This window comes from Humulus lupulus, chromosome 5 (genome assembly GCF_963169125.1).
Source record: "Humulus lupulus chromosome 5, drHumLupu1.1, whole genome shotgun sequence".
Lineage (NCBI taxonomy): Eukaryota > Viridiplantae > Streptophyta > Magnoliopsida > Rosales > Cannabaceae > Humulus > Humulus lupulus.
Window position 1 is genome coordinate 223,108,854 of NC_084797.1, and position 72,089 is coordinate 223,180,942.

The 72,089-nt window shown below is 33.6% G+C and overlaps 5 protein-coding genes, 1 long non-coding RNA gene and 1 pseudogene across 7 annotated transcripts; 5 read left to right on the forward strand and 2 right to left on the reverse strand.

Moving 5' to 3' along the window:
• Nucleotides 1–1,460: 1,460 nt before the first annotated feature.
• Nucleotides 1,461–4,308, reverse strand: LOC133834003 (uncharacterized). The gene is made up of 3 exons (XR_009893264.1): nucleotides 3,995–4,308; nucleotides 3,422–3,457; nucleotides 1,461–1,926 (listed from the first exon to the last, which is right to left on the reverse strand). It is a non-coding gene; the product is annotated as an uncharacterized LOC133834003 (long non-coding RNA).
• A 1,104-nt stretch (nucleotides 4,309–5,412) lies between these two features.
• LOC133779985 (uncharacterized) lies at nucleotides 5,413–7,315 on the forward strand. Its single transcript, XM_062219875.1, has 5 exons — nucleotides 5,413–5,418; nucleotides 5,513–5,575; nucleotides 5,950–6,036; nucleotides 6,130–6,979; nucleotides 7,071–7,315. Exons 1-5 carry the CDS (start codon nucleotides 5,413–5,415, stop codon nucleotides 7,313–7,315), a joined length of 1,251 nt encoding a protein of 416 aa, XP_062075859.1.
• An 81-nt stretch (nucleotides 7,316–7,396) lies between these two features.
• On the forward strand, nucleotides 7,397–9,344 carry LOC133779986 (uncharacterized). Its single transcript, XM_062219876.1, has 5 exons — nucleotides 7,397–7,801; nucleotides 8,402–8,412; nucleotides 8,582–8,605; nucleotides 8,702–8,915; nucleotides 9,282–9,344. The coding sequence occupies exons 1-5, from the start codon at nucleotides 7,397–7,399 to the stop codon at nucleotides 9,342–9,344; spliced, it is 717 nt and encodes a 238-aa protein (XP_062075860.1).
• A 565-nt stretch (nucleotides 9,345–9,909) lies between these two features.
• Nucleotides 9,910–14,798, reverse strand: LOC133779987 (uncharacterized). Its single transcript, XM_062219877.1, has 10 exons — nucleotides 14,709–14,798; nucleotides 12,897–13,748; nucleotides 12,311–12,814; nucleotides 11,932–12,189; nucleotides 11,592–11,846; nucleotides 11,039–11,337; nucleotides 10,825–10,947; nucleotides 10,378–10,682; nucleotides 10,194–10,281; nucleotides 9,910–10,087 (listed from the first exon to the last, which is right to left on the reverse strand). The coding sequence occupies exons 1-10, from the start codon at nucleotides 14,796–14,798 to the stop codon at nucleotides 9,910–9,912; spliced, it is 2,952 nt and encodes a 983-aa protein (XP_062075861.1).
• An 8,469-nt stretch (nucleotides 14,799–23,267) lies between these two features.
• LOC133778235 (uncharacterized) lies at nucleotides 23,268–25,109 on the forward strand. Of its 2 annotated transcripts, none has more exons than XM_062218105.1 (2): nucleotides 23,268–23,423; nucleotides 24,248–25,109. In XM_062218105.1, exon 2 carries the CDS (start codon nucleotides 24,262–24,264, stop codon nucleotides 24,805–24,807), a length of 546 nt encoding a protein of 181 aa, XP_062074089.1. In that variant the 5' UTR covers nucleotides 23,268–23,423; nucleotides 24,248–24,261; the 3' UTR covers nucleotides 24,808–25,109. The 2 variants fall into 2 exon arrangements, with proteins under 2 accessions (XP_062074089.1, XP_062074090.1); XM_062218106.1 differs by having other exon boundaries at nucleotides 23,305–23,423; nucleotides 24,148–25,109.
• Nucleotides 25,110–25,810: 701 nt separating this feature from the next.
• On the forward strand, nucleotides 25,811–28,634 carry LOC133778236 (uncharacterized). Its single transcript, XM_062218107.1, has 3 exons — nucleotides 25,811–26,054; nucleotides 26,220–27,962; nucleotides 28,176–28,634. Exons 2-3 carry the CDS (start codon nucleotides 26,279–26,281, stop codon nucleotides 28,529–28,531), a joined length of 2,040 nt encoding a protein of 679 aa, XP_062074091.1. The 5' UTR covers nucleotides 25,811–26,054; nucleotides 26,220–26,278; the 3' UTR covers nucleotides 28,532–28,634.
• A 39,276-nt stretch (nucleotides 28,635–67,910) lies between these two features.
• LOC133781186 (small nucleolar RNA R71) lies at nucleotides 67,911–68,009 on the forward strand (annotated as a pseudogene).
• The last annotated feature ends 4,080 nt before the right edge of the window (nucleotides 68,010–72,089 follow it).

The following is a 72,089-nucleotide window of genomic DNA, read 5'->3' on the forward strand; positions in this document are numbered from 1 at the left end:
ATCCACAGTATTAAACATACTATAACTACTACTACTACTATCTAAGTAAAGTTCTTGGACTCTACAACGAGCAGTGCATTTTTAGGGGACTGCAATAGGTTTACTTGGAGAGTCACTCTAAGGATAAAGGTTGTGAGGCTACTATGTTATATCGGGTTTTATGGCGTGCTCGGAAGGATTTAATTTGCAGCATAAACAAAGCACGATTGAGAAGGTTGTGGCCACTACAAGAAAAATCAAGACCAAAATAGTATTATCAAATACATACCATATTACTTTTTATGCGTTAAGGAAAGCGGTGTTATTGTAAGTCGGAACAGTTTACATAACACTTTGTCTTTGTTATAAAGAAGTATTATTGTATAATTTATGATAACACTTTTGTTGTATTATTTTAATGAATGGATAAATTTATATAACACATTTTACAACTTTTAAAGTAGTGTTATAACATTCTCTATAATAACACATTTTCTTTATTATATATAATAGGTTGCATAACACAATTTTATACTCATAACTATATTATTAGACTTTTTTTTTCACTATTGGAAGCAGTTATAAAAGTGTTAACAAATGTAGTATAAAAAATATAATATAAATAAATTTGTATTAATGTATTGAATATAAAAAAAGATAATATAAATAAATTTGTATTAATGTATTGAACAGAATTACAATATTTTTGTCTTGCTTAAGTGCTTGAAATCATATTACAAAATAGACTCGATAAAATTTAAAACTCCATAATCTACAAAGATAAGAAAAAACATTATTTGATTATAAAGACTTCAACTATAAATGTTTCTTATTTTTGGCTTCAAAAAAAGACAATCTCATTATACATTCACATCACAAAAAAAAAATCATTTAGTCCTTAGCAAAGCAAGAAGTAAATTGTTCCATTAGAAGAAAATACATATATATGAATTGAATTGGACTACTAAAGCTATAACTTAGTTTTCAGTGATAAGTATGCGGCACGATTTGGAACCACATACCCTGCATATTATATAGAGCAATATATACAATTATTTATCAGACTACCACACTCCTAGAGCAATATGAATGTTACTTATATATGCCTAGCAATCAAGTCATTTGCAGAAAAGAGAAAGTATTATAATGCAAAAACAATTAAGAAATAATTACAACTCCCAAATTAATTTCCATAAAATTAACAAACATCTAATTATTATTCAACTATATCATTAAACCAGAAACACACTTGATGCACATTTTAAACTAGAAACAAAGAGGTTTGAGAATCATAGCCCGACAGCATAGAAAAATAAATATCTAATTATTATTCAACTATATCATTATGCCATGTAGCACACACACATATGTATATATACATACTATTTAGCATACCACCAAAACCAAAAAAGTTGAAAAGGTTGTTTTGTTTTTGCATTTTATAGAGAGTTTCTCAGAAAATTTTCTCTACTTTGCTCTGTTTCCTCAAATGCAAAACTCTACATATTATCTATATATATATAAAACAAAAAATGCTTATTATGTGTAAAAAAAAATAGAAAGAAGACTACAACTTGAGATAATAGATAACTCCAAAAACAGAAAATACAAACTCAAGAAACTTTATTCAAATGTAAACCTGGTTGAATGGAGAAAAAAAAAGTGTTATTTTGAACAAAGAACTGAACAAAATAAACCTGGTTTCCAAAGAAAATAAGCTTATTGGAAAAAAATTTAAATCTCATACAAATAATCAAATGTGTATGTATGTGTGCAATTGCATGCGTTCCCTTGTATATAAAATGATAAGGGAAATATATATATAAAAAAAAAATTATTTGATCAGTTCTCACCATTTGAAGGGTCAACGTGCACAAAGAAAGTGGCTGGAACTATAAAATAGCAAAGAATAAGCATCAATCCCTTAAAATAGTTTGATGACCCTTCCTGCAAAATAAAGACAACAATTATATTACAACCAATAATGGATTATACATATTTAAAAGTAATGATATTTCACCCAAAAGCATCAATCCCTTAATTACTGGAGTCTGTCATCCAATTCAGAATTATTGAATAAATAACCAAGTACAAGAACCATTGTGAAACCTACAAACCTACAATATCTCACTTCAACTTGCATTCCTCTAATATTTTTGTCATTTATTGCTCCATTATTAAAGAGAAGCCTAATCTGAACAACCAAAAGTATCATTTTCATTTCTATACTGAAGAGACCAAATAGTTTGAAAAATAATGCAAAAGCTCTATACAATTCAATATCAAAGATCTGATAACCATGTAATTGAGAACAAAGAGATTTAAAAGTACACATTAATTTGGATTAGCTAATAAGCCTATTATTTAAATAATTTATGACTACCAATATAAGTCAATAACTTTTAAAGAATCTTCACATAATGATCTAATAGTCCCATACGTCTAAATTCATTATTGATCTACATTCTCTTTGACAATTGACAAGAGTGGGGTCATGGAGGAATTAAAAATAAAACAAAGTAAAGTTGTGACTAAAGGAGGTCATGTATCAATTAGTCTATTTTTATTTTTAAAACCTCACTGATTGCCAAATGCTAAAAAATCCTTTGACAGAGTTTACAGACACCAATTTAAAATATTTCAAGCATATGTTATTTTTTATTTTACTTCATTACTCTTTTTGTGACTAACAAATCTCTTAGTTTTCTAACTTTTGTTACAAGTCTTATTATAACAAAATCTATTTATTAAATACAAACAATGTCAACAATAATTCTTTCAACTTGACCCCAAAAGTCTCCTGTAAAGTCTTTCACATGAATACAGGTTCTTCAAATTTGAAATTTATATACCAATGAAAACAAACAACCATACATTTTATTCAAAATCAATTCTTGGATGTAAACTTTAGAAAAATAATAATAATCAAAAGTAGCTAAATAACACTAAGTCAGACTCAGCTTTAATAGAGTTTAGCCACCCACCTCATATTATTTGCTAGAATAAAAGGCTGGGTTGCCATAAATGTTTTTGAATACTAAAAGCAACCAAATTAAAAAATAAAACCATCAACAAGAAATGAGTTTTCTGCAAAACCAAATAAAAATCTCCACAAGAAACAAGACTTTCCATGAAACTCTACAAGTTAATAATAACAAAAGTAAAATCTAGATAACTAGCAGAAACATAGTGTAGATCGTCACTTTCGTAAACCTATCCCTAAATTTATATATAAATATATATATATATATAAATATCAGTCCTCCAATAAACGATCAAGATGATTCTCAAAATTTTAATGAACAAGATTCCAAACAAAATTTGCAACAAAGAGATTTTGAGCTAACCAGTATATTTAAATGCACATAGCATTGCCCAAATGGCAAATCTACAAGATAAAAAAAAATTAATGTTGTTCTTGAAGTTGACTTGAAAACCGAACCTGAAGTTGATTACGAACTTGATCCAGCTTAATTTCCTAAAAGAAAAACCAAACAAACTAAAAATTAAAACTACAAATAGATCTCCTCTCCATCACAAATACATTTAGTGTGATTGAGACAAAGTTTAGCCTTTTCATCAAATAAATAAATAAATTTTATATAGGAAAATGATAAAATAAAGAAGGTGAAATTGGGAAGAAAGGAACAAACAGGGTGGCAAAACCATGTGATTATTGGTTCAATCCAGTAAGGCCATAGCCATTCTCTCTGATTTAAAATTAAAGAACAAAAAAAAACAAAACATTTGAGATATAACAAAAAAATGAATTGCCTGACCTTGTGAAAGATACGTATCTTTTTACTGCAAACAAATCCTTTAAAGAAAAATCATGTTACTCTCACTATGCAAGCTTCATAATCAACTAAGGAAACCCACCTTAAATTTTCATGGAATCAAAATTAAAGAATATATATATATAAGAAGTCAGGAAAAAACAAAGAATCAAGGAAATTCTAGATTTTAATGGGTTTTAGGACTTTGATATATAAAATATTTGAAAAAACTATCTCACTAGAGAAACAGAGGCAAGAGAGACCAAGAGAAAGGGTTGGCTTTGTCCAACGACTTCACGCCACCGAAGAGGTTAAGAGGGGTTCATGAAGGTGGTGGTCCAGTAGATTCGTCCATTCCCTAAGTAGTACTAGTAAGTAGATGCAAACAGAAGCTCTACTCCGTTCATTGAGGCTCTTGGTGTTCATCTAGGGTTTGAAAAAATCAAAGAGGGCTAAAGGAGGAAATAGAAAGAGAAGGAAAAGGTGATGTGAAATGTGTGAGAATGAGGGAAAGAGACTAAAACAATATAACACGTATATTTCATTTACCGCTTTTTTTGGGGCTTTTTTTAATAATACATATATATAAAAGTTTTAGTGCATTTATATGCTATCTAAAAAAATATATTCATTTATATATAACTTTAAGTGTTTTGTGTAAAAATACGATTTGCAACCAATCTCTCTACCATTCAGCAAAAAAAAAAAAAATAGTCTCTCTCTTTCTTCTCTTCCAGCGATAGCAAACCGGAAAGAATACCGATTGCTGGGTCGGAAGGAATTCCCGTCATTGTTGGTGGCTGGGTCGCTGGGTCCCCGTCATTATTGGTGGCTGGGCTGTTGGGTTCTATTGTTGGTCTGGTTTGGGTATTGATTTTTGGGTTAACATCAGATATTTGATTTGGCATTGTTTTGGGTTTTCTTATTCTGGTTTTCCCAATTTCAGGTAAGATCTTATTACTTTTGTTGCTCTGTTTTTTGTTGTTTGGTGTTTCAAAGGTTGCTCTGAATATTGAATAAGATGGTTATCGGTTGCTTTGTTTTTTTTTTATATTTTATTGATTGATTTGGTTGAATCTGAATGGGTTGCTGTAAATATTTAGGTTGCTGCAAACAAGTAATTGGCAGTGAGTATGATAATAGAGCTTTTGTCAATTTCATGAAATGAGGTAAAACTGAATTTCTGGGTTGCTTATTATGTTGCTGAGTAGTTTCTTTAAGTTAAATGAAGGTTGCTGACATGCTTTCTTAAGATATTCTCTATTTTTTTTATATTTTATTGTTTGATTTGGTTGAATCTGAATGGGTTGCTGTAAATATTTAGGTTGCTGCAAACAAGTGATTGACAGTGAGTTGGATAATAGAGCTTTTGTCAATTTCATGAAATGAGGTAAAACTGAATTTCTGGGTTGCTGATTATGTTGCTGAGTAGTTTCTTTAAGTTAAATGAAGGTTTCTGACATGCTTGCTTAAGATATTCTCTATTTTTTTTTTATATTTTATTGATTGATTTGGTTGAATCTGAATGGGTTGCTGTAAATATTTAGGTTGCTGCAAACAAGAGATTGGAAGTGAGTAGGATAATAGAGCTATTGTCAATTTCATGAAATAAGGTAAAACTGAATTTCTGGGTTGCTGAGTAGTTTCTTTAAGTTAAATGAAGGTTGCTGACAAGCTTGCTTAAGATATTCTACATTTTTTTTTATATTTTATTGATTGATTTGGTTGAATCTGAATGGGTTGCTGTAAATTCTTAGGTTGATGTAAAAATATTCATAAAAGAGGATTTAAAGAGGATTGCTGATCATTTTGAAGAAGGTGTGAGAACAAGCAATTGTCAATATCTTTGGATTTAAAGAGGATTGATTGAAAGGAGGTAAATATTTGTTTGTACTTTGGTTAGAACAATTGGTAGCTTAATTGGGTGTTTAAAAGGTTGTTATAAATAACGTACTTGTTTATTATTGTTTACTTATGTTACTAATAATGATTTGAAGAGTTTACGTAAGAGTTTGTTTATTTGCTTAAGGGGTTATAGAGGTTGCTGAATAGGTCTCTAATTTGTTGTTTAATGTGTTAATAAAGTTGATGAAGATGTTGCTTAATGGGTGCTTAAGGGTTTATCATTAAGGTAGATTGTAAGTTGTTTAATAAGTTGCTTATATGTTATTTACAAGGTATATCTTGCTTGCAGGAAATGGATAGCATTGCAGTTTTACTCCAACATAATGGGCAATGGGATCAAAACAAAAACTATATCAACTTTGATGTTTGTGGAATAGTAATTAGAAATGACTGCAACTACAACAACTTGATTGGTATGATTTGCAACGAATTGAAGCTTCAACTTGATTCTACACTTTTGACAATATAGTATCAAGTTAAAGATGGATACCCTCCTTTAAAAATAGTTGATGACTCACAATTGAAGTTCTACATAGAGTTGAAGAAAAAGGAAACAAATTTCAAAAAATACCCTTTGTGTCTCACAATTGAATTCAACTCAATGCATAAATCTTTTTTCTCAACTAGGAGTACAACAACACATAATCAACCATGCAATGAAGTTGCACAAACAGAAGAAGCAGCATCAAATTCAGATGATGAACCAGTTGATTATTTGGGTGCTAAAGAGGTTGCAGACTTTATTGATTATGCAGAGCTGGTGTCCAATCAGATTATAGAAATGATAGATGAAAGAAACATAAATAATGAAGAAGAAGTGATTGACATCGATGATGATTTAGTCATCACCAACAACCGTCACCAAGAGATTGCTTTGTCTCAAATATATAAGGACAAAGAAACATTGAAGACTGTTTTGAGCCATTATGCGATAAATAATCATTTCCAGTATTGTGTACAAAAGTCATGCAAAAAGGAATATCTAGTTGCTTGCCTTGATAAAAATTTCAAGTGGATGTTACGAGCATCAAGGAATGGAAACACAAATCAGTTCATAATTAGAAAGTTTAGCTACATTAACACTTGTGCTTTGGAGATAAGATTAAAAGACCAACGTCAAGCAACCTCAACAATCATTGCAGATATGATCAAACACAAGTTCATAAACATCAAAACAAAGTACACAGCTGCTGATATAGTGAGGGACTTGAAACATGATCATGAAGTGCAAGTCAAATACAGCAAAGCTTGGAGATCTAGAGAAAAAGCTATTGAAAAAGTTAGAGGAAAAGCAGCTGAATCTTATGCAGAATTGCCTAGTTATCTGTATATGTTGCATCACACAAATCCAGGATCCTATATTGAACTAAAATAAGATGAAGATGGGATGTGTTTTATATGCTTTTGTAGCATTGAATGCTTCAATGAAAGGCTGGCCCCATTGCATACCTGTCGTAATAGTTGATGGGACTTTCTTAAAATCAACATATGGAGGGACATTATTGGTTGCAGCAACTCAAGATGCTGAAGGTAAAATCTTCCCCCTAGCATTCTGTGTAGTTGATTCAGAGAATGATGATTCTTGGGAGTGGTTCTTTGACAAGTTTAGGAAAGCTTATGGTGTAAGAGAAGACATGAGCATCGTTTCTTACTGACATGAAAGTATTATAAAAGCAATCAACACAGTGTACCCAGAAGTACCACATGGGGCTTGCACCTTCCATCTGCTCAAAAACATGAAAAGCAATTTCAAGAAGAGTTCAAAAAAGTTCAAGGATACATTTTTTGCAGCTGCGAATGCATACACTGTGAAAAGGTTTGAGTACAAGATGAGAGAACTTGATAAGATTGACAAAAGGTTGCGACCTTACCTACAACAAATTGGGTATCACAAATGGGCAAGGATTCACTCTCCAACCAATAGATACTCAAACATGACATCAAACACTGCAGAATCTTTGAATTCTGCAATTGTAGCAGTAAGAGAGCTACCGATTTGTACGATGCTAGAGTGTTTACGAGCTTTGGTGCAACGATGGAGTTGGACTAATAGGAACATAGCAAATGCAACCTCCACAAAGTTGACAAACAAGCATGAAGTGATCCTGAATGACAACTACATTTACTCATTGAAGTTAATGGTATTATTCTTTATTAAAAATACATACTGCATTTTCATTTAATTTAACTTCACTACACATACAAAACTAACAATATTACTCTTAATAATAAAAAAAAATAGGTGCACCCAACAAATCATATTATGTATGAAGTTCATGATGATGGCAAGAAATCAATAGTTGATCTCAATTCAAGAATATGCACATGCAACAAGTTTAATACTATAATTCAATTTGTTATTTAAATATTTTATTGCGGTTGCTATGGTTTGTAGATTGATAATATGTTTATTTATGTGTTGTGTATGGGCTTTATAAAGTTGCTTAAAATTACAAGAGTTGCTCAAAAAAATTTGTTTTATATGTTGTTTTTTGGAATTTTAAGTTGGAAGTTGCTGAATAGGTTGCTAAATAATTGATTAAAGAAGTTGCAATAGTTGCTGTATGTGTTCCTTGTAATGACTGGTAATTCGTGGTTCCGATTGCTTCAAAGTTGCTTAAGTGGTGGAACAGTTGTTGTATATGTTGCTTAAAATGACTGGTAGTTGCTCAATCAGTTGCTTAAGAATTGCTTAATTAATTGTAATAGTTGAAATATATGATGCATATAATGTTTGGTAGTTGCTGAACAGGTTGCTTGTAAATTTTTTGTATAAGTTTGTTATAAATATTTGATTTATTTGTTGCTTAGGTTGCTTATGAGTTGATTTAAATTTGGTTACAATAATGATTGTGAGCTGTTAAATAAGTTGATTACGGTTTAACATGATGTTTAAATATTATGGTTTAACATCATTTTAGGTTGCTTTACAAGTTGCTTGAAGGGTTATGCTTTTTATATGGTTAAATAATGAAAGAGAAATCACCTATTATAATGAAACTACTCTAGTTGTTTTTATACGATTGGCTATTTTTCAACAGGTTTCAAATGGATCAACTTCCTTGTGCCCATGCAATTGCTGTTTTCAAAGAAATGAATCAAGATCCTTATCAATATTGTTCGCCATATTACACCAAGGAAGACATGGTTGCAACTTACAAAGAAAGTGTATACCCACTTGGCAATGAAGACACTTGGCAAATACCTGAACATATCAAAGCTGTGAAAATACACCCTCCAGAAGGAAAAATAAGAGTTGGTAGACCAAAGAAAAGAAGATGTAAAGCTGCATGGGAGAAAAACAAAAAAACAAAACAAATGTGGGAATTGTGGTCAAAGTGGACATAACAGAAAGACTTGCAGAGACCCTCGAAAAAAAGATTAGATATTAACTTACAAAAACATATATTATTGCTTCATTTTATTTTCAATTCAATATGCAAAGTTCAATTGTTTGATTTATACAATGATTTTGGTTCATTTCCTTTATGTTTTACTTTAAAATTACTAATAATATCTTGAGTTCTTTAATATATAAAGGTTATTAACTCTATAAGTTTATTGTTAATTAATCTACTTAATATATTGCTTATGTTTCTTTTTGTGTTGCTGTATATGTAGTCATATAGAATTGCTCACAAGGAGGCATTATATGTTAATTTTGGAGATTATGAGTTTCTTTAGGTGTTGCTAATTTTTTTGTTATAATGGAGATTGTGGGTTGTTGAATAGATTGTAAATGATTGTTTAAAAAAATGCAAAGGTTGTTGTATATACTGATTTAAAGGGATTGTGGGTTGCTGAATGCTTAATAGTTTCCAAAAAAAAATTGATTTATATGTTGTTTTGGGGGATTATAAGATGCATGTTGCTGAGTATAGTAATTAATAATTACTTAAAAATGGTGCTTAGAAATTTTAAGTGTTGCTTAGAAGTTTTCATAGTTTTTGGACAAATTGTTTTTTATAATTGATGTTAGCGTAAGAGTTCAATGGGTTATTTACATGTGGTTATTTAAAAGGATTTTGAGTAGGATGATTAATGGTTGATTTATATGTTAATTTAAAAAAAAATTATTTGGAAATTATCAAAGAAAGATAATAAATTATAGAACAATTTAACAAAAAACTAATCAACACAACAACATTAATAAAAGTATCTCTTAAGTACAACCAATAAGCATTTTATCTTGGCAGCAACAACATCTACATTAATAAAAGTTTCAAATTGAGTTAGTGGCTTTTCCTAATCACGACAAAGCATACTCTCGTGCACTCTCATATCCACATTCTTGTTTTCCCATTGCATATGAGTATAGTAAATAAGCAAGCCTAGACCTATGACATTCAACATCAAAATTACATCTTGGAATCTCTTTTCCGGCAATCAAATACTCAGCAAAAGAGAACATAGATATTGCACTGTCTCTGCACAAGCATAAAAAAAATAACAAAATTTATATACTTAAAAAACATATTAAAATATAATCTAATATTTAAGATTTCTAGATATTGTAAAGAAAGAAAAACTCACATAGGCGACCCAGAAGGAATGTCATCATCCATAACTACTTCAAAAGAAACAGCTTGAGGTCTCCCAAAATAAGGCTTTGAATAGAAGTCTATATCAATTCACTTATAAAATCCAATGATAGACAAATAAGTTGGCAGCAACACACGAAATGGTTCTATAGCTAGCAAGGAAACATGATCCTTACGATCACAGCTCAAAGTATTGTAAACATGAATCAACCTATCTTTGAAAGACAATATAGCAAGAAGCCAATGCTTTTCATTCTTAACTAAAATAGGAAAAAGAACATGATCTACTTGTAGCCAAGATTTGTTGCAACTCAATCCAAAGTCCATCATAACCTCAGCAATAACATGGTTACGATTCATTACCCCATGATCGCGATTCTTCTTTAAAAAAGAATCATAAATGGCTTCAATCCTCTTTTGAAAGGTAGTATCAGTTGTAGTGAACTTCAAAACAGTAGAGTCACGATACATACCTTTCTTCCTCAAATAATAAAAGACTACATCAACATGTTGTAAAGAAAAACAAATTTATAATACATTTTAGCAACCAAATAAAGAGAGTAAAATAAAATAAAAAATAGCACCATATAAACAAAAAATAAAAGAAAAACAAAAAAACTTACTGATTTAAAATAGGTTGTCCACTATATTGAAGTGCATGAAACCACATCTTTTTAGTAATAACATCTACCCCAAGTTGCAACCCAGGTATGATAAGGTTGTCTTCTTTCGAGTACAATCTCAATCTATTAAGATCAAATAAATAAGATACGATTGGAAAACATAAAAAAATAACTAAAACAGAGATAACAAGAAACCCAAAAAAAAATTACTTACTTGTTATTACTTTTCATTCCTTTATCAAGCCATACATATAATTCTTGAACAGCGACAAAGTCAGGCAATTCACCAATTTTGTCATCTAATGGGCAAAGTCCTTTGACAACCTTGATTCCTCCTGTTGATTTAATCACACTACTTTCCCCAGAAGAAGAACAAAAAGTTTGCAAAAAAGGTGGCTGTAGGCAAGGTGGAAGCTTAATTGTCCTTTTTGGTAGAGCAGGAGTAACATATCCTAAGTTAATCTCACTACTACCAACATAAGGGACAATAGTTTTGCAAGGAATATAAGTTACCTATAAATAACAAATTGAAATCAAAGTAAACATGATAAGCAAAAGATAAAATTGAATAAAAAGAAGTGTAGTTTGAATAAAATCCCACAAAATACATCATTGCAGCAACCAAAAACATACATATAAACAACTACAACAACCATAAACAACAACAACATAATTCAATTAATTAAAGAAAAAGACTATAAAAATGGGTAATACACAATAACTTTAAATAAAAATAAATAAATAAAGAGAATTGACTAAAACCATACCCCAATTGCCTTCATCGCATCTACAGCTTTATATGCATTTTCTATAGCCTTATCCAATTCAATGTCTGATAAAGAATCCAAAAAAGAGACTTTTGGATCTTTAGCAACTGCCTCTGCAACCTCAGTTGCAACTCTAGCAACTTCTGGATCTTTAGCAACTTGAGAATCAACAACCTCACCAGCAACATGACTAGCAACTTCATCAACCTGGGCAACTTGAGATGGAACTTGACAAGAACCATGAGAATCATCAACCTACATAATAAACATACAAATAAGCAAGCAAAAACATATCAATGAGTTTTTTTTCTTTTTTTTTGCAAAATAAAATTAACTCAACCTTAGAATCCTCATCCTTGTTTCCTCCATTGTTTTTTTCATGATTATCATCTTTCTCTTCTTCTTCATCATCATTGTCTTCTCCAAAACACTTTGCATTGTCTTCATCATCATCACTTTCATCGTTATCTTCTTCAGATTGATGCACTTCTTCTTCTTCAGACTCATCCTCCTCTTTTTCATCTTCTTCTTTCGAATTATTTTCAACCATTTCATCATCAAAAATGTTGGTATTGTCCTCCTCAATATCATGAGAATCCTATTCAAAATACAAATACAGAACAAAAATAAAAAATAAGAAGAAAAATAAAAAATAAGGAACAAATAATGATAGGATAAAGCACAAAAAGTTCAAAAAGTAAACATAAAACAGTACATACCTGTTTCCCTACAAAATGGGAACTAAATAACTTCTGAAGATTCAAAAATCCTTCATGAACATGACTCTTCAATGAAGACAACTCATTAATAACAATCTTGTGGCTCTCTTCTAATTTCTTGTTGCTTGCTTCTAATCTTGTGTTGCTTTCTTCTAATCTCTTGTTGCATGCCTCTAAAGCTAGCGACTGTGCATGGATGCTACTTAGCGAAACATGAGGCATCTCAGGCGTAGGAGATGAACAACCACCAGCATCAAAGTGAGGATGAATAGCAGGCAAAGAAGGTGAAGAATCACTAGCAACAGACCAAGGTGGAGTCTCTACAAAGTCATCATCTCCTAATGCAGCAACTCTAGAATTAGTTGCTCTATGTCCGTGAGCAACTCTAACATTATCAGCAACACCAATTTCATCCTCAATAGCTTCCTTCTCTTTTGGAAACAAACTGTTTATTTCTGAATTTTTTCTCTCCTTGGAAGTAGGATATATATTCCTCAATTTCAACTACAATAAAAGTCAAATGTTTTTTTATATATAGATATAAAAAAGAATATAATTAGAAGCATATTATTAAAAATGAAAATACCTCAGCAACATTCAAAGATAACAACTTGGTCACTTCTGCAAATGTAGGTTGAATGGTGCTTGACCATTTGAGAATACGTGGGATGGATCCTTGAGAGAGATGACAATATCTCCCATTCAAATATGGACAACACTCAAAAAACCATACTTGGAAGGCATATGGAAATCCAAGCAACCTATAGAAAGCCTGTTCTTTTTTCTTGTCATCTTTGTTGCTCTCTTTTTTACTATTTTTTACAACAATCCTTTTCTTTAAAGGTTCAACAGTAGCCTTGAAAACTTCTTTACCCCAAGGAAATTCGGAAAACTGACCACTATCAATAATATTAAAGTCTTCTTTGGGGACAATATTAGTTTCAGAAGAACTAAGCAAGAAATTGTGCAGAAAATGCATCAATGTAATCTTCAAGGAATCCTCATCATTCTTCCATTTTTTCCCATCAAAGAATTCTTTAAGAAGTTTCTTATTGATCTTCGAATGATCCTTGAAATATGTAGAATAAAGACCATTATCCTTTGAAACATATTTGATTTTATCTGTGGAGCCCACACACCGCAATCCGGTGACTAATGCAAACTCCCTTATCCCAAATCGAAGCTTCATGCCATTTACACCAACCCAAATCTCTAGCTTGTTGGGTTGTTGCAACTCTCTTAGCAATAGATTGTGTAAAAGATGATGTTGCATTGTGAACTCTGGCAGATTTAGGAAATGGCCAAAACAAGAATTACCAAAATGATTAACTTGCTTTGTTGAAAGCTTCTCATGGATAGCTTGAATCAAAGAATATTTGATTGTAGAAGTAATTTTTGAAGAACAGCGATTATCCGGATGAATTAGGAAATTCATACCCTATAAAACATAGAAAAAGAACACACAATATTATATAGAAAAATACAAATATTAATAAATTAAGCCACAATCAGCAATCCATAAAAAAACATGTTAATTAACCATTAAAACTACAAAAGTAACCCAAACAACTTCTTAAGCAAAACACATCAACCTATTAAGCACACAAAGAACAACCAATTAAGCAACCATTGAAACTGTTAATCAACCCATAATATGCATTAACAACATATAAAACTAATAACACAAACAACAACCACTTAAGCAACCCTTGAAAGAATACAACAACCCTACCTAGCAACCCTTTCTAGCAACAAATAAAGCAACCATATAAACTTTGAATCAACCCTATAAACAATACGTAAATAAGTATCTCTCAGTCGCATTACAGTCAGTTCAGCAACTCCTCTATCTCCATTCACCATTTGCTTTCAGTGTCTTATTATACTAGACTATGAGACTATATATCAATAACACTATATATATATATTTATATGTGTATTATCAAAGCCAATCGCAAGATATAAAATGAAATTAAGGCATGATTAAGAAACCTTCAAAAGACCTAACCACCTCATAATACTAATCAACAACATAAAAAACAACATATTTAACAATCCTATAAAATCCTAAGAAATTCATAGACAACATTTAAACAATATAAGCACAAATCAATTAATTTGGAAAGCATTGAAAATATATAGCAACTTAGAAACCAACCAATAAACAACCACCCTAAGCAACCTAATAATACCTACTTAAAAGTAAATGTAGAATAGTAAAACATAGGAAACTCAAGAATCATTGCTAAAGTGAAAGGAATTGAAAAATTCCTTAGGAGCAGATTCACAAGGTTCTTCAATAATTAATTGGCTTTTTTTTTTTTTTTTTTTATCTTTTTGCTTTCCTAGCATCATGTTTGGAATTATAGAGGCTTCTCTTCACTCTTGCTTCACTAACAGAAGCAACTGCAGATTTCATATTTGATTTAGAATTTGGAATATTTGTTTGAGATGCAGGAGATGCAGACGAAAACCGTGTATGAACCATGACTCGTTAAAAACTGTAGCAACCTGAGAAAAACAGATACATTTACCAAAAATGGATTAAAATACATCAAAATATGAAAATATTAAGTCTATCCAACATTGAGCACAAGTTAATATGGAACTCAAAATATGTAATGTTAGTTGCATTTATTTTCTTTTCTAATTTTCTCCAATATATTGATATAACATTTGTTAAGTCACAAGATGAAAATGAAGAAAATAAATGCTAAAAGATCATGAATTGAAGGTGAAAAATCATCAAGCCTAGTTTCCCTTTCTAAAAAACTTAAGATTGTGTACTCTAATTTGAAAGTCATTTATTTTGTAGATTTCTGAAGAGTTAGAAACAGCTGGAGGAAGTGAGAGTGTTCCATGCCAAACAAAGGAGGATGTTGAAGGATTTGCTAGAGCCTCATTAGTGAATATTGAAGATCAGAAGGCAATTCATAAGGAGCTAGATCCAGTGGATGCTTTAAAAGAGGAGAATAAAGTTGAGGACACTTGTTCTACCAGAGTAGTGGAAGTTGATGTTGAAAATAATGTTACAACCATTGAAAGAGGTATAGAAGTAGCATTAACAAGTGAAGTAGATAAACAACAAGCAATGCAGAAAGACGAACCAGGAGAAAAGCTTGAAAATTTGCTACATGAGATGCCTAAAGAAAGTGAGACACGACTAGCAAGTGAAGATGTCACAAGTGTTGCGTGTACGGAAGGGGAAGGAGTAGACCTTAAAGAAACCTCAGAAACAGAAAACAGGGAAGAAAATGAGAGTACGGATAATGCAATCGACTCAGAAAATGAGGTATAACTACTATAAATTCTGTATACCTCAGACAATATTTCCACTCATATGACTAATGTTAATAACTAAGCTTGAAGATCATGAACAACAGTCACTCGTAAAAAACATATCAATGCTGCTTAAATTGGCTATGCTATTTTAATTTAATATGCTGCTTAATTTTGTAGCTTTTATTACTCTGATAAGTTTCATATTAATTGTTGCATTGACTGATGGTGCTTTGGACAATTCAAGGAAATACAAGAAGAGATAGCTAGATGACACACTGAACATTGTTCTAAATAAGAGGAAGGTAATGATGCATATATGTAACATTTATTTTAATATTTTTGTTCCTGTACTATTGTCATGTTATTTTATCCATTTTTCTTTTTCATAACAATGAAAGAAAAGGGATAGAAAACAAATGCATCATTTTTTAGATAGCACTGAAACTCAAAAAACATCTAAATTTAACTTTTGCACAGAAGAGTGTTTTCTAGATTGTTGTTCAGGTGTTCTACTGGGTTGCTGCAATTGTACTGTAGTTTTTGGTTTCATCAAGTTTTACATTCAATAATCTGACTATAGCCTAGAAATAAATAAACAATAAAAATGTAAAGTTCCAGTAAAAATTATCATAGAGATAAAAATTAAGCAACAAATCTAAGTCTATTGAAGATGCAAGACCGGTACACCAACAAAAATTCATTCAAAATTCAAACTCCTCACACAACTTGCACTTGCAGTGATTAAAATATTACTCAAAGTCCCTATTCCAATTTGTACGAGTCTACTACAAATCATATACATAATGCTCGACAAAATGTCTCAACCAATTTGTACGAGTTAGCACCCAAATTCAACAAAACTCATTTCCAAAACTAAAGAGAAAATGTGATTTTGAGAAAGAAAAAAAAAAGCAGCAATCAAACTCAAAAACACGGCTAGCAATCTTTATCTTAACAAACAAACTGATAACTATACAAAATAGAGTTATTTTACCACTTTTTATGTGCTAATTGTTGCTTAATTCTTGATTTTTAAGTAATTTATTAAGTTTTTAAGTAATTTTAAATTTATTAGTCTTATTTTGATTTTATAGATTTTTGTGTGTTTTTATAGTTATTTTGTTGTAATATATTGTAGTTTAATTATTTGAATTATTGTAGTTTAATTTGTGGTAAAAAATGTTATATTATTAAGCTTAAGTATTAAATATAAATTAAGTTATAATTAATATTTTCAAATAATTAGCTTGATTTATTTTATAATTGAAAATATTTGAATTTGATTTAATTTATGTTTATTTTGTAGAGAGTAAGTTGTATTTTTTTTGGCTTTAAAAAGTAAAGAAAAGAAAGGAAAACAAGTGGCAAATTTGAAAGAGAATAGCTTGAGATATGGCATGCTTCCTTCAGCCAAGCCCAAGTCAGGCCCAATTCGCTAGGCCCGTTCCCAGCTCAGCCCAGCTTCACATCAGCCACGTTCAACTTCACTCCAGCCTCCTGCCAGCATCAATTCTGCCCACCGAAACATCACACTCCCTGACTCAACCAAGCTTCCACGCCCAGTGCCAATCCTCCTGGCATCACAAGATCACTTCAGCCTTCCTCCTTGCTTCAGCAAGCCTAATCCATAGCTTCAACTGCCCAGCCGCCTAGAATTTGCCAAAGCCACCCATTTGCATGCTATGTTCTCCTTGAGCCCAACAAAAGCATTATGTACTATTGTCCCCTTTGCCAAAAATACCACATTTTTACCCCACTTTCTACACATTTTACCTCAAAACATTATTATTACACCCTATAATTTACCCCTATTTGCCATATTATAATTCATTAAATTAATTTAATCAATTTAATTAATTTGAATTGATTATTTTAATATCATTTTTTGGCTATAAATAAGGGAGTTTAGGGTGTCCATTTTAGAGAGGTTACTATACCATAATTTCTACACATTCAAAACCTCTCAATTCTCTTCATCTTTTTCTTCTTTTTTGTTACTTTCTATGTATTTTTAGAGGAAAAATTTGGAGGTTTCTCCTCCAAATTTTCCTATTTATGTTTGTAATTTTTAATTTGTATTTGCTATTCTAGTTATGTGTTTCTAATATTTCTAAGATTATTAAGGTGATGATGAAACAATTTGTAACTAGATAGTGTTTATTTTGTATGTTGATTTCCCATTTTGTGCAACAAAGTTTATGGAATTTTCTTCTTCAAATATCTTCTTTCATCTTAAATATCATGTATTTTGGATTGTTATCACATATTTAAACTTTGTTCTTCATTAGTGCAAATACATAATATTCTTTGTGTAAAATATGTCATTAAATTGTACACATCCATGCTTAGAACAAAAATATTATGTTTTGCCTTATAAATAATGTTCATTGATTTATTTGTTATTTCATTAGATTGATTTACACTAAATGCTTTGAAATTATAATTTTGAAAAGTGAAGAAAAATCTTATCTTTTTAGAAGTAATTTGTGCTTAAAATTATAAATCTATTTGGAAAATGATAGTTTAATTTATTTTAACTATCACTAAAACTTGGGAATCAATGTACTTATAAATATTATTGAACTTATATTTTGTGGATTCTAATCCTTAATAATCTTATTTTACCATCTTATTTACAATTATTAATTTAGTAATATATATTATCTTTAATTTCTATATTATTGCCTTTTATTTTATTTTCATTATTAAAAAATCCCATCAATCTTTGGAACTAGGTTAGAATTTATTAATTTTGGTTTAAAATAGTTTTCTTTTCGATTTTAAGACAACTCATTTAGGTTCGATATCCTTGCTTACACGATCACTATTCTATATGAACGATTCGTGTGCCTGCGATTTATAAATTTTTAAACATACCCATTTTGGGTTCATCACAAACAGAAAAAAATAAGTGCAGTGGGTTACCTGGCTAAGCGATTTATTTCAGAAACAACCTTTGGAGTTGAGAGCAATTTCTTGATCTGGAGCAGCTTTGGAGCTTGGATTTGGACCAAAACCAGTCGGGGATAGTTATGGTTCGAAGCTTTGATATGGACCGAATCCAATGGAGTTTTGTCGACAAGATGAGCTGCAATCACCGTGTGCTTTTGGCGAGAAAAAAGAATGGATTTGCAGATTAGTGGAATGGATCTTCAGATTAGTGGTAGCAAGGGTTTATAAATTTGGGTTTGGTTATGCATGCAGAGAAGAGAAGAAGAGAACAAAGAAGAGGGGTCTGAAGCTGTGTTGAAATCGTAAAAATGAAAGCCCAAATAAAGTATTAACATATATGTTAAAAAGAACAAATATAAAATGGGAATAAAAGAGAAAAACCGTATAAATGAAAAAAAAAAGCTAAAATAACGTATATGCGGTGATTTCCTTTTTTTTTATTCATTTGCTGTTTTTTTATTTAAGTGTATTTACTTTACCACTATTCTTTCCCTATATTGTAATACTTTTCCAATACTCTTATAATTGTGTGTTGTGTAGAGCATTTTTTTTTATCAGTGGTCAATTGCTCAAAAAAGAAGTTTTGGAACATCTTTGGTAGCACATTTACCAAATGATGGAGCTGAGCAATGGAGGCCACCTGGTATACATCAGATCAAAATCAATGTTGATGCTGCTTTATTATTGGGTCAAGGTGGTTATGGGTTTGGGTGTGTGGCTAGAGATGTTGCAGGAAATTTTATTGCAAGTCAAATTGGTTTTTGGAGAGGTATTGTTGCTCCTGAAGTGGCAGAAGCAGTGGGGATTAAAGAAGCACTTAGCTGGATTAAAAATAATAATTGGTAGAATATTGCTTTGGAAGCAAATTGTTTGGTTGTGATTCAAGCAATTAGTAGTTCTCTACCTATGGTGTCACCGTTTGGCTTCTTAGTCCATGACAATAGACTTTTGTTATCTAAAATGTCTAATGTTTATCTTAATTTTGCAAAACGATCAGCAAATAGGGTAGCTCATTGCTTGGCTAGAGAGTCCTATTTCTTTTCTGTGTTATTAGAAGGAATGATATCTCTTTTGCTTTGAACTTGGTATTGGTTCAGGATTTGCTTTAATAAAGTTTTGAACTTTCATTAAAAGAAAACACTTAATTCATTTTCTCATCCCAGTGTATGTTGCTTTGTATCATAATCGGTATTGATTCCATTGCCTAAAAGGTACACATTCTTAATTTTTGTTTTATTTTAGAATGTTTGTAGTTAAAATTATTCAATTTTTATCCCAGTTTCGATAACATCAACCCGACCTGCCACAACCCCAAAGCAAGCAACATCTTATATATATTTTGATAAAAAAAAAATCAAAATAATCTTCTTGTTTTCATATTTTTTTTTCCCAAAATAACAATAATTTATATATGTATATATCTCTTAAATATATCTAATATCAATCAGATCACAACCAGTTTACTCAAATAACAACAAATATTCAAAAGCAATTATAAGGTATCTTGATGGTTAAAAAGTTCATTCCCATTGCTTGCCCATTTTATTTGTAGTATTTTTTTGAAATTCTTTTTCAATTTTCCACTCAGATCTTGATGAGGTTTTGATTACTGCTGTTTTACGAATCTTAATCACTAGCGTTCATGGAGATTTTCCGTTGCTCCTCAGTTCGTTGTTGTGGGTATTCCCTTTGCATGCATGAATGAGTTTGTGGAACAAACCGTATTTTTGTAAAATAAAGAGTGATGTCGTATAAATGTTGACAAAAAGAGGGACAATATAAATGTAAAATTTGGTCCATATTAGTATATATAAAAAAAAAACCCTAAATTTTGGGGATTTGGGTCGAAGTCCCATTTGCCCCACCCTCTTGTCGGGCCTCACTACTTTGATTTCTTGTCTCTTTTCTTTTCGAAAACTTATAGTGGAAATTACATTTTATATGGACTTTTTATTGAAGTTTTAAAAAATATGGCTTTTTTTCAACATAATTTTTTATGGCTTTTTATACTTTTTTTTATCATATTTATGGCTTTTTTTTTTCCATATTTTTGTCAAAATTTCTGATTATGCCATATCTTTATTACCACTTAACTTTTTTTTTCAAGTAGAATGATAGTTTTGTAATTTCATTTTATTTAATTTTTTTAACTTTTCTATACTACGTTTTTCAGGAAAAAAACTTACATTTTCAGTAATTATAAAGGGTAGATTTTATATTTTTATGTTATTTTATTTTAACTTTTTTATATTATTTTAGGTGCCATCAAACTAACTAAATAAGCATGAAGCAAGAACTGTCATTGGTATTTTAAAATCATTTTAAAAAATATCTTGAAAACTTCCTCCTGCCCTCTAAAATCAACCAGTTCTCATAATGATTTTCCTTTCCTGTCCATGAGATTTTTATTAGTTCTGACAAAATATTGGTCATTTTTCTCAAGAGCCTCATCAATGGTGCAAAACTACAAAATTTATGAAATTTTTTTACTGAATGATACATTTTGTCTCAGTATTATAAACGATGGAGACCACCCTTTTGGGTTTTTTGGTAGGTTGATAATCAGGTTCTATTATATATCTTAGCCAACTCCTATTCTTGAGTCCTACTCTAAGATTGTGTTAGCCAAACACTTGGGGTAAGCAAACAATCCCTTTGACTTTCACATTCTGTAATTTTTATTGAATTTCTTTAATTCCACTCCACACAAATGATTTGATATACTACTCATTCTTAACAATCACAATATATTTACTTATCTTTTTGCACCGTTAATTTACTTGGAATGAAACTTCCCCATTACTAGAATTCTTTGACTCCTAAGTCAAAATTTGAATTAGAATTCTTTTTATATAACTAATTTTATATTAAATTTTTTTTGGTTGTTTTGCAAAAATCCTTTTTTTTTTGTGATATGAATTGTGTTTATTATTATTTTTATTTATTATAAAATTTTTTTTCTTATTTTTATATTGTACATATATTTTTTCAAATCCTGGGTAAGGTAACCAGTTACTTGATTTATCTTTGGCAATTATGTAAAAAAAAAAAATCATAGAGCTAGGTTAAATAACATGTACCAGGAAGAGTAACCAGTTACCCTAAGAGGAGTAACCTTCTGCCATAAGAGGGGTAACCAGTTACCATAAGAGGGGTGACGGGTTGCTCTTATTAAATATGAAAAGAAACATCAAATCTGAATGAAAAAGAGGAAGGACACTTCATTAAAAAAAGGAAAAAATAACTATGATTTTAGTAACATAGGTAACTAGTTACCATAAAGCACCCAAAAATATATACACACATATTAACGTGAAGGTAACCAGTTACCCACAGAAATATACACACAAAGAACGTGAATGTAACCAGTTATCCCAGAAATATACATACAAATAACGGGAAGGTAACCAATTTCTACAAATTTGAAGATAGAAAAAAAAAATCAGATCCACCCCCTTTCCCTTCTCTCCCATCTTCTTCATATAATTTTTTTTTCTAGATTTGAATGTTCCCATCAGGGTAACTGGTTATCCATTCACGTTTGCATATTTTTATTAGTTTTCTTTCCAAATTTTGGTGTTCCTATAAGGGTTACAGTAAAAAGAAAATGCTGAAAAAATTGATTTGAATTTTTTTACATATAGTGGAAAAAACTATAAAAAAAATTACAATAATAAAATATAATACATAAAAAAATAGTAAAATAATTATGTAATGTTAAAATATGTGTGAAAAAATGGGAAAAAAAGAAAATGGAATGAGAAAAGAATAAGTACAAAAAAAGAAGACAAAAGAAGGAAAAAAAAAACTTAGGAAAGAAAACTAAAAAAAATATGAAAAAACAAAACAAAACAAAAGAAATGATGAAGGAAAAAAATAGATGAATGAATAAAAATGAAAAGAAGAAGAAGAAAAATAACGGGAAAATGGAAAGAAAAAATTGAAAAAAAATAGAAGAAGAAAAAAAAAAAGAAAAAAAAAGCTCATATGTGTGAAAAATGAAAAAAAAAATGGAAAAAGAAAAAAAGAAAGAAAGAAAAAAGCTTATATGTGTGAAAAAAGAAAAAGAAAATGGGAGGATAAAATAATAAATACAAAAATAGAAGGAAAAATGAGAAAAAAGGAGAAAAAAAAAGAAAGAAAACTGAAAAAATATGAAGAAAAAAAACAAAACATTACAAATGAAATAAAAAATTTGATAAATTAATAAAGAAGAAGAATACGAATGGAAAAATGGAAAAAAAAAAAGATAAAGAAAAAAGTTGGTAGAAAAAAAAAAAAAAGTAAGGAAAAAAGAAAAAAAAATAATTGAAAAATGAAGAAAAAAATTAAAAAATAAAATTACCATCAAAATCAAAGAAAATATAAGTATGATAAAAAAAAAAGGAAAATTTTCATATTTTAGTTAGCTACTAATTGTGTTTCCATTATTTTAATTTTGTCTTTAATAAATTTTCCTATATAAATTAAGAAAAATATAATTCCAATATTTATGCACATTGATAGTATAAAAGCTATATTTTTTAAAAATCCCCAAACTTATACCAATTTTCATTTTAAACTTATACCAATTTTCATTTTAATTATTTTTTCTAGGACAATTCTTCTTCTACAAATTTGTGCACTTCTAAATGAGAATTGCCCAAAATCTCATTATTATTTTATTTTTGGGTTTGTGAAAGATGCTTTTGTTTTTCAAAGTCTTCAATTCCCCACTATTTGCTAGTTAGTCCATTTTGTAATTTTCCATTTCTACAAGGGTATAACTGGAACAAAAAATTTCTACCCCACCTTCGGTTCATTTGGGGAGTTCAGAGTCCAGACCCTATTTCGTTCATCGTCTTCAAGAATCTTTCTGGCTTAATCTACCTTCTTCCAGGTACCTCTCATTTCGTTATATATGTATTATATATAAATATGTATTGCGGCAAAAGCTTTGAACCATCTTTGAGTTATGAGTTATAAATGAATGTAGTTGAACTTAATTGAATGATAAAACAAGTGTGATTTTCCTTTTCCTCTACCGATTAGGGTTTCCATGAAATTTTTGGCTTAATTATGATAATTACGTTGTTGATTGTGCATGGTGATAGTGAAATGGAGGCTAGTATTTGGGAATATTTGTTAAGTCAAGGGTTTATGAGTTTCGAATGATTTGGGGATAGGCGAAAAGCCTTGTTTGATTTTGTTCAATTATGTTAGTCTTCAATTTTCTGATTGTGATGCTCTTGCACCCATGAATGAATCTTTATATGCCCTTTTGTTCAGTTTCTTCCATCATTGTTGGGCATTGCCTGATACTGCTTATGTTTAATCTCCATTAAAGAATTATGGCATTACCACCATGCTTTAGAGATTCAAAATCATTATTCTGGGCACCCATTATTTTGTTGCTCTGAAACTTTGATCCAAATGTGAGCTCAATGGTTACCATTTCCATGACAGTGGGTAGGTAGGTTAACTTGACTGTGTTATCTCCTTATCTTTACATAATTATATTCCATCTTTTTTATATACAGAGGTTTGATTTTTAGGAGAAAGAAACGAATGAACATCATAAAATTTCTTGTTTCTGAAATGGAGAATTATTGTTCTGTAATCAGTTTAGGCATTATGGCGAAAAGGAGAAACATATAGGAGTTCTATAGAGAGAAATGAATCTGCTTGTTTTACTTCGGTTAATGTAATTAGGCATTTTATCAGGAAGCTGTGAAGTCATGGGTGAGTTTAGTATTCAGATTAGCCGCAACCTGGTGAATAGCTTGGCTGGCAATGACGAAGATAAATCGAAGAAAAAGACTAAAAGAACTAGAGCTAAGTCACCGCGAGTGCCTCAACAACAACCTCAAACTAAAGCAAACCAGAAGCAAGTTTCAGATAACTTTGAGACACACAAGGGATCGACCTCTACAGGATGGCCACTCCAGCCTCCAATGTTCTTGCCGGTACCCCCTACGGCATACTCTTCTAGTGCAGAGTTGGATGCAATTCGATCGGTCCTTCAAGAGAGTGAAAGAGTTGTGGAGAGGCTGCAGAAGCAGGAAGATAACATGGTGCAGGAAGTAACACAAAGAGCGAAAGATCTCCGTGATAAAGAGTTCAAGCTTCCTTACCAGAAGCCTTTGCCTTGTGTAGCTGAGAATGAAGCTTGCTTATCATGCTACAAAGAACATCTCAAAGACCCTCTGAAATGCGCCCATCTCGTTCGGAATTTTGCTGACTGTGCTCGAAAAGTTAGGCAACAAGTGAGCTCAGCCCAGTAGAATTTTTCCCAAGAAGAAAGTTTTGGGTCTCAAACACAAACTTGAGCCTTGTTTTTTCGTAGTTTTGGTCCAAATTTTTTGTGGTGCAAAATAAACCAAAACATGGCTGGCATCCCCATCATTGGGTATTACTTGTTGTTCTCTCATGTATTATCATTTACGTTGACACTATCTACCTTATTGGCGTCTTACCAGTGTTCCTGAGCCATTGTGAAATTGTTGATGATTTTATTGTTCTTTCGTGTTTATTGGACTAGTCCGAGACATTAATGAGTTAAATTCTCTTGATTGGTATCAACAAATCCTCGAGAAAAAAAAAAATATATATATATATATATATATATGCACCAATTTGACTCGATAGTTTTACCACTTGTAGTTATTTTTCTTCAATAAAATAGTTAGAATATGGATATCTTATTCGATTCTCAGTAAAAAGCCATCTTTTTTAGTAATGAATTTAATTGCCAGTTTTTTAGAACAAAGCCATCTCTTTTAGTTAACTTATAAATTAATTTTAATAATAATTTTATTATTATTTTTATTAGAAAAATGATTTAATTGTTAAAATTAAATATCAAGTTGTAACAACAAAAATCGGGTCAAAGATAAATATACAGTGTTTTTTTAGATGTAGTCTGTAATTTTACACAAAGCTATATAATTATATGTTTATCCCTAAATAATACAATTAAGAGCGGGTAGTCTTTTTTACTCTATTTGTACATCATGACCGTTTAGGTACCTAAATATATTATGATCTTATTTTCTTTTTATAATGATGGTTCACTATAGTCATAACATTTTATAAGTTTATATGAAAAAAAAAAAAAAAAAACGCGTTCAACTCAGTGTTTAAATCCTGCATTATAAATTACTTAATTTTTTTCTAAAAATTTATAAAATATCTGCTATAACCATAATAAATACTGTAATATATATTAATGTACGTGCCTAAAAAATAATCATGTCATACCAAAAAGTAAAGGAATACCCTCACACATAAATCCCCGATAATTAATTGCAAGTAAATTATATAATGTTGCACTGCAGCTTAAGCTTGAGGAAAAATGAAAGTGTCGAGGAGGAGGACTCTAAGGCACGCACAGATCACGTGAGACGATTTTTCACCTTTGCCTCTCTCTCCTCCGAGGACCACCAATTTATCGCCGAGTATTTATTTTCTCATTTCCTCGGCTTCCACTCATCTTCCCGATTTTGACCTCTCCCAAGAAATCTCCGATCTGGTATCTATCTCTCTATCTCACTCTCTCATAATTATCAATCAAGTTTTTGTTTTTTGATGCTAAAATGGTGTTATTAGAGAAATGCATCTATCAATTTTCATTTTTTTTATTATAAATATTATTATTTGTACACAATTGGGTTGATTATGTATATTACAATTTCAGTGTTGAAATAAAGCGATTTTGATTTGAGTAGTAAATTTGAAGAAGAGGAAGAAGAAGAAATGGTTAGAGGAAGAGATGCATGTTGGGAACACTGTGTGCTTGTTGATGCAAATAGACAGAAAGTTAGGTGTAATTACTGTGAGAGAGAGTTCAGTGGTGGAGTTTATAGGATGAAGTTTCACTTAGCTCAAATTAAGAACAAAGACATTGTCCCATGTACTCATGTCCCAACCCATGTCCAAAACCGTATTCTAACAATCTTAAACACTCCCAAGAAACATGTTAAAACTACTAAGAAACATAAGCTCAATCATGCGGCTGCGGCGGTGGAAGCTGTGGCTGCTTCTAATGGCAGACAACATAGCTCTTCTGCTAGTGGTGGCTTCCAACCCCACCATGGATCTAGTGGTCATAATGGCAGCATTTGTCCTTCCCCAAGTGAGCAACCACCAGTGGTGGATGTAGATGATGCTGAAAAGCGAAAACAAGACGATGCTGATAAGAAGATTGCGGTTTTTTTCTATAGTAATTGTATCCCTTTTGGTGCTGCTAAATCGTTGTGCTATCAGGAAATGGTTGATGCTATAGTGGAGTGTGGGGTGGGATATAGAGCCCCTAGTTATGAGAAATTGAGATCTTCTTTGTTGGAAAAAATGAAGGGTGAGTTGCATGATTGTTATAAGAAATATAGAGAGGAGTGGAAAGAAACTGGCTGTACTATTTTATGTGATAGTTGGTCTGATGGTGGGACTAAATCACTTGTTGTGTTCTCAGTTACTTGCCCGAAGGGGACATTGTTTCTGCGATCGGTTGATGTGTCAGCTAATTGGGATGATTCTAATTACATGTTTGGGTTGCTAGAGTCTCTTGTATTGGAGGTTGGTGTGGAAAATGTCGTTCAAGTTATAACTGATACAGCACCCAGTTTTCTCTATGCTGGCAGGCTTCTCATGGTCAGGTACAATTCATTGTTTTGGTCTCCTTGCGCATCTTGTTGCATTGATAAGATTTTGGAGGATATTGGTAACATAGATTGGGTGAATACAGTTTTGGAGGAGGCAAAGACCATAACCAGGTATCTTTATGGCCAATCATGGACTCTGAATATGATGAGAAAGTTCACTGGTGGAATGGAATTAATCCGACCACGAATTAGTAGATATGTGACTTATTTCCTCTCCTTGAGGTCTATTGTGATCCAGGAAGACAATTTAAAGCACATGTTTTCTCATACAGAGTTGTTATCTTCCAAGTACAGTAGACAATCCGAGGCTCAAGCTATAAAGTCATTACTGTATTTAGACAGATTTTGGAAGTATGCCCACGAGGCTGTTAGTGTGTCTGAGCCATTTGTTAAGATCCTAAGAATTGTTGATGGAGACATGCCAGCTATGGGATACATGTACGAAGGAATAGAGAGGGCAAAGGTTAGCATAAAAGCCTACTATAAGGGTGTTGAAGAGAAATACATGCCGATTTGGGATATAATTGAGCGAAGATGGAACGGGCAGCTTAATTCATCCTTGCATGCAGCTGCAGCATTCCTAAATCCTTCAACATTTTACAATCCAAATTTTAAGATTAATTTAAGTGTGAGGAATGGATTTCAAGAAGCTATGTTGAAAATGGCTATCACAGATAATGATAAGATGGAAATAACAAAGGAAAGTCCTGTCTATATTGGTGCTCAGGGTGCTCTTGGGACTCAGTTTGCAATCATGGGAAGGACACTAAATGCCCCAGGTATGAGCAAAGCTATTGAACCCGCCTTTCATTACACAGTTGACAATTTTCACTAAGTTTTGATCACTTATTTTTATGCGAATGCATTGAAGGGGCTTTTTTTCAAAATCGAATTGATAGTATTCCAATGCCTTTGTTTTCTCATTTTGGATTCGGGCCTTGTATCTTTGTCCTGTTTTTGCACTTATGTTATTCTCTTCTCCCTTTGCTTAGGTGATTGGTGGGCAGGATATGGCTATGAAATCCCCACACTTCAAAGAGCTGCACTGCGCATATTGAGCCAACCGTGCAGCTCACATTGCTGCAGGTGGAATTGGACGACATTTGAGAGCTTACACAACAAGAAGCGTAGCAGTGCAGAACTTGAAAAGTTGAATGATTTGGTATTTGTCCATTGTAATTTATGGCTGCAAACTATTTTTCAAAGCAGAAGTGGAAAATCCAAACCTATCACCTTCGAGGAAATAGATGTTAGCTCTGAATGGCCTTCTGAGTTGGACCCTTCTACCCCTCTTTTGGATGATTCATGGTTGGACAGTATACCCCTTGATTGTACAGCTATTCCCTAACGAAATCAAACATCAGGGTATATATACGGTTGTGCATATTTGTATCATAGTGTATAAAATGGACTTATTTTCAACTCAAGCATTTTGTGATTTTTGTTGCTTATTGCGCCCTCCCTTGTCTCTTGTTTGAGAGTGCTAAATATGTTTTAATTTTATGTAATAATAAATTATAAAAGTGAAGAAAATTAAAAAAAAAATTATTTACTAATAAGTAATTTTGTACTAATATTTAAAAAGTGTGTGAAAAGAAAGTTTAAAAATTTGTTATGGATTAATTTAGAAATGAGTGTGGAAAAAAAAGCAGGTGTATAAAATTAACTATATAAAATAAATTATAATTTTTTTTTTTTCGAATTTTTGTATTACGTTTTTAGGAAAAATTATCCTCACCTATCAGAGCATGTCACGTGTATCATTAATAATTATTATAAATTATAAATATCTTCGGGTTGCATCTCGCCAGTATCCAATCAGATAGTTTGTTTTAATTCAAAATAATAATATAAAAATTGTTCATAATTGCTAAATAAAGTAGGAGGTTTATTTAATAAAGATTATGAGTATAGTCTATCTTCTGTTTAAGACAGAACAGTTTATCTAGACTGTTAAGTGTAGCGACACGGAGAGAAAGAGGTATTGTATACAATATAGATTGTATTGGACTGAATCATGATGAAAGAAAGAAATTATGATAATCTCCATTAAAATATAAAAGTTCAACATTCATCAATCGATGGTCGTTTGAGACTTAACCTCAATCCTGAAGTGAGTAATGAACTCCTATTTGTGCTTTTATGACTTTTGACTTATCAGGTAAGGTACAATATTCCTACGACCAAATTCATGTTATCTTGGAGTCATAGAACTACAAGTGGTTGGGAACATACTTCACAAATATGCATTCTGCTCCTTACTTAAATGAAAGCAGATTAGTTATTCCTTTTAGTATTTGATTCAGGACTTGAACATAGAGCGCTCAATTTCTGTTAGAGAACATAAATTTCATTCTATAATTAAATTTATAGAATAATTTTCATTAGAGGATCAATGGAACTAATTGATAAATAAATAATTAGAGAGGTTAACAGACATTAAGACCTAGCTTTAATTATGAACAACTAGCAAAGAGTCATAACTCATGCAATGACTAAATCAATAGACGACTTTATAGTTATAGCTTCTAATAATACAAGACTGTAGTTTCGAGAGTTCAACTATGAATTTCGAGTGGAATAATTCATAGTTAATAAATTAATTAATGGAACTAAGAGTTAGTGAAATTAATTAAATTATCGGAGCTTAGAACTACGGGTCCATACTATCCCCGTACTAGCTCGGTAACACAAATGTAGGATTTTGGTATTAAAAGGAAATAATTAAAAATAATAAAGTATTATTTTTAATCTCACAAAATAATATTATTTGTGAAATAATATTCAAGATATTATTTATGAAATAATATTTAATGGCAAATAAAATTGCATTGACAATTTTGTAAAATGAATTTTTATTGAAAATTAATTTAATCATATTTAATTTTGTGGCATAATTGTATACTACATAAAATAATATGATAAATGCCCAAAAATTACATTTTATAAAGATAAAATACCACAGGGCCCATAGTCCTGCAATTGGCGCCAAATGGAATGTGCCCTACGCATAGGCCCAATGTGAGGGCTAGGTCGTATTTATATTATTATATTAATAGAATATAACATCAAGAAAAAACGGAGAGACATGAGATGCATTTAACTTTATTTGCCAAGAGACAAAAATAGAGAACTTTGTTATCTCTGAATTGTGAGAAGAACACTCTCTCATGTGTTGAGATTCAAAAGTGTGTTCTTGTATATCTTACCAAATAGTATAGACATCCACCTTGTCTCCTTCTCTTTGTGCGGTCATAGTATGGAAGATGGTGGGTTGGGAGGCTAAGACACTATTTGATCTACACGTGTTCTACATCTAGAAAATATATTTGTAAGTTTCTATTTTATTCAGATTCATACGCATGAGAAAGATCTCATTCTAGTTATGGCTCCTAGAGTGATTCGTTCTTATGCTTTAATAATTGTTATTATTGTATCGAAATATTATCCTATGCTTCCGCTGCACTGTCAATCACATGATAAATAACCAATAATTGATACCAGAGCCATGGTTGAGATCATGTGTCATGAATCTTATATGTGTTTATTTTAAATATATGAACACGCAGAACACATGTTTTATGAGTGGGCCTAAGAATTGTTCTTATTTATATTTTGAATATGTTGAATGGATGTGGTGGATGAGATTGATCATTAACTATATGGTTCTCTTTGTTTTTTGTTTTTGTTGACGGTGAAATCTCGTCAACGAAATTAGATCAGAAAACTCAAAGGTAAGTATGGAGATATTTAGATAAGAACTTAGAATGAACTTATGGAAGGATAAACACAGATCAACAATGGAGTAAGCCTTTGTATATTGCTTAATAGCTTGAGTGTACAACGAATTTTCCAACCCCTTTGTTGGAGGGATGAAGGTCTATTTATATTGGGGCTCTAATGGTTCCTGGTACATCGTGGTCCCAGGGGACAAGATTGTACATAGGTACATTGTCAGGGTTGTGGCACAGGTCGTAGTGGTTGAAGGAGTGGTGGTCGGCTCTAGTACGTGTCAGGGGCCTGCAAAAGTACTCCTGCATTGGTACCACATTACACCTCCACTACTTGCATGACAAAGATGTCAAGGCCACGCTTCTGTCCTCCACATGGTCGTACGTCCTACACCTGTACACGTACGTGTACCTTGTACCTGATGTGTAACGACCCAACTATTCTAAGACCTTGGACCATTAGAACTACTAAACATAGCTATTACTTTGAAGAAAATATACATAAGAAATAATAATAACTTTATTAAAACTTCAACATAAGATTGTGAAAATTACAAAGTAAAAATAGAATTTTGGTATGGGTACCCATTATTTAAAACATAAAACATAATTTTAAACTAAAGAAGATGATTTACAATACTAAATGCGGAAAATAGATAGAAACATAATTTAAAAAAAAAAACTAAAAATAACGTCATCCTCGATCGACTCGCAGTCCACTCAGTCCGTTCATCCTCAACACACATGCCAAGCTTCCAAGAATCCTTCCGCCTCCATATCTAGTTTCCTGCATCACACTAAAAATAATAAAGGAATGAGCCTAATGCCCAACAACATACAACATAAATCATAAACATGAGGCTATATCATAATCGTATACTATAAAAGATATGACTATATAAAAACAACATCTATTACAATAGCCATCATACTTCTTGGGACTTGCTAGCTAGGCAATCATATGCCCATAAATTTACGGGGCTAGTTATCTAAATAAGTCATATAAATTTATGGGACTCGTTATCTAAACAATCATATGCCCAATGAATCTACTATTGGGACTTGTTATCTAAACAAGTTCTATATTTGTTATCTAAACAAATTATGTGATTGTTGTCTAAACAATTCATATACTAAAACAACTAAAAACATATCATACATATAGTATAAACATATATCAAAACATAAAAAGCATACAAAATCTATCCTATTTTCCTTACCAAAATTGGGATATTTGAGAACAAATGCGGGACTTGGAACAATCCTAAAACCAATAATAAGAATGGTGAGTATTTCTAAAGAGTAAAGAATAAATGTGGAAACTAAACCTTCAAGAAGAAACTTACCAAGAAAGATCTTTTAGTTTCAAGAACCTAATCGAAAACCAATATCAAAAGTTAGGATCTGAATAAAATGAACTAAAGAAAACTAAAGAGTTTTAGAGAACTAGACTTAAAGAATAAGAGTACCTTAGTTGACCTTACGGATTGGTCTAACTTCAATAGCAAAATACACTAAACATTACTTCCCAAGTATTTTATAAAGCTTAAGAATGACAAAACTTTTTCCCAACCCAAGTGTTTATCACTCTATGGTAGCACTAGCACCTTGGAGTCTCTGGTCACAGCTTGAAGAATGAGAGGAAGGGTTGGGTACTAGGTCCTATTTATAGAGGTAAGGAGTGAGACTAACCCCTTTTTTATTTGAATAAAAATAATTAATATAATTGAAAAATATTTGAACATTCAATCAGAGGCTTAAGACTCGATCAAAACGTTCAGAGGTAGGTCTAAGTAGTTCAGGTTTATTTTTAAATTAAAAAAACAAAGAAATTAAAAATTAACCCACCAAGGGCGATATATCGCCCCTATATGGCGATATATTGGCTCTGCCCTAGTCCCGAGCCTCCGTTCGTACTATCGTGCAACGTCAACATGTTTTCTGTATCCCCGGTCAGGCGATATATCGGCTCCCATGCTGCGATATATCGGCATACGTGAATATTTTAAACACGTAATTGCACTTTTTCAGCATAATTTGAATGGGATAACTGCTTTGACTGCTGAGTCATAATATGACCCTAACAGTTTCTGGTAGGTGCTAAAGCTTCTATTTCTTTATTTTATCATTAAAATACTTAATTCCTTAATAATCATGCTTATGACAAGTGTCATGTTCTTATTGGCTCTATCTAAAGCTTAGGTTATAATTAAATAATATATCTAGGACCAGCAATATTAATCAAACCTTATGTTATAATTAATATTCTTAAACTATAGGTTAAACTTATAAAATCCATAATTGTTGTTATGAGTTTCCAATTAAGTCCCGGTTTGAACCAAAATCCACGAAATCTAAAATACTACAACTACTACTAACTAGCTAACTATGTAAACATTCTGGGACTCTACAATTCTCCCCCACTACAAAGAATTTTGACCCTGAAATTTACTTACCAAACAATTCCGGATACCGAGCTTGCATGTCTTCCTCCAACTCCCACGTTGCCTCTCGTTCAGAACTATTTCTCCATAGGACTTTGACTATCAGAATACTCTTAGACCGTAATTCCTTCATCCCTATATCTAGGATGCTAGCCGGTTGTTCCTCGTAACTCAAGTCTTTCTGGAGTGCTATCGTATCATACTTGAGGACGTGAGATGGGTCTGACACATATCTACGCAGCATCGAGATGTGGAACACATTGTGACTATCTGCTAGAGCTGGCGTTAGGGCTAATCTATATGCAACTGCTCCCACTTTGTCCAATATCTCAAAAGGACCTATAATCATGGGACTAAGCTTGCCTTTCTTCCCGAACCGCTTCACACCTTTCATAGGAGATATCCTTAAGAAGACTTGATCTCTGAATTTGAATTCTACATCACGCTGCTTGGTATCCGCATAAATTTTCTGACGGCTCTGAGCAGCAAGCATATGCTTTCTAATCAGCGCTACTGCATCCTGAGCTTCTCTAACAGCTTCGGGTCCAAGAAGTTGCCTTTCTCCTACTTCGTCCCAATGTAGCGGCGATCGACATCTCCTTCCATAAAGCAACTCATAGGGTGCCATCCTGATCATTGACTGGTAGATATTGTTGTAGGAAAATTCTATCAGTGGCAAATACTTACTCCATGATCCTCCGAAATCAAGTACACAAGCGCACAACATATCTTTTAAAATATGTATGGTACGCTCGGATTGACCATCTGTTTGAGGATGAAATTTCGTACTAAGGCTTAACTTGGTACTCATGGCTTGCTGCAAGCTTCCCCAAAACCTTGATGTAAACATCGATCCTCTATCAGACACTATTGTCTTAGGGATTCCATGCAGTATTACTATTTCTTGAACATAAATGTCTGCGTATTGTTCTGCTGTCTATGAAGTCTTGACAAGTAGAAAATGAGCTGACTTGGTTAATCTATCTATTACTACCCAAGCCGAGTCGTGCTGCTTATTCGTTCGAGGAAAATCCATCACGAAATCCATGGCTATGTCGTCCCATTTCTATTCTGGAATGCTAAGTGGTTGCAATAAGCCTGCAGGCCACTGATGTTCTGCTTTCACTTGCCGGAATACCAAACATTTAGACACGTACTCTGCTATATCCTTCTTCATTCCTGGTCACCAATACATTGCCTTAAGATCATGAGTCATCTTGGTCGACCCTGGGTGAACTGAGTATGGGGTATTTTGTGCTTCTTCTAAAATCTTCATCTTAATCCCTTGATCATTTGGCACGCATACTCGATCCTTATATCTCAATAACCCCGGTCTTGATATTGTGAAATATGTTGCCTTGCCTTCCTTGACTACATTTATATGTGCTACTAACATGTTATCATGCCCTTGCCCAATCCGTGTATCTTCTAATAGACTTGACTGGATGGACAAGTTAGCCAGTTTACCAATGACTACTTCTATTCCAGCATTGATCAACTCTTATTGTAACGGCTTTTCTATTCCAGATAATGATGCTAGACTTCCGTAATTTTTTCCTACTTAGCGCATCAGCAACTACATTTGCCTTTCTTGGGTGGTATAAAATTTTGCAGTCATAATCATTTACTAGTTCTAACCACCTGCGTTGCCTCATGTTAAGCTCCTTTTGAGTGAAGAAATACTTTAGGTTTTTATGGCCCGTATAAATCTCACACCGTTCTCCATAAAGATAATGGCGCCAGATTTTTAATGTAAAGATCACCGCTGCCAACTCCATATCGTGTGTTGGATAGCGTTGCTCGTACTCCTTCAATTGCCTTAAGGCGTAGGCTATCACCTTTTCATTCTGCATCAACACACAACCCAATCCTTGCTTCGACGCATCACAGTAGACTACAAAATTGTCATTGGGTGCCGGTACACAAAGTACTGGTGCTGAGCATAGCTTATCCTTAAGCAACTAGAAGCTCTCTTCACATTTATCCGTCCAGTTGAACCTTTGCTGCTTCCGTGTCAGGTTGGTAAGTGGAGTGGCTATCTTAGAAAAACCCTCTACAAACCTCCGATAATAACCTGCTAGTCCCAGAAAAATTCTTACTTCTGATGCATTATTTGGTCTTGGCCAATCCTTCACAGCCTCTACCTTTGATGGGTCTACAGCAACTCCTTCCTTGGATATTATGTGCCCGAGGAACGCTATTTACAACAACCAAAATTTGCACTTCTTGAACTTGGCGTAAAGCTGATGCTACTTCAGTCGTAACAAGGTCATCCTTAAATGTTCCTCGTGCTTGACTTCGTCCTTTGAATACACCAAGATATCATCGATGAACACTACGACAAATTTATCCAAGTAATCCTTAAAGACATTATTCATTAAATCCATAAACGCGGCTGGAGCGTTGGTAAGACCAAAGGACATAACTAGAAACTCGTAATGTCCATAACGAGTTCTAAAAGTTGTCTTGGGAATATCCTCTTCTCGTACCTTGAGCTGATGATACCCGGACTGTAGATTAATCTTTGAAAACACGGTCGCTCCTTGGAGTTGATCAAAAAAGTCGTTAATCTGAGGTAACGGGCACTTATTCTTAATTGTCACCTTATTCAGCTCGCAGTAATCTATACACATCCGCATGCTTCCGTCCTTCTTCTTCCCAAATAGTATCGGTGCTCCCCATGGCGAATGGCTCGGTCCTAAGTCTAAGAGTTCTTCTAACTGCATCTTTAACTCCTTGAGTTCAGTAGGAGCCATCCGGTATGGTACCTTGGAGGTAGGCTCGGTGTTCGGTACTAGCTCGATTGTGAAGTCAATTTCCCGTGTCGGTGGCAACCCTGGAAAATCTTCAGGAAATACTTTTGGGAATTCCTTTATAATGCGGACGTCTCCAACCTTTAGTGGTGTTTCCTTTACCACATCCGTGACGCTTGCTAAGAATGCGTGACATCTTTTTTTTTTTTTTATCATCTTCTGAGCTTTGAGAGATGAAATAAGCGGCGTACGTAGTCCTGAAACCATAAAGCATAGTCTCTGACCGTTAGGAGTTTCGAACATCACTTTCTTGCATCTATAGTCGATGGTTGTGCCATGCCTAGTATTACGTCGAAGTCTTTGATCTCCAGTTCTATCAGGTCTCCTTCGAATTCTACGTCCTCAATCTTGATCGGTACTCCTCGTACTATCCGTGAGGATAGGACTACTTCGCCTGAAGGCAACTATGTCACAAACCTAGTTCTACAAGGTTTTTATAATTTCTCTATCATTCCTAACGAGATATACGAGTATGTTGTTCCTGAATCAAACAATACTAGAACATATACTATCGAGGATAGAGATCTGACCTGTAGCTGCTTTGTTACTATCTTAGGCTTCTCCCTAGGTCAAGGCAAAGACTTTGGTCTGGAACCATCGTATTATCCCTCTTCTCTTTTTGTTTGAGTTGTGGACATTCCCTCTTTCGATGACCTTCCTGGGCACAGCTGTAACATCTTTTGGTGTTTGCACGACATTCCTCAAGATGTTTCTTTTGGCATTTGGAGCACTGCGGGTATTCTACATAACCCAGCCTATCACTTGCTTGCATTCTTTTGCCACCATTGGCCTTCTTACTATCGGGATGCTTTCTCTTCTGCCTATTATTGTTGCTCTGCTGCAGCTACGGCTGCGGCTGAGTCTGTTGTAGTTGTAGCAGCTCTTCCACTTGTTGTCGTAGCCAGACAATTTCTGTAGTGATGTCAACTGGTGGCGGCGGCGGCGCACTTTGAGTAGTAGCAGTAGTGGTAGCATGCGCTTCTCTTCTGCAAACTGGAAGGGCTTCATTAGTCTCATGAGCGGCGCTGGAGTCATCGGCATTGGTAATGGTGCTAGCAGACCCTCTGAGCGACATCTTCTGCAAAGTTCTAATAGTCGAGGAAACATATTAGAACTTACCCTAATAGGCTCTAAGGCAAAACTTAATCTAAGCAAACATAACTCGAACCTATTAATTATGATTTCTTATGAACAAATTATATAAGCCTTCTTTATTATTAGAGTGAGTTTCTATACTTAGAAAAATAAGCCATCTTTATTATTTACTAAGTCTGTTTCTAATCATCCTATATGACTTAATTCTCAGGCTCGAAACTCGTCGTTGTTCCAAAGTTAACCATATTGAGGGAGGGCTGGGATCAGTAAAATTGTTCACACTACTATGGCCCCCTAAACACTCAATATATAACCCAGTCCATTGATTTGTATCCACCCTCACCGAACTTGGTCATTATTTATTAAATTTATTATTTATTATAATTGAAAAAGAAAATCAAACTCATACATGTCATCAAAATAACATTGATATTTATTTGGAAAAACTGTTTTTACTAAGTACAATCATAAATGCAAAATAAAACAATAAACAAATAAATAAACAATAAACTAGCATAACTAAGGTGAAAAAAAAATCAGGCTATTAAAATAAACATAAACACAATAAACATAAACATGATAACTATAACATAAACACTTACATTGGCGGTTAGATTCGGAGCTTGAGCGTGTGTATCAAGGAGAACTTCATGCAAATGGACCATTGCTTTGATACCAACTGTAACGACCCAACTATTCTAAGACCTTGGACCATTAGAACTACTAAACATAGATATTACTTTGAAGAACATATACATAAGAAATAATAATAACTTTATTAAAAATTCAACATAATATTGTGAAAATTACAAAGTAAAAATAGAATTTTGGTATGGGTACCCATTGTTTAAAACATAAAACATAATTTTAAAATAAAGAAGATTGTTTACAATACTAAATGCAGAAAATACATAGAAACATAATTTAAAAAAAAAAACTAAAAATAACGTCATCCTCGATTAACTTGCAGTCCACTCAGTCTGTTCATCCTCAACACACATGCCAAGCTTCCAAGAATCCTTCCGCCTCCATATCTAGTTTCCTGCATCACATTAAAAATAAAAATAAAGGAATGAGCTTAATGCTCAGCAAGGAAAATCTAACAACATAAATCATAAACATGAGGCTATATCATAATCGTATACTATAAAAAATATGACTATATAAAAACAGCATCTATTACAATGGCCATCATACTTCTTGGGACTTGCTAGCTAGGTAATCATATGCCCATAAATTTATGGGGCTAGTTATCTAAACAAGTTATATAAATTTATGGGGCTCGTTACCTAAACAATCATATGCCCAAGGAATCTATTATTGGGACTTGTTATCTAAACAAGTTCTATATTTGTTATCTAAACAAATTATGTGATTGTTATCTAAATAATTCATATACTAAAACAACTAAAAAAATATCATACACATAACATAAACATATATCAAAACATAAAAGCATACAAAATCTATCCTATTTTCCTTACCAAAACCAGGATATTTGAGAACAAATGCGGGACTTGGAACACTCCTAAAACTAATAATAAGAATGGTGAGTATTTCTAAAGAGTAAAGAATAAATGTGGAAACTAAAACTTCAAGAAGAAACTTACCAAGAAATATCTTTCAGTTTCAAGAACCTAATCAAAAACCAATATCAAAAGTTAGGATCTGAATAAATGGAACTAAAGAAAACTAAAGAGTTTTAGAGAACTAGACTTAAAGAATAAGAGTACCTTAGTTGACCTTATGGATTGGTCTAACTTCAATACCGAAATACACTAAACCTCACTTCCCAAGTATTTTATAAAGCTTAAGAATGACAAAGCTTTTTCCCAACCCAAGTGTTTATCACTCTATGGTAGCACTAGCACCTTGGAGTCTCTAGTCACAGCTTGAAGAATGAGAGGAAGGGCTGGGTACTAGGTCCTATTTATGGAGGTAAGGAGTGAGACTAACCCCTTTTTATTTGAATAAAAATAATGAATATAATTGAAAAATATTTGAATATTCGTCAATCAGAGACTTAAGACTCGCTCAAAACGTTCAGAGGTAGATCTAAGTAGTTAAGGTTTATTTTTAAATTAAAAAAACAAAGAAATTAAAAATTAACCCACCAAGGGCGATATATCGCCCCTATATGGCGATATATCGGCTCTGCCCTAGTCCCGAGCCTCCGTTTGTACGTTCGTGCAACGTCAACATGCTTTCCGTATCCCCTGTCAAGCGATATATCGACTCCCATGCTGCGATGTATCAGCATACGTGAATATTTTAAACACGTAATTGCACTTTTTCAGCATAATTTGAATGGGATAACTGCTTTGACTAAGTCATAATACGACCCTAACAGTTTCTGGTAGGTGCTAAAGCTTCTATTTCTTTATTTTATAATTAAAATACTTAATTCCTTAATAATCATGCTTATGACAAGTATCATGTTCTTATTGGCTCTATCTAAACCTTAGGTTATAATTAAATAATATATCTAGGACCAGCAATATTAATCAAACCTTATGTTATAATTAATATTCTTAAACTATAGGTTAAACTTATAAAATCCATAATTGTTGTTATGAGTTTCCAACTAAGTCCCGGTTTGAACCAAAATCCACGAAATCTAAAATACTACAACTAGTACTAACTAGCTAACTAAGTAAACATTCTCGGACTCTATGTAATGACCCAACTACTCTAGACTTTGGACCATTAATGATAACTATACATAGACACTAATCCTTAATAAAACTTACAAGGGAAATAAATATTACTTTATTAAAAACTTGTAAAAACAAATGTTAACTACATAAAACTTTAAGTAGGATATGGGATCCCATTGTTTTAAAAGAAAAACATAACATAATTGATTACATAGTAAAATGAGAAAAAATACATATAAACCATAAGTAAAGAAACTTCATCCTTGAATCGAACTCTCGGCCCTTCGATTCCATTCTGCCTCAATACACATGCCCAAACTACCAAGAACCTTTCCCGCCACCAAAGCTATTTTCCTGCACATATAAACATAAAAGGAGTGAGCCTAATGCCCAGCAAGGAAAATATAACACATAAACCATATACATAAAATTCATAATGTAACATAAAACATATCATAAACATATGTCACATACATACTATAATGTCCATGCCCATTAAATTTGTGGGGCTTGCTAGCTAAGCAAGTCATATGCCCATAAATTTATTGGGGCTTGTTAGTTATACAGGTCATATGCCCAAGTCTACAAACAAACATAACATCACATAAATCATAGGTTAATCATAACACATATATTATAAGATAACACATAACATAACATATAGAATCCTATCCTATTTTCCTTACCAAAAATACAGGGATATGAGAACAGATTTGGGACTTTGGAACACTCCTAAAAACCATAAATGGAAGGGTGAGTATACTAAAGAGAATGAGATGAAAGTGATGAAAGAACTATACCATCAAGAATATACTTACCAAAAACCTTATGTTCAAGAACTTAGATTTCCTATCCAAGAATAAAGAATAAGGTTAGGATGCTGAGTAAAAAACTATAAGAACTTAAAGAAAAATAATACCAAATGAACTAGAGTGTGGAATACCTTGAATGCTTCTATAGCCAATCTAAACCTTGAATCGAAATGTGCTATAAACCTTACTTCCCATGTGTTTGGTAAGCTTATAATGATTAAACTTATAATTCCCAACCCAAGTGTTTACACTCTCACAATAACCTAGAAACTTGCAGCCTCTGAACTTAGCTTGATGAATGAATAAATGGCTGAGTACTAGGTCCTATTTATAGAGTTCAAGAATGAAACGATCTTCATTTAACTTGAATAAAAATAATGGCTTTTAAGTGAGAAAATATTTGAATTATCGTTCAGCAGAGGCTGAAGACTCGTTCAAAAAGATGCTGGACTTATCAGGAGGTTAAAGATTTGAATTGAGAACATTTTCAAAAACTTTCAAAATACACTGAAGGAGGCGATATATCGCCCCCTGTAGGCGATATATCGCCTGGGACAGCATGCCCGAGGCAATCGTACGAAGTTTCGTGTTTTTCGTATCCTAGTACTACGATATATCGCCCCCTATAGCTGCGATATATCGGCATACGCTGAATATTTAAACACGAAATTACACAATTTTAGCTTAATTTCAATTGAGTAAACAGCCTTGACTAATCCCTCTAACATTTTCAAAGCTGCTGACAGACCCTAGGATATTCAAATTTTAATCTTAATAAACTTATTCCTCAAAAATACTTAATTATCATTAAACATACACATGACAAGTGTTACTTTCTTATTGGGTCTATCTAAACCTTATAATATAATGAATATTACCATCAATATCAGTCTTATTAATTAAACCTTAGGTTAAAACTAATATTCTTAAACTATAGGTTAAACTTAAAAAATCTACAAGTGTTACTATGAGTGTCCCAATAAATCCCGGTTTGAACCAAAGTCCACAGTTATAAAAATACTACTACTATTACTATTATACTACTATCTAACTAGCTAAGTAAAGTTCTTGGACTCTACACTCTACATGATGGTTACTCTCACATCTCCAAGGCATGTATTTTCTCAAAGCTATTCCACATTCTACTAAGTGTAGGAAAGCTTGTGTGTTAACATGAACGATATACTCAGTCGTTTATACCATTATTGGCTTGACACCAAATATTTCTTGGGTCTCTTTTATTGCTCATCGTGCGCCCCTTCCAGAGGTCTTAGACCCCATACGAGGATGTGAGGCATCGACATCATGGAATGGAGGCATCTGGGCTAGACGAAGCACGGCACGGGTATACGACACCTTGGCACGGCTGAGCGAGGTGTGGTGCGAGGCCCTGATGCGCGGGTGCGCGAGGCCTTGGTGTGTGTGGGTGCGCAAGGCATTGGTGGTGCGAGGCCATGGGGGCCGTGAGACGATGTGCGCCTCACTTTGCACGAGACACTTGGCCTTGCTACGTGAGGGGGTGCCTCACTAGGTGGGAGACCCTTGGCCTTGCTATGCGAGGCTATGCGAGGGGCACCTCACTTGGCGCGAGACCCTCGGGCTCACTATGCGAGGGGCGCCTCACTTGGCGTGAGATCCTTGGCCTCATTATGCAAGGCTACGCGAGACTATGCGAGGGGAGCTTCACTTAGTGCGAGACCCTTGGCCTCACTATGCGAGCCTACGCAAGACTATGCGAGGGGCGCCTCACTTGGCGCGAGATCCTTGGCCTCACTATGCGAGGCTATGTGAGGGGTGCCTCACTTGGCGCGAGACCCTTGGCCTCACTATGCGAAGCTACGTGAGGCTATGCAAGGGGAGCCTTGCAAGATGCACGTGAGGCGTGTTTCGAGGGGAGCCTCGCGAGATGTGCGTGAGGCGCAATGCAAGGGGCAGGCTTGTGAGACGTGTGCGCGCGGCGTGTTTCTAGGGGAGCCTCGCGAGATGCGCATGAGGTGTGATGCGAGGGGAGCCTCGCTGTGCGAGGCGTGCTGTGAGGGGTAGCCTCGTGAGACATGTGCACGCGATCGAGGCACATGGCTCTAGTGCCCTTGACATCTCTCGACATCAAGACAAGTAGAGCCTTGCTATGCGAGGGCCTCGTGCACCTGCCCTCTTGCAACGCGTAGCTTGGCCCCTTAGCCTAGCAAGGCCATACTTCATGGCTCATAAGGTGATGTTTCCCTTGGGGCAATCTCCCAGTTTCACAAGACTTACGGACCCAAGCTTCGTAACATGACTAAGTGACCTTTAGCCCTGTATTCCAACCATGGACTAGAGATTTTTTCTTGGTGGATTTTTCTCATCCACGGTTTCGTTCTTAATTTTTGAATTAGATTCAATGTGCATCCATATTGTTTTGTTGGGTATAGGTTCTTTGTAATTCTTTAAATTTATTGTGTTTAGAATTTGAGTTATGTTCTTGAATGAGATCTTATTCAATAAGATTGAATACAACAAAAAATGTTTTGATTTTTTTTATTATTATTGTAATCGAATTAAAAAAAAAAGTCACGGCATAAGCTTTGATCAATTATTGAATGATCATTAAATTGATCTACCAACCGTGGTGCACATTTAGTGCAAGTAGTTTGTTAAATTGATCTTAAAAGATCAATCAAGATGCAGGGGCAAGGCCGCTCCCACCTACAGGTGAGACGCACTCCAGGCCTCGAGGTCGTGGATGCTCTCATGCGCCCTTTCGTTCTCTTGAGACACGCACGTCAAGATGTCTCGATCCTCAACTTTGTAGAAGGCGAGTATTCTATTGGGGGCTCCCCAATGTTTTCAGCTTGTTGGGGAGCTGCTCGGCTTCAAAACCCTCTGCCGCATATTTGTTGGTCCCATACGTGGGACCCATGTTCACCTCTTCCTTCGAGGCGCCAATTGGCCGGGGCCTTTCCGCCCTCATCGTTTCTTCCCTCACCAAGAGGGCCCTGCTCTACTTCGAGGCCCCCCACCTCCTCCCCTCGGGTATTCATTCAACATCCCAAGCAATCTTGAGTATCTCCTGGTAGAAATAGTAGAACCCTTGTTAGTGGAGATGGTGTAACTCTTCGAACATTTGAAATAGCAAAACCAAGTAGTTAAGGCATTGATAAGAAGAAAGATTGGTCAAAATGGGGATCCCTAAGACAACGACTCGGGGAGTGGAGGAGAATGAGTTCTAAGGGACTGAGGTGTCCTCAGAACCAAAAAATAAGATAGAAGGTCTTCCCTCATCACCTGTCCCATTTGAAAGTTCTTCCAATAGTCAATGAGCAGGAAGAGGTTTAGGAAGTTGAGTCAAGCAAGAAAGGCAAGTCCATTGACTTGGCTATGATAGGGCTATGATTCCCGTCAAGAAAGAAGAGTTTACAGCTACCAACACTGATTCGAACTAATAAGAACTACCTCACCTGCCAGAGGGTACCACCGGAATTCATGGACCTCGTTGAATTCTGAGAAATTTCCAGATTCTAGTTGAAGGTCCAGAAATGCGAAAAAACGTTAAAATGACTAAAACAAGGCGGTCCATTTGGACCATTTTTAATGTTAAAATTGACCAAAAGGACTAAAACAAGGTCAAAATGGCCTCTAAATATAGGGAATCACCAACGCCTAAATATGCATCTAATCTCAACCCAAAAACTCAAAATAGAAAAGGAAATAACACACTTATTCGATATGTAGCGCCTGTAAGTGTTGTGCGCGTGCGGATACAAAAATATTTTGTTTGTTTACCTAGAAGTGCGAAGATTCTCTCCATCCGTTTAAGTCGTCGGAGGTCAACAACTGATGAAGATTGGGATTATGAGTAGGGGTTTGAGAGAGTTTGGAGAGCTCTGATAATTCTGAAATTTTCAAATGGAAAAAGTGAACATGAGAAAGACATCTCTCATGTTTTATACACGAAGAGCTTGGGGAGGAAGCAAATCCACCTTGATCTTTGATCACCTACGGGGTAGGCACTCGAGCGTGATCCAACGATCACGATTATCAAGGCACGAATTGTGATCATTAGCATGGGAAAAGGAAGCCTCGGATACAAGGTGAAAGGACGCTTTGAATATGGATTGGACGTCTTGGGCGTGGAACAGACTCCTCATTAATTACACTGATTGATGGGCCCAGCAATGGAGAGCAACATGTGGCTTTACCTTTTTCGAGTGTGACATCATGAAGAGCTCAAAAGTAACCTCCCGAAGACCCTTGAAATTACTCCTCTCAAACTAAGTCTCCATTGTCAGAGGAAAAGTGAAGACTTGTGGGGCAAATGTTATTTATGATTTCGTCATTGGACATGCGACAATCATTAGAGAAGTGATTTGGCTCCTCGGGAGCTAATGAAGTCTTGTAGAGCTCACCAAGAGCTCCTAGATTACTCCTAACATGTTATTATTCATTTCTAGATGTGGATGTCTTCAAGTTAGGCCACGTCTCGAGAACATCCGTTATGGTCCTCCCGTCTTCTTAATCAGTTAGCTCTCCAAGCCTAGGAGTTTTTCCTTGGGACCTGAAGGGAATGCCAGATGTCAGTCGTAGTAGCTTTGTATCGCAAGCGACCATTTGACATCTTTTGTGCCTTAAGTAGTGGTGTCGAGCCTGTACACCCAAAAATTGGCATGTCCTAATGCGCTGCCTGACATGGGAAACATACTGCTGCATTTTTTCAGTGTCAGGGGGTCTCCTGTAAAGAAGTGGGCTGCAAGCAACGAATTGGGCCCCATGCAATACGCCTAGGCCACCACCTTAATTAGGGCACTCGAAGGTGTTAATTAGCATTAAACTCCCAAATTATTGGGAATATTTGTAATAAATCCCTATTAAGGGAATTAATTGCCCTCAACAACTATAAATATGGTTAGGGTGTCCATTGTAAGAGACTTTTGGCTTTTAGACATTTGATCCCACTTTTGTACTCAAAGCAATTTATACGTTTCTTGTGAAAACCGTTGTTTTATAACCTGAACCACGTAAATCTATATATTTTACCTGCATTTCTTTAAGTTCTTGTTTAATTAGTTGATAGCCGAAAAGACAGTCAACATATATTAATATAGCTTTATTGTTTACCAAGTTTTTCGGAAACTAGAAATAGATTAAAATAAGAGCTAGGAAGAAAGGATCAAAGAGAAAGAAACAGAGTTTTTACGTGGTTGGGGCGTTAATGAGCCTTAGTCCACGAGTCTATTGTATTAAAGTTTAGAGAGCTTTTGACAATGGAGTTTTCTGCAAGTTTTAGTAGAGTAATTTCTTACAAGAGAAGATCTGTGATCCCCACTACAGTGCACAACTAGTCCTATTTATAGGCAATCATATGCAATGGGTTTGGGCCGGACTAATTCTGGCCCAATGGGGATGTAATCATGGTTTGCTCACTAATGGAGGCGTAATACAAAAGATGTTGCTAAATAAAACATATTAATCAGGGCCATTGGGCCATCTTGGGCATGGCCAAGCCTTACAGCTGCCAATAGTACACAACCTCAGACTTATCCGGGCTTCTAAGGGGATCTTGGAGACATGATCTGTCAGAGTAGTGGCAGTACTGGTTTCCTAGTACCAGCGTACATTCCGTGCGTAACCTCTTCTGCAGGTTAGTTGAGGAGACCGATTTCCATGTTTCTTGGGGACATGTCAGCGTCAGGGAAGATCAATCTTGCCCTATCTAGATGTTTGGTCCGGGTTCCTTTACTAATGTCCCGGTTTATTTTCCAGAGTTCCGATTTGCTCACCAGGATGGGTTCATCCGTGGAAAGGTCTATTCCCAGACTAATGAGCTAGCCACCTCTATTGGCATCTTGGAGGATACGGATAGGTTGGGACCGGGAAGATGATTTGGATTTGCATCTTGGTCCTGATTCCATTGTTATGGTCGCGCCCATCCAACACTTGTGCTCATTGACGATTGGGCCATTAGGATTTTCTTCTTCCATGTTCATCAGGCTCGGGATGGGCTTGGTTCTCTTCAAGGGAGCCCATGGAACCATTGCGTTATGCCACGTGTCCCAAGGGGAAAACAGGGATAACATTTACCCCCAAGTCTTCATCTGTGTTTGCATGGTGGAGACTTACCTTACTCTCCTGGATCAAGTCTAAACATCCTGGTTCGTTGCCCAGAAGTTAGGTTCATTTACTTGGGGGCCAATTAGGTGATCCCCATCCCTTCGAATTCATAATGTTTCGCACATGTGTCGTCAAGTTGATGACGTGTCTATACCACTCGCGCCTCACAGATCTGGAAATAATCTTTTGATTGTCCCAGTGGCCGATGGATGTCAGCGTAATTTCTGAGGCGCCCCGGTTGTACGAGAAAAGTTGATAGGGTACTCGAGTGGGCTGTTTAATGTCTCTGCACCATCTGGGACTGTTGGATCAAGTAGGTGTGGATAATGGATTGACGAATCCATGATCCGATGCTCGATTGGGCTAATTAAAGCCTCTGCGTCATCCGGGACCGTTGGATGGGGATAATCTTGAGATCTTTGTTCTAAATCATTGGATACACAGTGGATGCCTTCCCCATAAATATCTCTACAGTTTCATTTCCAACTTTACACATTCTACATATTCAGAGCAAAAAAGAGAGCTTTTTATGTCCCAACTTGCCGACAAGCTTTCCGGCGATTAGTCCATTTTCGTACCTGTCTGTTTCTGACCAGGCCTGGTTCCTTTCAACCATCAGACGGTTTAGTCCTGGTTTAGCTAACAAATGAGTTGCTATATCATCTTCTCAGATTTAAGGCTGAGATTCTGCCGACTTTGTCGCCTGAGATTTCACAAATTTCAAACCCAGCACCTCTCAGTAAGTTTTCTGGTCATTTTTCTTTCTCTGTTTATTCTTTTTTTTTTACTGTAATATTTTTCCTACGACCATAAAACTGTTAGGGTCGTGACCACCACATAGGGTGGTCCTAGGTAGGATAGTGTTGGTCTGAATTGTAGATTTTCTAGGCAATAATTCCCGTCTAGTTGTCCCGGATCAATTCGAACGTCCCAATGTTGACTTGGGAGAATTAGAGAAAACCTCCAATTTTTAGTTCCCAACCTAGGATCTTGGGATCTTCATTGATCCCGGATCTAGGTCCGGAGGGGACTTCTTTGAGTAGTTTTAGGAGAACCCTCGTACCTTAACAACTTTTTTTGGGTTTTGGTGCTAACTGCTTGGTTTTTGTTTTCTTTGTAGCTTCCAAGTCTCTAATCATGAGTGGTGGTGTCACTCTTCATCCAGAGGACTTCGTTCAATCGAGCCCCATAGTCCTGTAAGGGCACAAACTTCCCATGGACAATACATGGGAAATGGATGGGGAGAGGAACGAATTCCAGAACTATCAAATGTTGGACGCTCTGGAGAAACATCTGGGAGTGGAGTCGACTTTAGGGCTCTTCTAAAACCGACTGGCCCGGAAGAAGGAGAAGGCCCATACAGGCATGGGCGAATCTGTGGCCTGGAGTATAGGCCACATTAGTGTGGGAGCTACTCTCGCACTCCATAATTACTTTGCGTGATTCCTTAAGTTCGTGGATATCATGTTGTTTCAACTTCTGCCCCAAGTGTACAAGCTGCTCGCAGGATGGCACATCTTCTGCGCATCGAAGGAGATCTCGGCGCCTAACCCTGCGGAGGTGCTATATTTTTACAAGCTGGAGCCACAGCTTAACTCTAAGGACAAGACCCGAGACAGATTTTACAGATTGAAATCCCGTGGTAACTATCCGGCTCCATTGAGCACCTGGAAGCACCCCCAGATGTTAGAAATTATTGGTTTATGACATCCAGGTTCCTCTTGGAGAAGAACCCCACATGTGTTGGACTTTCAGCACATGTGTAAGTCTTTTTTCTTCTTTATTTACTTAGGTTTTTATTTTTTTCTGCTCCCCACTCACGCTCTTGGAAAATAGGTCCGTACACCCAGTCTCTACTCACCAAGTCCATCCTGGATAGCAAGAAATACTACGCCACCCTTAGCGCCGAGGAATTGGACATAGGAGGCTTCATGACCACGGACAACCTTCGGTTGGTCGAGATGCTTGTCGCCAACCAGTCAATTGATGCCCCTAGCTTCCAGGGGCTACAATGTGAGAGGGATCCCACCATGAGGGAGGAGCTGGCCCTGGTTCACATCAAGGCTGTGGAGGTTGCGGCCAAGGCGGATGCGGAGAAGAAGAAGAAAGAGTAGGCTCGACAAGCGGAGAGGGCCGTGTTCGAAGAGCTGGATGCCATTCTTGAGGGGAGGCAGCCAAACATTGGAACTCCTGGAGCTAGCATTTCGGGGCAAGGTAACTCGCCTCTGGTTTTAACTTATGCTCCTCATTTTGAGGACTTAGTTAGGAATAGGCAACAGTACCAGTACTATCTGGCCGGGACCGTCAATAAAGTGGGGCTTTCTTGCCCCATTGTCATGGATACACTAACCTTCATGTACTCATCCGGGTTCTTACAATACGGTAACTTTTTGGACCTGGATGACATGGGGGACCGAATTCATTCTTTCTCCCTAGGGGAGTTGAGTGATGGACCCAAAATGGGTATGTTTTAAATATTTATATCGCAAGTGCACGAATCGTTCATATAGAATAGTGATCGTGTAAGTAAGGATGTCGAACCCAAAGGAGTTGTCTAAATTCAAAAAAGAAAAATATTTTAAACCAAAATTAATAAATTCTAACCTAGCTCCAAAGATTGATGAGATTTAATGTCATAACATAAAATAAAATATTTAAAATAAAGCTATTTAAGAGAATAAAAATAAACCAATTATGATTTGAAAATAATTTCTAAAATAAAGATTATTAAGATATTAGAATCCACAAAATGTAAGTTTAATAATACTTATTAGTATATTGATGCCCAAGTTTTAGTGATAGTTAAAATAAGTCAAACTATCATTTTCCAAATAAATTTATAATTTTAAGCACAAATTATTTCTAAAAAGATAGGATTTTTCTTCACTTTTCAAAAAACATATAATTTCAAAGCATTTAATGTGAATCAACCTAATGAAACAACAAAAATCAAGTAACATAATATTTTTGTTCTAAGCATTGGATGTGTACAATTTAATGACACATCTTACACAAAGAATATTATGTTTTTTAAAATGAAGAACAAAGTACAATATTATCTAACAATCCAAAATATGAGATATTAAAAATGAAAGACATATATGAAGAAGAAAAATCCATAAACTTTGTTGCATTACAAGGGAAAATCAACATATAACATAAATATTATCTAGTTACAAGTTGCTTCATCATGATCTTCATAATCTTATGAAAAATATTACAAGCACATAACTAGAATAGAAATTAAAAAATAAATAAAATACATACATTAAAATGCTCTTGAAAAATACTAAAATAGAAGAGAGAATGGTAGAGAGAAATGGCAGGAAATATGATGGTTCCCAAAAAATTAAGCGCCTCCAAAATGGTCTTGAAATTACATATTTATAGCCAAAAAGAGATTATTAAAACTAATTAAATTTATTAGATTAATTAAATTAATAATAATATGGAAAGAAGGGGTAAATTTTAGGGTGTAATGATGATTTTGTGGTGAAATATGTAGAAAAGTTCGGTGAAAATGAGGAATTTTTGGACAAAGGGACAATTTTTTGGCTCAAGAAAATGGGAAAGTGGCTGGGTGGCTGTTGGTGGCAGGTGGGCCGAAAGCTAGTGGGCTGCGTGGGAGGCAGGTGGGTTGTGTGGGGAGCTTCGGGCCTGTGTTGGAGGCAGGCGGCTGGGTCGGTGGGCCAAAGGGGCTGCAGGCCCGTGGGGGTTGGCTAGGAGGCTTTGAGCCCATGGGTGCAGCAAGGAAGCGTTGGCCTGGCTGGTCGCGTGGGTCTAGCTAGTGGCGTGGGCCTGGTGCTGAGGTAAGTGCAGCGCAGTCGGCTGTTGAAGGCATCATGCCATTTTCCTTTGCTTTTCTCTAAAAAATGCCATTTTTTCTTCATTTTTCTTGCTTTTCAAGAGCACATAAAATACAACAAATTCCCTATAAAATAAACATAAATTAAATTAAAACTAAATATTTTCAATAATAAAATATAAAACATAAGTTCCATGAAAATATTAATTAAAACTTAATTTACTTAAACATTTAACCTCAAAAATTCATCTTTTTACTTCTAATCTTAACAGTACTAATTTCAAATAATTAAACTACAACATATTATAATAAAATATCTATAAAAATATAAAAAATTACAATAAGATTAATAAATTCAAAATTACTTAAAAACTTAATAAGTTATGTAAATCCTAAAATTGCATATTTTATAGAAATATCTTTTTATTTAAAAGATCATTTTTATTTTCCCACTATTGTAATTTTTGGAATATTACTTTCCCATTATTGTAATTTTTGGAATTTTACTTTCCCATTATTCTAATTTATGGAATTTTACTTTCCCATTATTGTGATATTAAGTTTCATATTATTCCATGTTTAGCTTAATTTTATCACAATATGATTATAAAGGGAAAATGTATCTTGTTTATATAAAGCAAATATTCTATACTTACTCGAAATCATTTCTGGAATATTTGTCTTTATTTTTTCATGCAGCTCAAGAAAATAAAATTCAGGAAACTGAATCTTTGATGTAATTAATCATTATTTCTATCTTGAGAAATTTAATCTGACACAGGTATTAGCTGTCCCCACCAAAATCGTATCTGTCGGATCTGAATCTTCTAAAAAGGGAAATTCTTCATCAATCAAGAATATCTTCAAATATTCTTTCCATTATTAGGAGATTCTTTCTCAACCTTTATGAGCACGAAATGGACTCTATATATAGGCCTCTAAGGCATTGAGAAAAAGTGAACTCATTGGTGCATAATTTGTGAATGTATTGTAATATTTGTGAGAGTTCCTTATTTGTATTCAAGATCATAATATTCACGTGGTCTTGTAGAAAAATGAGTGTTTAGTTTTTGTGGTGAGTTTATACCACGTTCATGAGTGAATACACATTGTAATTTGAACACAACTTTTATAGTCTTCGTGAGAGGATTTTTACAAGCCTTGCATCGGGAGGATGCAAACACTCGCTGGCCATTGAAGGAAGTTCAAGTGGTTGAGCGTTTCAATCAGAATCAGATTAGTGAAGAGAAGTACAACAAAGTTGCAGCATATCTCAAGAGGGAGTCTTGTTTTGTTTAAGTCAATATTTTGTACTTGTGATTTTTTATTAATTGATTTTATTCTTTGGGCGTGGCCCCAAGGAGTAGGTTATCCGAAATGGTTTCTAAACCTTGTAAAAATTTGTTGTGTCCATTATTATTTTTGCACTATCTTTTTATTGTGTTCAGTTTCTGTCGTGACAAGTTTGGATTCTATCCTGATAGAACTAAAATCTATTTATACATTTAATTACCATTCCACACTTTAATTAATTCACATGGTTTAATTAATTTGGTAATTACAAAAAATGAAATTTCAATTGGTATCAGAGCAGGTCACTCATTTTTTTAGTATGATCTTGGTTTATTTCGTTTGTTGTCCTTGTTCTTGCAATGTCTTTTTTCACAGTAGGAGGCTCCATAACTCGTCCCCTTTACTCAATGATTATAGCTATCCATATTGGAAAGTTAGAATGAAAGCCTTCATCAAATCTCAAGATGAAAAGGCTTGGAGAGCTGTTTTGAGTGGTTGGACTCCTCCAGTAGAAAGAAATGATGTAACTAAGGTAAAATCTGAACGTGATTGGACTGATGCTGAAGATAAACTGTCTCATTACAATAATAAAGCATTACATGCTATTTTTAATGGTGTTGGTGAAGGTTACATTAAATTTATTTCTTCATGTGTTTCGGCCAAAGATGCTTGGCAAATCCTTCAAGCTCAATTTGAAGGTACTGTTGATGTCAAGCGTTCTAGGCTTGTTATGCTCACAACAAAATTTGAAAATGAATGAAAATGAAACCCTCACTGAATTTTATGAGAAATTGTCAGATACTGCTAACGAATATTTTGCTCTTGGTGAGAAACTTGAAGATAATGATTTGGTTCGAAAAATTGTTAGAGTTCTCCTTGATAGGTTTAAGACTAAGCTAATTGCAATTGAAGAAGCAAAAGATCTAGACAAAATAAAAGTAGAAGAATTGATGGGTTCACTCCGAACTTTTGAACTAAACCAACAAATTAGACAAAAAGGTAAAACAGAAGAAATCAAGGAGAAATCTATTCCCTTGAAATCTTCCAGAGAAAAGAAGGAAAGTTCGGATGATGAGATGGATTTGTTAAAAAAAAAATTGCAAAAGTACATAAAGAAATTGGGAAACAAAAAGGCCATATCCAAAACCCCAAAAGGTAATTTTTCTAAACCCTTTGAAACTAATAAAAAGGGTATTCAGTGCATGGAATGTGAAGGATTTGGACACATTCAATCTGAGTGTGCAAATACCTTAAAGAAAAAGAAAGTCATGGCAGCCACTTGGAGTGATCAAGACTCTGAATAGAGTGATGAGGAGGAAAATAGTGTTGCCTTAACCTCTGTTCACAAAGGTATGGTTTTTTCTTTAGTTGCTTCCAAGGATTTGTTATGCCTTAATAATTTTGTTCATAATAATGAGAAATCTGATATTGACTCTGATGATTCTAACTTAGATGAGGAGTGATTGAAAGAGTCTTATAAAATTATGTACGTTCAATGGCTGAAAGTTTGCTCTGACAATCGGTTAAGGGCTAGCAATAATAAAAAATTTGTTGAAAAAAATTGAAGAACTTGAGATGATTATTGTTTCCAAAAATGATGAAATTAATTCTTTGAGTAAAGAAATTGATCTTATGCAAAAAGGTGTCAAAATGCTTAATCCAAGATCTGGAATTTTGGATGATATTCTCTCTACAGGAAAAAAGGCTGGTGATTACAGTGGATTAGGATTTAATGGATCTGAATCCTCAAGAAAAACAGTTTTTGTAAAATCCATGAATTATCTGACTGTTGTGACAACTAACCGTTTTGCAGGAACAAGTAACTGTTTAGAGACCACACAGTTTTCATCTGTTCTAACAGATTTACAACTAAACAAAATTTCTCTGAAGAAATACATTGGACAATTTGCACCATTTTGTCATTTTTGTGGTATGAAAGGACAAATTAGACCTAAGTGTATTTCACTGTTAAATTTGTTTTAAAATAATTATGTTAAACACTTTGGTAGAATGAATCAATTATTGTCATGCTATATTTACTTGTCATAAAATACATGCATTTAGTTCATGGTACTTTGATGGCGGTTGATCAAGACATATGACAGGTAATGCCAACATACTCACCAACTTCAAATCCTTTAAGTGTGGAGTAGTAACATTCGGAGATGGAATGACAAGAAATATTTTAGGTAAAGGTACTTTATGTTGGGGTTTTATGCCCTAATTAAAACCCAAATTCTTTGTAATCTCATTTTATTATCAATAAAAGAATAGAAATCATTTTTTGACTTGGTCAATCACTTTGCTCACATGTTTTATTTTCATGATTATTTGTTTAATATAAACTTCTATTAAATCCCGAGCATATAGCTAATATTATTTATAGTGACGTAATCACAGTGGAATATAAATATGATTATATGTTCAAAATAAGTTAGTCCTAAGATTAGTCAGTGCACCGGATTTACACTGACTTGCCAATCTACGATATGATCTACTTACACATTACAGTGTTATGTTCTTTCCAGAACATTAGCAAAAGTAGATAAGATCGGATGTATTTGTTACATCGGATAGGACCGATATTGACAGTTGATAAGATAAGTAAACATACCGTTATTATCTATTCTAGTCATATCATATAGTTGACCATAGGTCAATTCAATCTCAATTTCTGAGTGGTTAGTATTCTAACTGATTGTATTATTTGAGTTCTTTGACTTGTTCGTTACCAGCTTACCCTACGGACTAGCCCATACTTACATCTTGGGAACTCGGTAGTATAATTGAGTGGGAGTGTTAATCATAGATATGAACATCTACAGCTTCTGATGAAGAAGTGAAACGATGGTTTCCTTTTAGTTTGGTTCAAGGTGATAAATGATAGAGATCTCATTTCAGTAATTAAATTAGTTTACTGAAATATCATTTACAAGGAACTAAGTGTTTTAAGGATAAAATACAATGAGGGGTAAAACAGTATTTTAGTCCTATCTCATTGTAGACCGTCTATAGAGGATTGAGTGAAAATTATGGTTGTAACAATGGATAATTAATAGTGTATCTATATTTGTTATAGAGCGTTCTATGAATTCAAGAGTGCAATTCCAAGTCTATAGTGGAGTCACGAGGAATTAATAAGTTAGTAAATTGATTTGTTAGATTTATGATAACTTATTGGAGCTTGATTTCATAGGCCCATGGTCCCCATTGTACCTTGGATAAAATCATCTAGATAGTCTCAATTAATTGATTTAATTATCAATTAGAATTATCAAAGTTGACCAGGTCAATTTTCGATAGTTTCACAGAGTTGTGTAATTTTGAGAAGAAAAGAGAAATTATGGCAGATTTATTAATTAAGATAAATTGGTATCTAAATTAATAAATAAATTTAAATCAAGGTTCAAATTATAAATAATTAATTTGATAAAGGATTTAAATAATTATTTAATTAATTAAATCAATAGAAAACAATACAGGCCTTGATTTTAAGTCCAATGGGCTTATAATCAAATGAGAAATTTCACGGGCCTATAGCCCATGATAATTTCGACCTAGGGCTTCAAAATGGTTGTTATTTTATTGATTTTTTAATTAAATTAAATGACCTAATTGAGTCTATAAAAGGAGTGCTTAGAGAGAAGATTTCAGAGACGACAGCGACGACAGATAAGTCATAAGCCAGATTTTCTTATAGTTTTATATTCTCTCTAAACACAAGTCCTTTTCTAAGCCACTTTCTTATTTTATCTTCTTCTCTCTATATCTATCTCATGTGTTGAGAATTGCCCACACTAGTCTAGGTGGTTCTAAGGATACATTGGAAGATCGTGAAGAAAATAGAAGATCGGTTCAGTTTCTTGATAATACTCTGCGACAGAGAGGATACAAGAGTTAGAGAAACTAAAGGAAGGACTCTTTAATTCCGCTGCGTATACTGTAAGTATTATATTATTTGTTTCTCTTTGAATTCAATTTTAGAAACATGTTTTAGGCTATCTCGTATTAATTTGTTTAATATTAGATATACATAAAAATAAATAAAGATCCTGTATAAGATAATCCAACACTTTAAACATTGAAGGGTTACCAAAACTGAAAAATGTGCTTCTTGTTGATGGGCTGAAAGCCAACTTAATTAGCATAAGCCAAATTTGTGACCAAGGTTTTCTTGTTAATTTTTCGCATGATGAGTGTAATGTTGTAAATCAAAGTGGTAACATTGTTCTTAAAGGTTCTCATTCTTTGGATAATTGTTACACACTCACACAAAAATTCACATGTCATGTGTCATCATCAAGTTTTAATAATACTAATTTGTGGCATGAAAAACTTGGACATATAAGTTTCAAAAAATTGAAAAAGATTGCTAATGTAGGTCTCATCTGTGGTATACCCAAGTTGGGTAAAGAATCACTTGGTAAGTGTGAATCATGTTAATTTGGAAAACAGTTAAAAATTTCCCATAAAACACCATCTGATATTAATACTTCAAATGTGTTGGAATTATTGCATATGGATCTCATGGGTCCTATACAGGTTAAAAGTATTAATGGTAAGAGATACATTTTTGTATATGTGGATTATTTTTCTAGATTTACTTGGGTAGATTTCTTAAGAGAAAAACAGATACATCTGAAGCTTTTCAAACTCTCTGTACAAGACTAAGAATTGAAAAAAAATTGTAACATTGGAAAAATTGTAAGAATACGAAGTGATCATGGTAAGGAGTTTGAAAATTTTGTTTATGATGAATATTGTAAATCTTTTGGAATTTTGCATGAATTTTCTGCACCCAAAACCACAGAACAAAATGGGGTAGTGGAACGAAAAAATCTTACTTTGCAGGAAATGGCCAGAGTTATGCTGAATAGCAAAAATCTCACAAAAAAATTGTGGGCTGAAGCAATTAACACTGCTTGTTACACAATTAATCGTGTTTTTCTGCGTCCAGGTACAAATAAAACTCCATATGAGATCTGGAAAGGTAGAAAACCCAATGTCAATTATTTTCATGTATTTGGGTGTCTGTGTTATATTCTTAGAGATCGTGAGAATCTGGGCAAATTTGATGCCAAAAGCGATTTGGGAGTTTTTCTTGGATATTCCACCAATAGTAGGGCCTATCATGTTTATAACATGAGAACCCAAACTATTATGGAATCTGCTAATGTGGTCGTTGATGATCTAAAAGATTTTTCTGAGTACTCCCACAAGGAGGAAATTTACAGGTTCATTGATGTTCAGCGTCATAAAGAGATGACAGATCTGACAGCAAACCTTCAGAGGCAACAACAGCTATTGATGATGTATCAGACTCTGATTTTGACGCGTCAACAACTGGACAAATAGAGAAGGAAAATCCAGTTATTTCTTCTGACTCTGTTCAAAAAGAACCATCAACCAAAGTAAAAAAGAATCACCCTTCTGATCTCATTTTGGGAATTCTTGAAGAGAGTATGGTCACTCGAAAGAGGCATGTAAACTTGGTTCAATTTGTTTGTTTTACTTCTACATTGGAATCAAAAAATGTGAAGGAAGCCTTAAATTATGAATCATGGATCAATGTTATGCAAGAAGAGCTAGATCAATTCACAAGGAATGAGGTATGGATCCTTGTCCCTAGACCAAGTCATACTAATGTTATAGGTACAAAGTGTATATTTATAAACAAAACTGAAGAATTTGGGACCATAATAAGAAATAAAGCTAGACAAGTTGCATAGGGGTACACTCAAGTTGAAGGAATTGATTTTGATGAGACATTTTCCCCTGTTGCAAGACTTGAATCCATAATATTATTGCAAGTTATTTCATGTGTTCTTGGTTTTAAATTATTCCAAATGGATGTCAAATAAACTTTTTTAAAATGGATTTTGGAATGAAGAAGCTTATGTAGAGCAACCCAAAGGGTTTGAGGACCCTTACTGTCCTAATCATGTTTTTAAATTGCAAAAAGATTTGTATGGGTTGGAACAAGCCCCACGGGTTTGGTATGAGAGACTAACTCATTTTTTGGTCTCAAAGGGGTACAAGAGAGGGGGAGTAGACAAAACACTTTTTATCAAAAATGTTGATACAAATATTATGATAGCACAAATATATGTTGATGATATAGTGTTTGGTTCCACTAATGATTCTCTAGTGTAGGAATTTGTGAAACAAATGTAGGAAGAGTTTGAGATGAGCATGGTGGGAGAACTCAATTTTTTCTTAGAACTCCAAGTGAAGTAGTCAGACGAGAAAATTTTCATTTCACAAAGCAAGTATGCCAGAAATTTGGTGAAGAGATTTGGACTCGATGCATCTAAACCTGCTAAAACTCCCATGGGTACTACTGCCAGACTATCTAAAGATGAGAATGGGAAAAAAGTTGATCCAACTCTTTACAGGAGTATGATTGGGAGTTTCCTATACTTAACTGCTAGTCGCCCTGACATCAGTTATAGTGTTGGAGTGTGTGCACATTTCCAAGGGAACCCCATGGAGTCTCATGTGATTGTTGTAAAAAGAATTATTTGTTACATCAATAATACTCTTGACTTAGGCATTTGGTACTCCAAAGAAACAAATCCTTACCTTGTGTGTTATAGTGATGCAGATTGGGAAGGAAACACTGATGACCACAAAAGTACAAGTGGTGTTTGTTTTTTACTTAGGAAACAATTTGGTCTCCTGGCATAGTAAAAAAACAAAACTCCATCTCCTTGTTAATAGCCAAAGCTGAGTACATAGCTGCTAGGAGTTGTTGTACTCAACTTTTGTGGATGAAACAAATGTTGGCAAACAATGGGTTTGATATTAAAACTTTAACCATTTTTTGTGATAATACAAGTGCTGTTAATATCTCCAAAAATCTTGTTCAGCACTCTCGCACCAAACATATTGACATTTGTCATCATTTTATTAGGGAACTTGTTGAAAACAATACTTTGATTTTAGAATATGTTGAGACTAACAAACAAATTGCAGATATTTTTACTAAAGCTTTAGACACGGTCATATTTGATTCCCTTAGGAAATCCTTGGGGGTTTGTTTTATTTGAAATTGCCAATAAATTGATTGTCTTGCCTTGCATATGTGTTTGTGTAAATCTCTTGTCCTGTTTGGAAGTAATTTGATGACCATTTTTTTTTTTAATTTTTAGAAAATGAACACTATAATTATTATACTTTGTGAGAAATAAAAAACCATATTTGAAAAATTATAGACCATCCAATTTATATTTGATCAAATCATTATGTCTGTTTTAGTATGAGTATTTCTTAATCCAGTTTCTTTTTCAGACACCATTTTGGAAAAGAGCTACCTATACTAATGTGTGAAAGCCGACACTGAGTAAGTTGGTACTAGGTAATTAGTAATTATATTGGAGGATACTCTACCAGTGTAAAGGGCTACCATCAGTATAAGAGTTATAGCCTCCATTATGGTTACAATTTGAAAAATACTACAATTGCCAAATATGGGCAATGACCCTAGCTTTAAAAGGCCCAAAAGAAATGCCAAATAGATTACACATGCACACACATATGCATGTTGACTAGACTGTGCAAGATTGTTGTAAGACTCACACATATAATGAATTGATTAAAATATTTTTGTGATTGGTATATTCTTTTTCGAATTATGGTCACTTAGTATTTTAATTATAACTCATATTTCTAATTTGTAAAAAAAAAATGGTTATCTTGTTTCTCTTGAACATGACTTGGCATTTACATGGACACATATGGTATGGCAATTTACCTTTTATTTTCAGCAATTTTTCTTAAATAAAAAAAAAAATCTATACTTTGACCGTGTACTTAAAAAAAATAAAGTTTGAAAAATAATTGATGAATTTTTTTTGTTTTATCTCATTATATTCAAAACCTAGCAAAAAGTTTCTAATTTTGAGGTGTGAAAGAATTTTTTTAAAAAGGAGATATTTTGGCTTTTATCACATTAAATTCGGTTACCCTTTTTTTTGGTTACCCATTTTTGTGCACCGAATTTCCTATATATTTGAATTCACTTTGGTTGTTTAATTCGAAGTGTTTTCTTGTGTTTTCTCTCTCACTTGTAACCAAAGTGTTTAGGGTTTTGTTCTTTGTGTGTTTCCGTTTATTTCTCTCTCAGCAGCCATGAAGACTCGAGGTCGTGGTTCTACCTCCAAATCTGTGAAGTCTCAGAAGGAGACAGATCCTAAGATAGTTCCCTTTGGCTCTCCACCTGTTCCAGTGTCAATCCCTACTATCTCACCTCCTACAGGCCGTCGACCCAAAACCACAGCCAGAAAGAAGGTTCTTGCTCTTCCAGGTCTTGTGGGATCTACCTTGATTGGAGCTACGAGTAAAGGAGTTACCTTTCCCAACCTTGATGCTCAGCAAAACCAAGCCGCGGCAGTTCCACTCGCCTCATCTGAAGGTCAAGTAAAATCCAAACCTGCTTTGACTACAAGTCCCACACAATCAGTCTCCACTGAAGCCGTGTGTGATCCGTCTGAACAAAACTCTCAATTGTCATTATCCTCTGATGTGTTGACACCCAAGGCAAAGGGTAAATGCAAATCCAAAGTCACTGGATCAAAGAGAACCAAGAAGGCCAAAGTGGTTCCAGCAAAAGATACTAGCTCCATCTCTGATTCATCTCCTTTATCCAAATTCAAATTGAAGGCAAAAATCAACCCACCTCCTTGCACCTCATCGGAGGATGTTTCTCCTGAAATGGAAGACTCACTGCCTGAGTTGGACCCTTCCTTGATCGAGCCAATTCTTGAAGATCCTCATGAAATTTTGGAGGAGGAGACTGATTCTGAAGAAGACTCATTAGAAACCACTCCTGTTGCGTCCAACCCAAAGGACACAACACCATTGGCATTTCTAGAATTACCTACCAAAGTCTCTAAACAAAAAGGTGCCCCTGTCCGTACTTTAGGTTCCTCTTTCAAAGCTTATTCTCTTACTTTATATTTTAATGGAAATTTTATGAGCATCGTCACTTTATTAGTGAACATAATTTCATTTTTGCTCCTCATCGTGTTTTTGGGGTTGTACTTACTTTAGAGGAAAGGGGTTGGTTACGATCTTTGTCTGGCTTTGATGGGTTTGTGCGTCGGGTAGTTAAGGAATTTTATGCAAATTTAAATGATGAGTTACTAGATCAGAATTCATTTATGTTTCATAAGGTTTATGTTAGGGGACATTGGTATAGGTTTAGTCCTACTGAAATTGCTAAGGCCCTCAATCTTGTTTCTGTTGAGGTTGATGATTCTATTGAGTTTGCCAAGGATTAAGTTTTGTTTGAATTAGTTGGCCAAGCTATGGTGTGGGAACCGAGCGCATCTCTTCGGGTCTCGGACCTTACTCACTATTATGGTGCACTTTTCAAAATTTCAATGTTCAATTGGATGCCTACAACTCATTCCTCGACAATCACTCAAGATATGGTTTTTCTATTGTTCAAAACTGGGACTGGTATCACTATCAATCTTGCTGTTGTTATTTTTTATCAAATTATGTCTTTGAGTGGTGCTAAACGTCTCAAGATTATAAAATTCAGGAAACTGAATCTTTGATGCCATTAATTTTTATTTCTATCTTGAGCATTTTGATCTGACACAGGTATTAGCTGTCTCCACCAAAATCGTGTTTGTTGGATCAACATCTTCTAAAAAAAGGCAATTCTTCATCAATCAAGAATATCTTCAAATATTCTTGCCTTTATTAGGAGATTCATTCTCAGCCTTTATGAGCACGAAATGGACTCTATAAATAGGTCACTATGGCTTTGAGAAAAAGTGAACTCTTAGTTGCATAATTTGTGAGTGTATTGTAATATTTGTGAGAGTTCCTACTTTGTATTCAAGATCACAGTATTTACGTGATCTTGTGAAAAATGAGTGTTTAGTATTTATGGTGAGTTTATACCACGTTCATGAGTGAATACACTTTGTAATTTGAACACAACTTTTATAATCTTTGGGAGAGGATTTTTACAAGCCTTGTGTCGGGAGGATGCAAGCACTCGCTGGCCATTGAAGGGAGTTCAAGTGGTTGAGCGTTTTAATCAAGATCAGATTGGTGAAGAGAAGTACAACAAAGTTGCGGCAAATCTCAAGAGGGAGTCTTGTTTTGTATAAGTCAATATTTTGTACTTATGATTCTTTATTAGTTGATTTTATTCTCTGGGCATGGCTCCAAGGAGTAGGTTATCCGAAAGGGTTTCTGAACCTTGTAAAAATTCGTTGTGTTCTTTAATTGTTTTTGCACTCTCTTTTTATTGTGTTCAGTTTCTGTCATGAAAAGTTTGGATTCTGTCCCGACCAAACGGACATCTGTTTAAACATTTAATTACCATTCTGCACTTTAATTAATTCACACGGTTTAATTAATTTGGTAATTACTAAAAACAGAATTTCAAGTTACTTAAAAACTCAAAGACTAAGCAACAATCAGCATAAAAATGTTGTAAAATAACCCTATTTTGTAGAGTTATCACACCCCCAAACTTAAAGTTTTGCTAGTCATCAAACCAAAAAAAAATAAAAAATTTAAAGCACACAATTTTTTATTGGTGATATACAAAGGATTTTCTCAAAAATTGCACAATGAAAATAATTCACAAAAATTATTATGAATAAAAGCTTAGCTTATGTAATTAATTAACTTTTCAATTTCACTTTTAAAAAGAGGTTTTCAAAAAAAATTATTTTTCACTTACACTTCTAGGAAATAAAAGTGTTCTTGTTATGAAAAATGTAATTTTTGTTACAAGCAAAATTGACCCACTAATTAAAGACAAAGCATAAAAATTATTCATATTTTTTAAAAGAATTAAACTCAAACTCAATCAATATTTTTATCATTGAAACATATGTTGTTTTAAAGAAAAACTATATAAAACACAATAAAAAAATATTTTTTTTTTCAAAACAAACTTAAAACTTTTGTATTGTTTTTTTTAAAACAAAACAATATAAAACACAATAAAACTATATATATATATATTTCAAAACATACTTAACACAATTCTACCCTCATATTCAACATAATGAATGGTAAACAACCATTAAACTCACTACCCCCAAACTTAATTTAAGCATTGTCCTCAATGTGTCAAAATATAAATATAAATTAAAATTGACAAGAGGTTAGAGTTTAGAATGGTCATACCTCATCGTGGTGCAACGTCAAGAGAGCAAGAAACACTTAACAAAAAGTATAACACACAAAAGTAAACATGAAAACAAGCACACAAAAATAAACACATAAATACTAGTTACCAAGAGTAATTTCAAGCAATTAAATAACTTGGAAAATAGGATCCTCAAGGAGGATTTCATCTACTTCATCAGTTTTTAATTCTAAAAATAGTTTTAATTTTTGTCCATTAACTTTAAAAATATCACCATTGTTAGGATTTTCAATTTCGATAGCCCCATGTGGAAAAATGACTCGAACAATATAGGGACCTGTCCACCTAGAACGTAATTTTCCTGGAAATACATGCAACCGAGAGTTGTATAAAAGGACTTTTTGAACTGGAGAAAAATCTTTTCTCAAAATATTTTTATAATGGTGAAATTTCATCTGATCCTTATACTTTTTTTAATAGTCATATGCATCATTCCTAATTTCGTCTAGCTCATTCAATTGAACTTTTCTTTTCTCACCTGCCTTATCTAGAGAAAAATTTAACTGCTTAATAGCAACTCAGTAGGTAAGTGGCACGCCTTCCCATACACAAGTCTGTAGGGTAACATGCCAATGGGCATTTTGTACGCAGTATGATACGCTCATAATGCATCAGTGAGTCTTAAGGACCAATCTTTCCTAGTTGGATTCACCATTTTTTCTAAAATGTGCTTGACTTCCCTATTAGACACTTCAACTTGACCACTAGTTTGTGGGTGATATGGTGTTGAGATTTTATGTGTAATGTCATATTGTTTCATCAAATGTTCAAATGGCTTATTACAAAATTGTGTACCGTTATCACTAATGATAGCACGTGGTGAACCAAAACGGGAAAATATATTTTCTTTCAAAAACCGAAGCACAACTTTGTGGTCATTAGTATGGCATGTAATAGCTTCAACCCATTTAGACACATAATCAACTACAACAAGAATATAAAGATTACTAAAAGAGTTAGGAAATAGTCCCATAAAATCAATGCCCCAAACATCAAATATGTCAATTATAAGAATAGGATTCAAATGCATCATGTTTCTTCTAGTTAAACTTCCTAACTTTTGGCAGCGTTCACAAGCTTTACAATACACATTTGTATCACGAAAGATAGTAGGCCAATAAAAACCACATTGTAAAACTTTAGCAGCCTTTTTCTTACCACTAAAAGGTCCTCCACATGCATGATCATGACAAAAAGATATAATTTTAGATTGGTCACAATTTGGGATGCATCTTCTAATTATTTGATCAAGGCAATATTTAAACAAGTAAGGATCATCCCAAATAAAAAATTTCACCTCAGAATAAAATTTAGATTTATCATGCTTAGACCAATGAGATGGTAATTCTTTAGTGACCAAATAATTCACAATATCAGCATACCAAGGCAAAGAAGAAACATGCATCAGTTGTTCATCAGGAAAAGTTTCAGTGATAGGAGTGGAATAATGTATAGTTTCAACAACTATTCTAGATAAATGGTCAACAACAACATTTTCAGATCCCTTTTTATCACGTATTTATAAGTCGAATTCTTGTAAGAGTAGGATCCAATGGATCAAACGAGACTTAACATCTTTTTTTGACAAGATATATTTTAATGCAGCATGATCAGAATAGACAATAATTTTAGACCCTAACAAATAAGATCTAAATTTCTCCAATACAAAAATAACAGCAAGCAATTCTTTCTTGGTTGTGGAATAATTTAATTGAGCATCATTTAAAGTGTTGCTAGCATAGTAAATTACATGAGGTATTTTTTCAAGTCATTGTCCTAAGACAACACCTATAGCTTAATTAGAAGCATTACACATTATTTCAAAATGTATTTTCCAATCAGGGGGTTGAATAATGGGTGCAGTAGTCAACAAATTTTTTAATTTCGCAAAGGCAACATGGCAATCATTATTAAATACAAAAGCATTTTCTTTTCCAAGTAAATGACATAAAGGCCGAGAAATTTTGCTAAAGTCTTTTATAAAAATTTCAATAGAAACCGGCATGGCCTAAGAATGATCTAATTTCTTTTACAATTTTAGGTGGGGGAAGTTTTGAAATAAGATCAACTTTGGCTTTATCAACTTCTATTCCCTCAGATGAGATTACATGACCTAAAACAATTCATTTTTTAACCATAAAATGACATTTTTCCCAGTTAAGCACAAGGTTTTTCTCTTTGCAACGAATCAAAACAAGTGAAAGATGGTGCAAACATTCAACAAAGGAAGAACCAAACACAGAAAAATCATCCATAAACACTTCAAGAAATCTTTCAACCATATTAGAAAAAATTGAAATCATACACCTTTGAAAAGTCGCAGGTGCATTGCATAATCCAAAAGGGATGCGATGATAGGCAAAAGTCCCGAAAGCGCATGTAAATGTAGTCTTTTCTTGATCTTTTGGGGCAATGGGAATTTGGTCATATCCCGAATACCCATCAAGAAAGAAATAATATGCATGGACAGCTAAATGTTCAAGCATTTGATCAATAAAAGGTAATGGAAAATGGTCTTTTCTAGTAACATTATTCAGCTTTCTATAGTTTATGCACACTCTCCACCCCGTTTATACTCTAGTAGGGATTAATTCATTTTTTTCGTTTTCAACAACTGTGATCCCAAACTTCTTAGGCACAACTTGAACTGGACTAACCCATTGACTATCAGAAATAGGGTAAATGATACCTACGTCTAATAATTTTATGACCTCTTCTCTAACTACTTCTTTCATATTTGGATTTAGCCTTCTTTGACATTCCAGAGAGGTTTAACATTCTCTTCTAGATGGATTCTATGCATACATATAGATGGGCTAATTCCTTTAATGTCTCCAATGGTCCAACATATGGCTTCTTTATGTTTTCTAAGGACATCTAACAATTTATCGTCTTGTTCTTTATCTAAGGCAGATGCTATAATAACAGGTAAGGTTTCAGACTCTCCTAGAAAATCATATTTTAAATTTTCTGGCAAAGGTTTAGAGTCTAACTTTGGAGACTTGGAAATTGATTGAACATGATCTAAGGGTGAAAAAGGTTCAACTTTTGTTTCATTTAAAGGTATAGACTCTAGCCAAGAATTCACATCACCATTAGAATCATACCAAAGTATTTTTCACAAAAGTCAAGTAAGTCATTTCCATCATCTTCACAAATACTATCTATCATGTTAACTTCATGCACTTCCTCATACTCATCAGATTTAGCAACATTAAATACATTCAATTCAACAGTCATATTTCCAAAAGATAATTTCAAAATACCATTACGACAATGAATGATTGCATTTGATGTAGCTAATAATGGTCTACCTAAAATGATAGGAATTTGAGCATGCACATTTTCCACAGGTTGAGTATTAAGAACAATGAAGTCAACAGGAAAGTAAAATTTATCAACTTTTATCAAACACATCCTCTATAATGCCTCTAGAAATTTTCACAGAACAATCGGCTAATTGAAGAGTTATAGAAGTAGATTTTAGTTCACCAAGACCAAGTTTCTTATAAACAGAATAAGGCAATAAATTCACACTAGCACCGAAATCAAGTAAAGCTTTGTTAATAAAATGATCACCAATAATGCATGAAATTGTGGGACACCCAGGATCTTTATATTTAACAAGACTTTTATATTGAATAATGGAACTAGCTTGTTCAGTTAAAACTGCCTTTTTAGGAACATTAGTGTTTCTTTTTACAATACAAAGATCTTTAAAAATTTAGAGTAGGCAGGAATTTGTTTAATGTCATCTAAGAAGGAGATATTGATACTAACTTGTTTAAAAAATTCTAAGATGTCATTATATTAACCGCCTTTTTTAATTGAAAGTAATCTTTGTGGGAATGGAGCTTTTGGAGAGAAAGGATGGATTTGAGTATCCTTATTTGAAGAGTCATTGGCATTAGAACTAGAATGCTGATTCTTTTCTTTTTCTTTTTCAACCTCGGGTATGTAATCGAGTTTGACAATGTTCTTTCCAAACCTAAGAGTTGAAATTGATTTGAGTTCTCCATTATGATTAGACTTTCCTATCTCTCATATTGACCTTTTGGATTTATGATAGGTTGACTAGGGAATGTTCATTTTTCTCTACCAGCTAAAGCAGTAGTGAGTTATCCTACTTGTGTCTCGAGTTTGATAATTGATTGAGGCTGATTTTGTAGGATTTGTGTAGTGGACTGCATAAATTGTTGTAAAGTATCTTCTAAGGAATGCTTCCTTTGTTGAGGATATGGTTGATTTTGTGGGGCATGAGTTTTGTTTTTGCATGTTGTATTGGTGCCCTTGATTCATTGGAGGTTGGTTTTGTCTCTATGAAAAGTTTGGATGGTTTCTCCAATTTGGATTATAAGTGGATGAAAATGGGCTATCATTTGGTTTCCCATAAGCATGAAGAGCATTGGCCTCCTCAGAAAAGGCTTCTTGGTAGGAAGGACATGATTGGGCATTATGACAAGGACTAGAACGTATAGAACATACATCTTTTCTTGGTTGTATTGGAGAATTTATAGTTTGTCTTATGACTAAAGCTTCTACTTTTCTCGCTAATATGTCTAAGGATGTTCTTAAGTCTAATTCATCTTTTACTTCATACCTTCCTCCTCTTTATAGTGAATTAGTTGTCCTAGACCTAGGATAAAAATAATTCAATTGTTGTAAATTGACAGATAAATCTTCAAGGGTGTCCTAAGCCTCTTGTCCTTGAAATTTTAAAAAAATTTCCGATATGCATAGATTGAATCATTTGACGATTAGAGGGAGTCAAACCATCATAAAAATATTTTACAAGTCTCCATTTTTCAAAACCATGATGAGGACATTTTAATAATAAATCTTTCCCAACACTCATAAAACTCTTCATTATCTTTTTGAAAAAACTCGGAGATTTCTCTCCTTAGACTACCAGTTTTAGACATAGGAAATTTTTTTAGTAAGAATTTATTATAAAGTTGATCCCATGTAGTTATAGACCCCATGGGAAGGGAATTTAACCAAGCTTTTGATGTGTCTTTTAATGAAAAAGGGAATATTCTTAGTTTGACCGACTCATCAGAAAAATTTTGAAATTTAAATGTTGAGCAAATTTCAAAGAAATCTTTGACATGCATATAAGGATCCTCTCTATATAACCCATAAAAAGATGGAAACAATTGAATGATTGATGGTTTAAGCTCAAACTGGGTAGCAGAAGTAGTAGGAAGAACAATACATGAAGGAGCATTAGATGAAATAGGTGCAAAATATTCAAGCAAAGTTTTTTCAGGCACAATATTTTCATCAACAGGATTTCTATTAATATTAGCAATTGGTTCCATGATGCTCAGATTACTAACACTTTCAATTTCAAACAAAGATAAACGTCATTTTACTAATTGATTTTTAGAGTTACATTCAATGATGCATACAATTTTCACAAACAAGGCAACAAAGATGATCTCAAACAAACAATTTTCTGATGTTGAAGATCAATTAAAACCGCAACACATAGAATTTTTAAAGATTTCACAATAATATAATTTTTATGGTTTACTTGTCCCCGGGCTTATTTGATTCCACTTACTCCCACACCACTAACAACTCCCTGAGGTTAATTAGTAGAGGCGGATTGGGAATTTTGTTCAAATTTCCTTTAAGCAAAAATTGCTTATGGTGAAAGGACAAGATTTAGGTTTTTTTTAAAAGTATTTTTCACAATTACACAATAATATGATAAAAGACAAAGAAATATACAGTAAAATTAAATAAGATTATCAAAAATTAGGCAAGAGTAAGGAGGCATAGCATGTCATCAACCATAACAAAAATAAGGTAAAAATTAGGAGGCACAAGTGCCATCAACTAAAACATAAGATAAAAGACTAGGAGGCAAAATTTCCATCAACTTTGCCTCAACTAGCTAGAAGGAAAAATTGCCATCAACTAGTGAATTGCAAAAACACAAAAAAAAAACAACAAGATAAATAAAGAAAATTACAACAAAGGTGTTGATTTTTATTGATCAAACCAGAGATTATACGCAGCGGAACAACAATCAAATTGTTAATTTAATCCCACAAGATTTCTAGATCTACTTCTTCACATGCATATATATATTGAATCAAAGACATGAACAGAAAATTACCTCAGGTCCGTCCTTGCTGCTATCTTTTTGTATGGCAAAATCCTTGAGATCTCACACCAAGATCTTCCAAAATGTTCTCAGCACACAAAGAACGAGTGTGGGCTCACTATACAAAAAAATAGGCAAAATCTATTTATCAGATGTTCTCAACACATGAGATCTGATAAAATTTGGACCTAGGTTTTGTGAAGAACAGTGACTTTTGTTTGTATCACTGTTCTCTTTCTTTGAGAGAGATTTCAAGATATTTTTCTATCCCTGAAAAGTTACGTTCTAAAAAACTGATATCCTATATTTAATATATCCAATTTATTAAAAATAAAATATTAGTTATTTTAAACAATTTGAAAATAACTAATCAGCTATCAGATTTTGTTTAAATAATAATATTTTAATCATATTACAATATCTCATTATTTATTTAATATTTAAATAACTAAAATTGTGGAACCAAGAAACTGCTCAGAGTCTCTTATGCGTGTAGCACAGTGACTGTGCACTGTGCTATACGTGTACCACATGCCAGGGATGGCATGTGATTTTTCCCAATTTTTATTATTATTTAAATACCAAAAATCCTAAAAATAAATTAATTCAAAATTAATTATATTTTTGTTAAATCAAATAATTAATTAATTACATATAATTATATTTGATGCATAAATATTTTACTTATCAAATAAGTCCTTTTGCCCATTTTTGTATGTACATTTGTCAGTGTTTGTTTGAGCCATTTCGGGGACCATGGATCTATAACATTAAGCTCCAATAAATTGAAACTAAATAATTAAACTCTTTAATTATAATAGTTAATTTATTAATTCTGATATTTCTCCACTATAAATTCATAATTGCACTCTTTATGTTATAGATATACTTTTACAGAAATTTTATCTTAAGTCGTCCATTGATATAACCATCTTACAATAGTTCCACCCTCTAATTAATTAGTTCATAAATTAGAATGGAACAATTACCATTTTACCTTTCTAATTTACTTCTTATTACTTAAGTACCATTAATTCACTAGTGAATAATTAATCTATAATCTAATTATAGATTTGAGCTCAAAATCATTCAGTTGCAGAATTAACCCTTAAGGGAACTAATATACGATCTGTTAGGAAATATTAGATTCTGTATTGTTGATACATGTTCCCAGCCATCCATGATATTAAATCTCCAAAATAAAAGTCATTAGCCTCATTCTTTGAAGAGACCTTAACGAATGAATCAAAAGATTTAATAAACATGAACAGGAGTTCATGAACACTCAGGATTTAGGTTGATCTATAAATGATCATCAGTTATCATATGAATTACAAGTCTTTATTGTTAAATGGTTTTTGGATAAAGACTTTAATTCATATCTGTCCATGTCATATATAATCATATTATATAAAACACCCTTACCGAGATGTCTTACCACATCAATAATCCGAATCTAGATTATTTTTATCATTATGATACTCAACAAACTGTACTTACAACTACAATTAAAGAATTCCATAACTTTAATTTGTTGTTGTTGACTATTTTTATTCATTCATGTGATCTTAATTCTCTCGTACTAATACAAGATCACATCCTCAATAATGAATATGGAATTTTTCTGATATTTACAAAATTATTCAAACAATAATTTAACAATCTAAATATAACAATAATAATAAACCATTGTATTTATTTATTCACAGAAAAAAAATGTCGTTTACATGCTTTTAGGACACACTCCTAACAAAAGGTTAGGAGGTACAAGTGTCGTCAACTAAAAAAACAATAAATATAAATATATAATTTTTATGGCTGGTAGAACCGTCACAAATTTTCTTTTTATCTTTTTTCTAGTTTTTATATAAAATATATTTTTATATTTTTGTATGTATAGTTTTTTTTAAGTGAAAAAATTAAAATAACTAGTAGAATAATTCACTAACTTTGACAAAAAGTTCGTTTATTTTCTTGCAACTCCCTAGCAACGGTGCCAAAAACTTGATGGGCCCAAAACGGGTATGTTTTAAATATTTATATCACAAGCGCACAAATCGTTCATATAGAATAGTGATCGTGTAAGCAAGGATGTCGAACCCAAATGAGTTGTCTAAATTCAAAAAAGAAAACTATTTTAAACCAAAATTAATAAATTCTAACCTAGCTCCAAAGATTGATGAGATTTAATGTCATGTTCATAAAATAAAAGATTTAAAATAAGGCTATTTAAAAGAATAAAAATAAACCAATTATGATTTGAAAATAAGTTGTAAAATAAAGATTATTAAGACACTAGAATCCACAAAATGTAAGTTTAATAATACTTATTAGTATATTGATTCCCAAGTTTTAGTGATAGTTAAAATAAGTCAAGCTATCATTTTCCAAATAGATTTATAATTTTAAGCACAAATTATTTCTAAAAAGATAGGATTTTTCTTCACTTTTCAAAAAAAATATAATTTCAAAGCATTTAATGTGAATCAACCTAACGAAACAACAAAAAATCAAATAACATTATTTATAAGGCAAAACATAATATTTTTGTTCTAAGCATTGGATGTGTACAATTTAATGACACATCTTACACAAAGAATATTATGTTTTGTAAAATGAAGAACAAAGTGCAATATTATCTAACAATCCAAAACATGAGATATTAATGATGAAAGACATATACAAAGAAGAAAAATCCATAAATTGTGTTGCATTACAAGGGAAATCAACATACAACATAAATATTATCTAGTTACAAGTTGCTTCATCATGATCTTAATGATCTTATGAGAAAGATTAGAAGCACGTAACTAGAATAGAAATTAAAAAAGGGATAATTGTGGCAAAATTACCCAAAGTTTGGGTTTTGTAC

Bases quoted from the DNA above. Each gene is read 5' to 3' on its own strand.
- LOC133779986 (XM_062219876.1), top strand. From the start codon at position 7,397: ATGAAAAGCAATTTCAAGAAGAGTTCAAAAAAGTTCAAGGATACATTT. The intron at 8,606-8,701 runs GTTATGCTTTTT...ATTTTTCAACAG, and splicing joins CTTTACAAGTTGCTTGAAGG to GTTTCAAATGGATCAACTTC. The intron at 8,916-9,281 runs GTTGGTAGACCA...CTGTATATGTAG, and splicing joins CTCCAGAAGGAAAAATAAGA to TCATATAGAATTGCTCACAA.
- LOC133778236 (XM_062218107.1), top strand. From the start codon at position 26,279: ATGGTTAGAGGAAGAGATGCATGTTGGGAACACTGTGTGCTTGTTGAT. The intron at 27,963-28,175 runs GTATGAGCAAAG...CCCTTTGCTTAG, and splicing joins AAGGACACTAAATGCCCCAG to GTGATTGGTGGGCAGGATAT.
- LOC133779985 (XM_062219875.1), top strand. The intron at 5,576-5,949 runs GTGAGAACAAGC...TCTTGCTTGCAG, and splicing joins CTGATCATTTTGAAGAAGGT to GAAATGGATAGCATTGCAGT. The intron at 6,980-7,070 runs GTTATCTGTATA...ATGCTTTTGTAG, and splicing joins ATCTTATGCAGAATTGCCTA to CATTGAATGCTTCAATGAAA.
- LOC133778235 (XM_062218105.1), top strand. From the start codon at position 24,262: ATGGGTGAGTTTAGTATTCAGATTAGCCGCAACCTGGTGAATAGCTTG.
- LOC133779987 (XM_062219877.1), bottom strand. From the start codon at position 14,798: ATGGTTCATACACGGTTTTCGTCTGCATCTCCTGCATCTCAAACAAAT. The intron at 11,338-11,591 runs GTATGGTTTTAG...TGTTATTTATAG, and splicing joins ATGCGATGAAGGCAATTGGG to GTAACTTATATTCCTTGCAA. The intron at 10,088-10,193 runs GTGAGTTTTTCT...ATGCTTGTGCAG, and splicing joins ATTCCTTCTGGGTCGCCTAT to AGACAGTGCAATATCTATGT.